At 42.3% G+C, this 66,432-nt stretch overlaps 1 protein-coding gene and 1 long non-coding RNA gene across 2 annotated transcripts; both read left to right on the top strand.

Moving 5' to 3' along the window:
• Window positions 1-17,839: 17,839 nt before the first annotated feature.
• Window positions 17,840-35,589, top strand: LOC109614851. The gene is made up of 3 exons (XR_002195826.2): window positions 17,840-18,137; window positions 18,447-18,604; window positions 35,502-35,589. It is a non-coding gene; the product is annotated as an uncharacterized LOC109614851 (long non-coding RNA).
• Window positions 35,590-35,628: 39 nt separating this feature from the next.
• On the top strand, window positions 35,629-47,602 carry jcada (junctional cadherin 5 associated a). Its single transcript, XM_010885599.4, has 5 exons — window positions 35,629-36,060; window positions 38,677-38,872; window positions 39,035-39,855; window positions 40,214-44,241; window positions 44,909-47,602. The coding sequence occupies exons 1-5, from the start codon at window positions 35,663-35,665 to the stop codon at window positions 44,941-44,943; spliced, it is 5,478 nt and encodes a 1,825-aa protein (XP_010883901.3). The 5' UTR covers window positions 35,629-35,662; the 3' UTR covers window positions 44,944-47,602.
• The last annotated feature ends 18,830 nt before the right edge of the window (window positions 47,603-66,432 follow it).

The raw sequence follows: 66,432 nt of genomic DNA, 5'->3' as shown, positions 1-66,432 counted from the left end.
TCCATCTGCATAACCTGATTGGCTGAGGGACCGGAGAGAAAGGTGGAGGCAAAATAAATTACGGATGACATACAGAGAGTTAAGATGCTGAAATACAGTAGATCCTCCTTCTCTGTTACCACTTATTGCCTACTGATTTAGGGAGAATGTGGGTAACGCTGAGATTAAATAAATTAATGCCTACAATATCTTCCTGATTGGCTCTGATAAAATCTCTCCCAGTTTAGCTTCAGTAATAAAAGACTTAAAAAACGACTGGCTGCCTGGACCAGGTTAAGGAAGGCTCCATCAACTACACACAAACACACACACACATACACACACAGTCACAGTGCGGCAACCACATCTTGTTAAATCCCCTGTAAGGACCTCTACTGGGGTATCAGAGACTCTAGAGAGTCATTATGGTCTGATCTGGGATCAGGTCCCCCCTGTCAGTATAATCACATTCATTACGATGTGAAAAGTGAAACTGATGCTGGATCATCACTCCTGCTTAAAGATGTTAGTGGCTCATTAGAAGAACATCTGTGACTGCAGCCCTTGTCCCAGTGACAAGAATAACTGATTGAGCTTCAGGGGTGACAGGCTGGGATGGAGAGCAAGGTCTGTGATCCTGTAATGTCCCAGGTACAGCTAGCTACAGGGGTTGCCCATTACTGCTTTGGAAAGTTGCGCCAACACTGCGACCTGACAAAATTCTTATTTACATTTACTAACTCCAACCCAAACCCTTGAGATAGATGATGGCTTCCAGTGTTCAAATACTTGCAGATTTCCACAGAATAAAAAAATCTGTGTTGACTTCAGTTTTACCCCCGACTACAGCGCCGACTACCGGTACTACTGGCTTGGTACTACTGAGTCTAGGGACACGTCCAGTATCAGCCCAGCGAAACCAAGACCCATACAAACAAGTCAATTCCATGCCATACCCACCATCAGCTGGAGAACAGTAGCAGCTCAAAAGGTAGCTCTTGTTACCAAGCGTTTGGATTCTGGAATTTGCTCCGAAGGCCTGGCGGAGCCAGGAAAACAACATTAACATCATGCTGACTCTTTGCATGGCCTCTTCTACGCTTCCTCTGCTGTTATACCCAGACAGAGCTATCGTGTTACCTTAATGAACCCTATTAGGAGAAGTAGTCTCTGTTGGGCCTCCAGTGGAGCTGCATTCGATACTTCCCCAGCATCTCCCTCCATCTGTGTGTCTGTCTGACAACCTAATGAACTCTACCCCAGAGGAGCGGAAACCCAGAAACATCCCTCCCCAGATCTCCAGACAATGACGGGCTTTTTGAAGGGGCCCGTTGGTTGGGACGAAGGCCAGGGATGTGGGACGACCTCCTTCTGGCTCAAGGCGGTAGACGGGCTAACTCAAACAGCATTAGTGAGGCGCTCAGTAATGGACAATAACAGGCTGTGTGTGACCGGGGGCTCCATGCAACCTTCGCGATGCTGAGCCCAAGACACCGGTTGCTCTTGTGACTCTCCCCTAGGAAAGGTTGACCATTACCCGTAACTCACTCAAACTCATAGGAGAGCTTTCTAATTCTAATGCCTGGCAACAACTTTGTTAAAGTCAGTGCTTTAACCGTAGGCCGCTGTGCTTAAGAGTGCTAGCTAAACATAAAAACAAGCAATGCGATGGGTTTGCAGAGATTGTTGTGTTTGACAAGTGAAGTTATATACATTCTTACTCTATTTTCTTTTTACTGTATGACTAGATAAGGGTCTGGAACTTTCTTAGTTGATTATTTTCCATCCAGGTGATATGTCCTATAGGCACACATCCAGAGTGCAGCTTCGGAGTATATCTGTTCATTCCTCAGTGAGTTTAAGTAGCAAACCTGAGAGCCTCAAGACAAGCCAAGTAGCCTGACCCTCTGTGGCACAAATGGTTCCCTATTACCTATGTTGTACACTACTGATGACCAAGGCCCACATAGGCCTCTGATTAAAAGTAGTGCACTATATAGGAAATAGGGTGCCATTTCCAATGCAGTGTGCATCTCTAAACCTTAGACAGCAGGTTCCAATTTTGGAGCTGGGCCAGTAGAGGCAGGTTGACTGACCCAGATGGCCAATATTTGAAAGTTGCCAGTGCAGGTTTATTTTGTTTTGATTAACTAGGCATCTGGGGCATTTGGTGCAGTCAGGCTTTAGGCTCTATAACACCTTTATTCTGCTCGCAGCCATCAAGAGAGGGGGGGGGGGGGGGCAGGAAAGCAGAGGGGGCCTAGGGGTTGAGGATGATGAGGGGGAACAGGACGTGAGGTGGCTTAAGGAAGGCAGGGAAGAAGCCCATGCACTCCAACCAGCGACAGCGTAACAGCAGCCGAGCCCCCTTCCCTCTCTGCCCTCTTCCTCCTACTCTTCCTCTCCCTGTCAGACCTCTGGCATCAGATTCCACACATGCCTTTAATTTGGAGTGTAGGGACCCCAGGAGTGAAGTTATCTTACCACGCTGGAATTTTCCATCCTTCGCCTTCCTCCGCTGTTAACCCAGATGCAATTAGAACGGGGGGGGGGGGGGGGGGGGGGGGTATGAGGAGTTAACGTTTGTGTGCGAAATAAATGGAGCCTTTTCAATATATGTCCTGTTGGCCGGGCTGCCACTCTGTCTATTTGTTCAAGGCTGTCTAAGTGGGACGGTGTGAGTGAGAGTGACAGGATTGGGAGATAACATTGAGAAGGTGGAGAGGTGACGACTGGATGAAATGTGCAGCTTGTTACGATTTCGGATCCTCCCCCTCTGGATGTAAACTGTACACAAGTCGGTGAGCTCACGAGGAGCAGAGCACTGTAGACGAGAGAGAGTATGGTCCTACTGAGTTGGGATCAGTTCATTTAAAGGTTTCATTCGTTTAGGCAGGATTGTCCGTTCGGTGACAATTGCCACTGTTTCAGAGTGAGTCTGCGGTCCCGATGAAGAATGTCTGCTGGAGCCAGTTGATTTGTTTACTTTCCCTCCCTCCTAGATGTGTCCATAACGTTCTGGAGGGGAAAAAACTGCTTCTCCTTTCGTCTGGGACTGGGGTAGGACTTTATATTTCGCTTTTCTGCTCTTGTCTCTATCTTCACAGCTTGAATGCTTTGAATGGATTCTGAAATTAATTGTGGGAAATATACTTGCTAGCCCCACTAAAATGAGTTTCGAATGTAAAGTTTCATTGATTTAGATGGACGTTATTTCCTCTAATTCTCTTCTCCTGTCGTTCTCCCACCCATCACACATCTTTTTCATCTTTAGTCTGTGACGTCACGGGATCCCCTCGAATAAGTCCCAAATGACTCTTTATTCCCTACATAGTGTACTATTTCTGTCCTAACAGGATGCCATTCCAACTTAGTTCTTGTGATGCCTCTGACATGTTACAGTCAGCTCAGTGATCCACCACATGGCCTGTTGCTCTCCATCCTGGCTTCTCCTGTAACTCCACATTGTTCACAGTATAGTACCCTACTGTAGGGTGATGGTCAATAGCAGTTCATTATATGGGATGTAGGGTGCCATTTTGGATACTTCTTCTTCTTGTCTCCAGTTTGATTTCTTTCTGCGCTCTGCTTTTGTTAAACAGAGAAGAAATGCTGGGTTAAAAAAAGAATGCTGCTGCCTTTGAAGTTTTAGAGGAGTGCTCTACAATGCAGAGGGAAGAAGAACAGCGGAGAAATGCCAGTCCCTGTGTCTTGAAACAGTAAAAAAAGAATGCTTTGATATTGTAAATACTGGTGGTACCCGGTCTGTCCCGTCAAGTCTACTATTCACATTCAGTAACAGAGAGGTCGTGTCCCACATTGCACCATATTCCCTATACAGGGCCGTACCGTGGTCAGAAGGAGTACACTGTGGAGGGAGTGTGTTCCCATTTGGGATGAAGAAAGAGAATTCCCCTTTCCTCATTCAACAATAACCACGCTGGTGTTTGAGACAGATTTCAGTCTTTCCATTTCAGATGACTTCAAACGGAGGTGGATAGATCAAAAGGGGACTTCTCTTTCTTCATTTTCTTTCTGGGGTCCAGAAAACCGAACCCTCTGGAATTTTAAAAGCACTAATTTATGTATTTAATGACAGACTTGTCCCCATTAATTCCATCATTCCAAATGGACATCAAAGTAAAAACACTGTGTAGGAAATCAGAGAAACAAATTAAACTACTCATTATAACAGCTAATCCAAAATGGCACAGATTAGATAGACATACTTCTATACATTTAATAATATAAATGTCCAGTACATTTTGGATTGCAAATACATATCTGTTGTATCGTCACTGCATTGTTGGCAGTCTGTATGTCCTTCAGAAATATGACTATGCTGAAGTTAGCAGGATCGGAATAGGAGTGTTTTTTGTTCCAGTTTTGATTGCATGAAAAACACCTCTGTGGGTCGAATGGGTCACTCTGTCCCTTCCATTTCACTGCCCAGTAAATGAAAATATGACTATGATGAAAGGAAATGAGGAAAAGCCAACTTGGGCAGAGTTCTTTTTTTCCCTCTTATCCAGGCTACTAAGGCTTTTCTGAGCGACCAAAACCTCCAAGCTCTCCGTCTCTACCCCACCAATCTGTTTTGTAAGAGATTGAGAAAAACAGAGAGAGTGGGGGGTGGTGGGAGTGGTCAGCAGTTAATTAATAAATAATTCAGTGTGTTGATTTTAGGTCAATCTATTCCTTTTTAGTGCAATCATATTGATCAAGGCCACACAGAAAAGGCACTGCTACACCAGAACATGTTTTCTCTCCTCACTGCCTCCAGTCAAGGCCCAGTATTTTTTTTTACATGTAGTATGGAGAAGGGAATGTGCCCGGTCACCTCACCATATTCAATGACCCACACGCCACTCTCACTTCTCTGTATGTCCTGCGCTACTTGAAAGGGAGTTGGGTGCCATTTAAGGCTGAATCTTCTTGACAGACGTTTTAGTTCTCCGGTTCCCCCTCTCCATCTCGTCTCCAACACCCCCCCCCCCCCCCCCACGCCTGCTCGCTGGGTTTCCTGTGCCGGGCTTGGTGGAAGGAGACCCGTGGCAGACGGCCAGTGCTGCTGGGAAGCATGTGTGAGCAATCGCTAGTCAGAATCTGAGAGGGTGTGTGTGTTTGTGTGTGTGTGTGTTGTGGATGTAACTTGCATAATCACATATTTTCATTGTACACTTTAATGCTGGTGCTCTGCATATAGCAGCGTACATACATATAATCATGTGTGTGTAATCATAGTGTTTTGAAAGTCTGATGGGAGGTTTGTGTTTGAGGTCCAGTCTGCTGCCATTGAGTTTGATTTGATATGTGAGCCGCCGCTCTGTTTATTTTTCTTTATTGGCTGGGCAGGCTAAATACGACTTGAAAATCTTTTCATTTCCATTTCAGACGGGACTAAAACAAAGGAGACCCACCACCGCTTTCTTATTAAAAACAACCTGTTTGTTTGTTTAGTCAGTTGTAAAGCTCAGATTAGTGCGATGTGTGTCATCGCTCAAGTACACAAACAAATGACCCTGTTTGCCCCCGAGAGTTCGGAGGTAATTCCGTGAGGCCTGGTGAGTCTCAGAGCATTGACCTTTGAGAGTGACTGCCTCATCCCCGAGATTAACCTCTGACCCCTTGTCTTCGAACGTCTGACCTGATAGTGGCTGCTCTCATTTAGCCGGCTAAACAAGATAGGGGTGAGAGAGAGAATAAAGAGGGAGAAGGGGGAAGACTGAGATAAAGAGGAAGGATGAAAGACATATAGATGTGTGTGTGTGTGTGTGTACGCACACCAAGACTCTCAGATTGTTTATTTTTGGCACTAACATTAGGCTCCACGCTGGTGCTGAAATGATTAAATAATTTTCAGACTAAGGGTTTGTCTGTATAATGGCACCCTATACCTTATGTAGAGCACTCTTTCTGACCAGCGCAGATAGCCTTACATAAAGGGGTGTCATTTGTGACATACCGTAACAGTTAGTAATTGAACACGTTAGCTGAAGCCAGGGGCCGGCTGATTTGTCTGTGTCCCAAATATGTATCATATAGACACTAATGCACTACTTGTGACAGGAGCCAATAGGGAATATAGTGCACAACACTAGGGATGCAGTATTTGTCTTCAGCTCAGGGTTTCAGGTTGTCTTGGGTGGTGTGGTCTCAGATGCACTCTGCATGAACCCACCTAGTCAGCAGTCATATTTACGTGTGTCATATTGCGTAGGAGGTGTGCTCCAACTGTACCAGTTAGTGTGTCAGACAGTGCACTACCCGGAAGTACACCAGCAGTGTCTCCGACTTGAGGAGAAGTCAGGTGAATCGAAAAGAACAAAAGTCATAAGTGCAAGTGAGGTGACAGTCATGTGAAAAAAGAAGTATACCCCCTAGACCCCTTTTATTTTGTTTTTACATATTTGGACATCTTAGCTATATTACCTGCAATACTCATCCTACTGGCATCAATAATCCTTCTTCTTAGGGCCTTGGGTAGGTCTTTTGATCTTTGCATGATGTTAACACATCCTATGGACCCAACCAGATCAAGTTTATTATCCTTATGGAAGACTGGACCTTTCCTGCAAATGAATTGCATTGTTTTGGGTCTCCAGATTTTAATTCTATAAATTTTATGTGAAGGTTTTTTTGTTGTTATTTGTTCAATATATATAAAACAACTTTCTGGGTGTTCACTCATTTGCGTGCGTTAGCTTTTTTTTTTTTTCCCCCACTGAATTTTCATTTTATGTTCAACAATACAAGGTCAGGGCAATTGTTTAGGACAATTTTTGATTCAACATGAAAGTGTGACAGAAAAACCAATCCATGGCACTAGCACGTTCATGGAAAACACTTGTAACACCAAAAGCCAAAATACCAAACGTATAATTGGGGCATTTCTACGTTTTCACCAGTACTGTATTGCAATCTTACCCAGGTCTGTCTGTCTGTCTGTCTTGATCCCTAGTATTTATAGTGTATCGTTATCACCCCTCCGGAGTGTTGGTTTCACAAGGCTCCCATAGGCCTCTGTTTCCCATGACTTTATCTTTGGGAATGTGGCTTGGGATCACTGTAGGCTCCACTCCCACAGGGAGGCAAAAGGGTGTGTCTGGTCACATGTGTGTGTGTGTGTGTGTGTGTTTGTTTGTGTGGTCATAGATTCCATCCTGTGTGAGCAAGGTGTACAGTCAAAAGTCACAGTTTGAATGTAACGAAGAGCTGTTGTTGGCAACAGGCCTTGGAGACCCTGAGTGGTGGAGTGAGATGGAAGAGAGACAGACAGAAGAAGAAGAGAGAAAAACGGATGCAGCAGAGAGAAGGACAGCTCTTTATTTGTTCAACTAATTTAATAGATACATCTCGATGCTATTCTAATCGCTGGCTATTAATCTCTTGATAGACCATCAATGTTGTGCTCCATGCATCAACCACAAATCACTACGAAATGGAAATAGTAATAAGCTGTGGATTTAACTCTGATTCTCGTTGACCTCACTGTCAGTGCCCTGTGTTGGTTGAAGTTTTGAAACATTCAAGTCTTTTACCTCATTTTCTACAGACGTCAGCAGCCCTGTGAACCAGCGGACATGAAACCGCGCAGTCCTCAGTCAAAAAGGGAATAAACCGCTTAACAGGCACTATGTTGGTGGTCCTGGCAGTCTCAGGTTTTATGACGGCGTCTAGTCAGGGTTTTCTGAAGGCAGATTAACGTGGTACATGCCCTACTGGAATCTGGATGGGGAACTCCTACGTCTCTTCACATCCTCTTGGCTGCCGTGGATGCGTGAACACTGGGCCTTCTTAAATCTCTATCACACCGCTATTGCCGAAGCTCCATCCGGGGAGCCCTTGCGTCTGTGACCTTCGATACGATACGCAGTCTACGTCCTTTTGTGCGCTGATGAAGAGGTCCGCGGGGTAGGGTGACAACTACGGTGACGATGCCGTTTATGATGACGAGGGGGGGCATTTCGCTATACATTCGCCCGGTTCGTCAGTGTGCATGTCCTTTACCTCTCTTTAGTCTATCTGTCTCAGTCTCATTCATGTCTTTCTTCCTGTCCTCCAATAACCGCGCTGCATATCCCCCCCAGCGTTCCAATGGCCCAGCTGGACAGCAGATTAGCTTTGATTTCAGAGGAAGAGAGTGGTGGAAAGTCGGAGGGCCGTTGGTTTGTGATCACAAGTTATTTCCATCCAAACTTCTCTGAAGAGGCCGACACAGAAGCAGATATGGGGTGTGTGTCAAATCAAATCCAAGCGCGTTATTCGTAACGCGCACAGGATACAGGAGATGTAAATGCTACAGCAAAATGCTTACGTGGTGTTTGTGCGTGCGCGGCGAGTGCTCATTGGGTCATATAGCCCCGTGGCATCATGAACATTTCCTACACTGGTCAGAAGCCATTAGCCACTACAGTAAGTTAACATCTGAGGAGAGCTCAGTTGACATCTTAAAAGTGAACTATTAACTACTGTAGTTGCTTATCAGTGTTACTTAATGATTAAGTATGTGTTTGAATATGTATATAGGCACTTAGGTATCCACATGAATATAACATGAAAAACATTTTAAAGTGAGAAGGGGTGGGGTTGGCGGGGTTGGGGGGGGGGGGGCATAGAGAATGGTGAGGAGAGGCAGCTAGCTCTGTTTTTCAAGATGATGTTTGTTCTGTGAGTGGAGTGGAATGATGTCACCCCTGGCCTATACCAGCTTGTACCAGGCACAACCCCGGCCCCTACCCTGGGTGGAGGGTGGTGAGCTGGGGGGGGGTTCCGTCAAGGCCCCCAGCCCCCTTAGACAGTGTTCCAACTGATGCGCGGCTGATATGCGATGAGACAATTCACATCTGGAGAGCGTCGGCACAGATCAGGGCAACTGAACACTAGCCAGTCCATTCTGTTGTGGTGGTTGGTGACACCCCACTGAATGGACAGATGACGTCTGTTTAATGATTGAGGCTAACTAATATAATATATTGAGAGCTGAAAGACCACTACCCCAATGCTCAGCTTATTTAAACCATTCAAGAAAAATAACTTCTAGTATGCGGAACCTGTCAAGGCTGAGGGAAAATACCATACAATAATGAACTTGTGGTGGACGACAAAGTTGAAACGTACCACCTTCCTTCCTGTGCCAGCCAACCCAAATGTCATCATTCTACTCCTGGCCAGTAGTAATGCTAATGATCCCTTTAAAGTGTTGTCATCACAGTGGCACCCTGTTACCTTTACGGTGTATAGCTTTGGTCCATGACCCAAAGTTTTGGTGGACTACATGCAGTAATAGGTGTCATTTGGGATGTGTGAGAACTCTGAGCAGAAAGGAGCATTGTCCACTACATCGGGTCAGACAGACAGCCCCCGTAGATGGATGACCCCCATGAATCAAGGCCAAGGTACTTTACACATGAGACATGGTTGGTGTTGGTCTGTGCTCTACCAATCTTTTACTATGTATTTGTCCCAAACACCACCCTATTCATTGTATAGTGACCTACTTTTGACCAAAGCCTTATGGGCAAATGTCAACAGTAGTGTACTATGTAGAGAACTGATTTCTCAGTATTGACTAAGGGTCACACTTTCTACCCCTGGACCCTTAAGACAGCTGGCTGCTATTTACTTTTCCCAGAATCCTTGGGGTGACTAATCATAGTGTCAGCCTATATAAGCACCCAATCCCGTCAATACTGTTCTGATTTCCACTCAGCCACCTCCTATGCGTCTGTCCTGTTAAGGCCAGTGAGTCCTCGTCCTCCTCTCAGATGTTAGAAGTAGTCTGGCCATGTAGTCTCTTCAGCTGCAGATCTAACTAAAAGATCAGTATTAAGGTAGCCAGAAAGTGCTCCTTCACCAGAAATCCCAGGTCATACCTCTAGGTGATGTCATGTTGATTTAAGCTAGTTAAGCCCATATGCAGAAAGTCTAATGGCTGTGTCATGTCTAACTGCGCACGTGCAGGCCTTAAGATCAAATACATTCCTTTTATATAAAGTTCTAAAGTTGTTTTTGACAAAAATGAAAACTTGTGTCGGATGGTGTCTTTCATGTTGTTGTAGTAATGATTGTTTCCGCTACATAAGACATAAAACCAGATAAAGCACAAATCTAGGTTTTGAATTCAGATTTTGATAGAATTACAGCTATTGATACATTTTTATCGTGAAAGAAACTCTTTCCTCATTGTCACTATTTATAAAAGAAGACCTGAAAATGTATATATATGTATATATATATAAAAAGAGCAGTGGTACAGATTCGAACCCATGCTGCAGCAATATTTTAAAAGAACCCAGGTACCGCTCAGTAGTAATGGAAGCAATTTATAACACAGGGGAAATGCTTAGCGTGAAAATAAGTTATTCTGTGGCCCACCCACCACCCACAGTACTCTGCAGGTCAAGCGTACCACAAAGCCTCCTTTTATTTCACAACAGTATGACCTGATGAATCCAGATAGAGAGGTATGACTTAGGGAGTTAGAGAGGGGAAGGTGCTGATGTGAGAGAGTAGAAAAACAAAAGCCCACCAGGTTTTCAGACTCAAGTAAACATTGAATCACTTTTTGGGGAGGAAAATATGACATTCTGTTATTTTTCTTGAGCTACAATGAATGTATGCACTTGGGTTCGGAGAGCTAAAGAAGACAGAGGGCATAGAAGCCGAGCCAAAATGTCTAAAAGGGTTAGTTGTTTTTCTCTGTGCTGATCCTGATTTAATCTAACCTCTCCAAACATAAATGTTGTCTTGCTCTGCGGAAAGACCGCGGTTCCAGAGTAATGGTGGAGGTCTGTAGAAGGTCTGTGATGATTAGAACACTTCAACAGTGAACTTGTCTAGGGGATAAACAATGGGGGACGGAGACAAGGAATCTGCGGTCTAAATGTGGATGGATGATAGACTTAAGAGTTTAGAGTAAAATGTGCCTCAACTTTTCATCTTCTAATACCAGAGACAAGTACTTCCTAAAATGCATGCAAACTGTTCTTTGCATGGCCAATGGAAACATTCATCATGAACTACCATCAACTGATTAGGGTCTACATGCAATTACAACGCTGTCAAAATCTTGTATTGATTCCACTTGTTCATAATAGTTCCATGTACTGGCAGGCAGAGATTAGTGAGATTATTGTGGGAACAGACTCTGCATGTTCCCTCTTTGAAATGGCCCTGAAGATTTACCAGTAGGGTTGTGTGTTCTGTCATGTGATACCTGGAGCCAGGAGACATTATAACAAACATTACAATGATTCATGGAGTTTTCTTCTGTCTTAAAGGGAGTTGTTTTATTTTAAATGGAAGAGATGAAAGGCCACATCTTTATCAACCCACACCCCCAAAATGATATAGTGTGCCTTGCAAAGTAATCAAACCCCTGACCAGTTGTATAACTTCAGTGAATTATAATGGTAAATAAATATTCAACCCCTAAAAATAAATATTCAACCCCTATTGTGTGGAAGCCCCCGGTTCACCCAGATGAAACATATTGCCCTAACAAGTTTACATTTGACTTAACATTATTCACCACATGAGGTTGCTGTCACATTTTATGGATACAATTCCAATTGTTGAAGGAAAGTCATACTGTGGATCTGAATGAAATTTAGACCAACAAGCGTTTTACAGAAGTTGGAGATAAAGTAATACAAATGCATAGATTAAAAAAAGGTACAAAATCATATCCAAGTGTTTGGGTATCCCAGTGAGCACTGCTGGATCAATAACCAGGAAATGGAAGGTGTGTCACACCACCCGGGCACTGCCAAGAAAAGACTCTACATTAAAACTCAGCCCTCACAAAAGGAAGTCTTGTGAGAGAAGCCACAGAGGTCAACAATCATTTTGAAGAAGCTACAGAGTTCAGTTGCTGGGAGTGGAGCAATGGTGCACCCTTAAAATAAGAGCTCTGCATAAAACCTGCCTGTGTTGGAGGGTGGCAAGAAATCAATCTTAACTCATTTGTAATAAAAAAAAAAAGAGAGAATTCGTAAAGGGGTTTGACTTTAAAAACATTTCTAAGACACTGTATACCCAAAATATCAAATAGATGTGAAATATAAAACATTCACCAGATTATTTATTTCACACAAAATAAATTGGTGTTCCAAATAAATGTACAGTGGTATTTCAGTACATTTGAAAATGCATAAAAATAGTTATTACTTCACGCTTAATTTTTCTTTAAGCAAAATGTCAAATGCGATAATGCCTGTCTGTCTGTAACCAACATTGTCCCATAATGATTCCCCAAGCTGCCTGGGTTCTCCTCTCTCCTCTCCAAAGTGCTCTGATGTCATCTCTGGCATGGGAAGCCCTGAGCAGGACATAATGCATTAACCATGCCCCTATGTCTCTCTCTCTCACTCTTACACACACACACACACACACACACACACACATCCAGTGACAGACGATTAGCCATGCTGTCTAGGAGAAGAACATTTAAAAATCCAGCAGAGGTCAGTTCTGATGTGAAGCCATGGGAGTCAGTCTTTCCGCAGTAAAAGAGACAGCACCCAAGAATCACCCATCCACGGTAGGTTATTTATTTAAACTGCTAACACACAGCTTTGTGTAAAAAGATCACCCTATCCCTTATCTTGTGCACTGCAATTAACCAGGGCTGACACTACATAGGGCATAGTATGCCATTTGAGATTCAGGCAAAAATAGCAAGATTCCTTTAGACCATCGGTTCTGCAGATTCCCCACAGAAACAGAAGCTCAGGTCTTATATGAACGTCTCCGGCTGGTTTCACATGGAGGTGGATCAAAGCGATTTTGAAGTATCAACAGTAGGCAGCTGTTTGCGCCATTGGTTCAGAGGTGAGGAGCTTTACATGAGCCTTCCTGTGTTGAGTACAGGCCTTGCGCCCCCTGTCTCTACAGAACTCTTACCTTACAACAATAACCAGATCCCACAGCTGAAATACCAAAACAAAAACCTTCTGGACACCACCAGCTCTCTGATCTCTTCAACAGACGACTCGCTGGTTGACTTGGGTTTGGGCAGACCTGGGTTCAATTGTGCTTTTAGCCTTTGATTTGCTCCATTTACCCAGACCAGCTCAGTCAAAGACTAAAATGATTTCAAATAGTGTTTGAACCCAGGTAGCGCTACACACAGGCTTCAGTATCACACCAGAGACAGGCCGCATTCTGCTGGGGGGCCCTCTTTCTCTACATCTGTGATCTGTTACAGAAGGCGCTTACCTCTGTCAAACCCAGTCATTTAAGGATTTGCTTTGATGGTGTAAAGCTACTTTGACAATGTGTTTATTATGTACAAGGAGGCTTGAGAGCCACTAGTTATATAACATGGTTATTTACCATTCCAGTACACATTGTATGTTGACTTTGAATATGTTTATCTCAATTTCTCAGTGCTCTTCATCTGTATACCTGGAATCAGGTTCATGCTGAACAGTTCTCAAGTAGCTGAACACAGTAGGGGATTGAGGAATAGGTCAATATTCTTTGATAGTCACATACTACAGGTGGGGTTTGTTTTCTCCACTTGAATCTGAAAACACTACAGGTTATGTTTTTGGTCTCTCTTAGACTATTTGGGAAATAGGATGACTTTAAGGCCTGTGTGTCTTGTCTTTTAAGACTCAACAGTAAAAGGAGGTAATGGGCTTTGAGGAGCCTACAAGGTGTAGTATTGATAGCAAGTGTAGAAGACGTATAACACGTAGCTTAGCATTGGAGACAGCATAGATTATATTTAACCTGTGTAGCAAGTATGTTTATCCTCTCTTCATTTCTGTCTTGCTCTGGTTTGGGCTGTATTTATAAAGTATTAGCTGTGCTGATCTGGGAACAGCTTCCCTTGCCCATATCTTCTGACATTGTGATTTTAATGTCCTGCCATTACAGTGTCCTGGTGTCGTACCATATTACTCAACATAAAACCAATGTTACCTTACAATAATTGAGGTTGATTGTCAGAATAAATAAAAATTATATTAAACAGAATTAAACTTCAATGTACCATTTGTAATTTAATAAAAAGAGAGAATTGGTAAAGGGATTTGACTTCAAATACATTTCTAAGACACTCTATACCCAAAATATCTAAATATTGGAGAAAGCATAGATTATATTTAACCTGTGTAGCTCAGTGCCAACTTGCAAGTATGTTTATCCTCTCTTCATATCTGTCTTGCTCTGGTTTGGGCTGTATTTATAAAGCATTAGCTGTGCTGATCTGGGAACAGCTTCCCTTGCCCATATCTTCTGATATTGTGATTTCAAAGACAAACGTCATCCTCAATCAGAACTTAGAATATGACCACATGTGCATGGTCCTGCTCGACCGAATCATATTTTGCTCTACAAGCTGAGGGCCCTGGGTTTTAGTAGCATGAAAGTTAAGTAGCTAAAATTTTATATGTCAGGAATGATTCAGAGAGTCAGAGTCAATTACACATTTTCTGGGGCCAGGTTAATTAGCTGCGGAGTGCCAAAAGGGAGTGTATTAAGGCCTTCCCTCTTCTTGTTTTTTATCAATGAAATGAAATCTGTCTGTACCTGTCAGATTTATTATATGCACACAATCCAGCGCCTTCACTGTCACATGAAGGTACGGTGAAAATAGAGAACTAGGCCCATTCAGAACTGGAGAAGGTCAGTGGCTGGCTGTCAGAGAAATTCTCTGTTAATTTGGGGAAAACAGAGTCCATTTCATTTAGCTCTAAGATAAGGCTAAGTGGATCACTAGGCTTTAACATCACAGTTGGCAAAAGCAATTACAGCCAAAGACAGAGTGAGTTATTTAGGCTACATTTTGGACAGGTGTTTGACCGGGGAGAGCATTAGACAGAAAGTTAATGACAAGGCTTAGCAGAAAGCAAAATGTCTTGCTAGAAAGGCAACATTTGTCAACATTGATACCTTTAAAATACTTGCAACAGCATTACTGCAACCACACTATGACTTAGCATGCACTTCATGGTATAGTAGCTCCCAAAGATGATAAAAAACAAACTTCAAACTGCCAAGAATAAAAAGGTAAGGGTTATATTGAATCTCAGCCCATGTTCTCATGTTGTCGAATCCCAAATCAGAGGTTACAATATACAGCTAAAGGTGTGGCAAAAAATATTCATCATGGCTCAATCCCCTAGGTAACATTTCTTTTTTACTGCAGTAAAGGACTCATATCGTCACTCTACAAAAGGCACTGCTGCTCACTTGTTTCCATCTATTTTTAAGAGTGGTACTGGTCAGAAAATGTTTTTATATAGGGCAGTTGTAGAATTTAATAAGCTCCCAGCTAATGTAAAAATGATTTCTCCCATCCTATAAGGCACAAAAAGAATATTGCTGTATAGTAAAATATTTTTGTGGATATATTCTGTATGTAGTAACGGGGAGAGACACAGGGAACGGACACAGGACATGTGTTCAGGGCACTGGAGGGTGTTTCATTAAACCTGTGGAGACCGCAGGAACAGGGGAAGAATCTAAACAGTTCATATTACTGATGTTTCAGAAATCCTTATGCAATCCTTGAATAAAAAAATAATAATATAATATAATCCTGCACAGTGTAAATCACTCAGTATCTATTGTCCAGAATTTGGTTGGCGTGCACTTGGCTAGGCCTAATCCAAGTTCTCACTAATAACTGTCAATGGTAATGTACCCTGGTTAGTAAAAGAATGTATGTTCAGAAGTGTACTACTTCTGACAAATATTTAATTGTGCAGGTTCAGATTTCTTGTCTTTATGAAAGGAATGCACTAAACTTGGTCCAGCTATAATAACTGCATGCCAGGCCTACATTCACCAAAACCATCCATTTCCCTTCAGAAGCCGTACTCCAGACCTATAATTTAAAATGACTATTTCAGGAACCCAAGACTATCCTGTGGCTACGCTTTTCAATCTATCGCAAAGAACCAAAGTCACTCTCAGACTAACCCAAACATTTGGGCACCAGTATCAGTCCAGACACAAAAGTGTCTACATCCCACATGGCACCCTTATTCCCTATGACCCCCAGGGCAATAGTAGTGCACTACATAGAATGCTGTTTGGGACAGAGGCTGTTTTCCTTGTACGTCACAATGTATATCATGTTTAATAGCCTTTTACATGAACCCTTGAGCAACCTTATAAACAACACAGCACATTTCTGACATGGCCCAGCAGGAACATAACATCAAACAGTGTGCTACTGAGTTATTAGTATGTCACACATTTTCTAAATGTTGCTTAACCCATGTCCATTCTGGCTCCGGCCTAACCCATCAGGGTCTGGGACCAATCAGAATGGTTAGATTGTTTTTGCAACCTAGACATTTTCTTGGAGGTACTCAGACCTTGATTCCTTGTGGAGATTAATTCTTTGCCCGTGGGTGTGTCATACCATAAGCATGGAACATGGTGTTTGGATTGTCAGGCAATATTCATTAGACTCAAATCAAACTTTTGAAAAAAAGAATGCAGTTATGTTATTCCAGATCACAAATCACTCAAAGAGAATAACATTCAGAGGAAAACGATTCTTAACAGGAATATTAGATTTTGATTCACTAACAGGTCTACAATTCAGGTGGAGTGTGAGCTCTTGATAGACTCTGCTCCCATTACCAGGATGTGAATAAGAAACCTGCCAAGTCACACTGCCTGCTCCAGGTCTGCAGTCAGCCCACCAAGATGAGAAACATTACAGTTGTGTCTCAAATGGTATCCCCTTCCTATATATTGCACTAATTATGACCACAGACTTATAAATCCAGCTCGAAGGTAGTGCAATAGACTATAGCAATTAGGGTGCCATTTGGAAAGCTAAAAACATGGCTGACATCATCTTTCTAGTACAAATTGTTGCATATTACAGTACATCACATCTGAGGAACATGGTTAAAATAACATGAAACAGAGTGCAGATATAAAGTGCAGATACAAAGACAAGGCGAAGACATGCTTGATTTACATGAAATAGCAAGCAATAGATTGGTTGAAAACAAACCACTGACCTTCAGTGATGTCATGGTTCTGTCAGTCATATTGTGTATATACTGTTGTTATGTATTATGCAAGCTACAGTATGTCCTCAGACAGATAATATAATAGACAAGACATTATGATTTGATAATCCTGTGTCCTACAGCCTCATCCCTATAGGCTCAATGGCTCGAGCCGGCTGGAGGGCAAGATTACATTTACTGTACCTCCTCTCCTCTAGTTCAGCTGTATCTCTACTTGGATTTAGAGAGTAAGGTCTCCATGGAGTCCATAGTCTCTATATTTAAGACAGGTTTCATCTACATAGATGTCATAGACTTTAGGGAGTAAATTACTCATTATTCAGACAGGATTTATTGCACATACACATATACAATAGAAACCGGATGGTCCCTAATCATCTCACATTTTCTCTCTCTCTGTCTTTCATACACACACAACACAAATAACACACAGGCAACACACACACACACACCACATCAACAACATAAACACAGACAAAACAGACCCACAAAGACAACACCACACAAGACAAATACACGAAACACAAACACAGGCAACATAAACAAACTCACAGACAACATAAACAAACTTGACACACAAACACACAGATTCTAAGAATGCACTTATAATGTAGTTCAAACATATAATGGCCCACATGAGATGGCAATGGACCACTGCCCACCCACTGAAATATGGCTAGGTTTAAGTGAATCATGTAAGTATGAAGTATATAGATTAAAGTTGACTTTCTCGTCATCCTAATTGGCACACAATTTCTATAGTAGACTTCTTTTCACCACACAATGCCCATGTGTGCTATTTGGAATGTATGCAACTTCTCTAAACATTATCTTATTGTTTGGTCAATCATGAATAGAGCATATTAACAGCAGCTAGACATGTATATAAATACATTATAGAATTGATATATGTTGAAACATTAGAATGGGTGATTCACAATAATACAGGAATTACTTCCGTTTTGGGAATACATAGGTTGAGGCAGCCAGAAAATGCCAGTTCCCCCCACACAGTTTTTAGGAATTCAGTTATGTACAACATCTGTGTCAATATTATGGCGTTCTTTCGTTTTCTCAGTTCTTTTAAGTGGGAGAAAAAAAGAGAACAACTTTCTCCATCTGTGAACATTCAGCAAGGAAAACATTCAGGTATGTGGGTTTAGACGCGGGTGTGGTTTTGACCTACTGTATTTTATCTTAAATATGTGTGTGTGTTCATTGGAAGGTTTCATTAGTCTACTATTTCTCAATGGCATACGGAGTTAAGATTGACTTAAATAAAGCCAAAAAAAAAGTTTGTAACAAGTTAACTGTTAATTGTGGGGGCGGGGGGGTCTCAATTGAAAAGGAAAATATTAGGCTAGGTTTTGTAGGCGCGTCTGTAAATCCAGGCCAATCCCTTCAATACAAAATTATCAAGCAGCTTGACTGCTGAAGATATTTCTTCTCGATGAACAGGGTGCGTTGAGGAGAACTGCTGCTTCTTCGCCCCTCCAGTTGCCACCCCCGAATAGGCATGATCAGCAAATACTCAGCACAGCGCTCTCTCGGCGGCAGATGCTGATGAGCACAGGGAACTAGTTACGAGGCTGCAACGTGACCGTCGCATCTCCCAGGTAAAAAAAAAGTCGCTATACTGTGCGTATTTTCAGGTTGATACTAGTGGTAGCCTAATTATGAAATGTAATACAAACAAACGATTGATTTAATAGGGATATGCAGTAAATGTGTCCGCTGGAGACAGCAGAGGCTGGCAGTGAGAGGCGCATCTGCTAACGGTGTCTCAACTTGCAGCTTTGCTTGGTGAAATTCTTCATTTTTGCTTCATTTGCAAAACATGTGTCTGTAGCTCACGGTATGTTGTTAAAATTGGATGTCAACAAGATGTACAATAGGGGAATAGTTACTTAAGAGACCAGTATCACGAACGAAATTACCGTTTACAGATTAATTTTGCAACTTCCACCATATATATACACAGATAGCACTAGCTAGCCTTGCTGAAGGTTACCTGCAACTGCAGTCTTAGATATAGCTAGCAAGCCATTTGAGTAACAAAATGTTTGACGCTGGTTAATGTTATTATTCAAGCTTACAATGTTTTACAGTTAGCTAGTTCAATACGTTGCTAAAGGTTATAATACAAACGTCTTTGTTTAATTTGCATTATCATTATAATATCGTATATCCAATACAAACATATTTACAGAAGAGATCCCTAGTTTTGAACGCATTCAGTCTTGCTAGTTTTAAAGTTTTATTTAAAGTATTTGGAAGCAAAAACAACAAATGACAATGAGAATATCAATCACCTGCAATTCCACGTGTCTGTCAGCGGCTAGCTAGCGAACTTTTAAAACAGTTTAGTTTCATTTAATGTTACTAATTCTGTAACTCTGATTCATTAAATAAGCAATTTGGGCAAAAACGTTAGCATAATTAGCTATACTCGTTTAGAGACATTTGCTGTATCCTATATGTTAGATACCCGCTGTCTGTGCGCGTGTGTGTGACTGTTTACAGAGGGAAGGCTGTGTGCGCGTGTTGAAGTGTAAGATCAGCGGGGGATGACCTATGGTGATGATAATTAGTCAGGATGAGTCGGCCACTAGTTGTTAGCTAGTGTTTTCTGCATGTAGGAGGACCAAATGGTCTGTCTGTATTTCTCCCACTTGTGAGTAAAAAAAAAAAAAAACATTGCAATATGGTTACATTCTATGCAGCATTTATGTTTTTATGGCCTTTCCTACAGGCTAGGTTTTATGGCTCATTCTGTTGGTGATGTTTTGAAACTTGACTCTTTCACTCCGTTTTGTGTGGGTAGTGTATTAGGACTTAGTACTACATTTAGGGAGAGGAGTGGGGTCCAATGTACAAATATAGGAAGACAGTTTTTCCAGGAGTCACTTCGATTACTTGGATAGAAGTAATGTCTTCTTCCTGAATGGCTAACATGCCTTCAATGAGTTTAGCAATAGAAAATTGCTATTTCTTGATTATATAAGCCTATTAATAACCTATTATAGTGTAAGCCCAAAACTTTGAATACGTTTATAGGCTATAGTAAAACCTTGTTTATTGTTTCATGGACAGTTGTGACCAAAGACAGACCAACATTACATTTTTTGTGGGGTGGAGAAAGTCAGATAATTGGACAAAAGTGCCATCCCATGTGTCTGGGAGGCACTTCTGCTTCACAGGCTGATGTTTAAGCAACTCTGACCGTTCTCCCCGAATCAGTCAATCAAATTTAAGTGTCAGATGTCACATTAATGTAAAAATGTATTTACCGGTTTGTATCTAAATTGTCACCAAAATGTTTCCAGAGCGAATCCTTAGCTATCAATGGGAAACATTTTCATTTTGTCCAAAAGGTGTAAGATACTATGGATAAGACTGTTCGCTAAATGCCTAAATGTACATGTAAAATGTTATCCTCTAAAGCAAATGAACCAATATTGCATAACTTTTTTCACGAGCCTGTTTACAATTTTGATATTTGAATGAATGATGTGAAAGAATGGGCAGAGTTGCTTAAACCTGGACAGAGTTGCTTGAACATCGATACCCAGGAACATTTCAGGGCACCTTTGTCATGCAGGCCAGCTGATATAGGTCTGTCATTCTCTTGACCTTTCCCTCGGTGGCCTCCAGAGGGCAGATGTCTGAGTCTAGACCATAGAGATGGAAAGAGGTCTCTTCTGTGTATATCATTGCAATATCATTATGTCTGTTCCAGCATGGGCAGCACTGTTGAGGCCATCACCAAGATGAAGCTTTGAATTTCAGTGTATTTGGTTGTCCGACGTGTCCTGATGACCTGGTATGAGTTGTGAACACACAACCAACTGGGTCATCAGGAGGGATCAGCCAATGACTAACCTGGTCATCGACAGCTATAACTAGTGGAGGTGCATTCATTATGATAAGGTCATTAGGATGTGTTGCTGGTAATGGTAAACACTTCTCCAATCATTATATCTTCCAGTGCAGGATGAGATGCAGGCCAGCATAATATATTATAAACAAATCAAATTTATAAAATTCTTCAGGGTATATTTTTAGTGGACAGTTGGGAAAGAGCAGCTAACTTTTTACAAAGAGCCACAAAAGTAAGCACAATTCACTGTATTAGACGTAAAGATATTGTGAGGCTCTAGATGCAATTTTTTCCCCCACCCAGTTCTATTTTAAGTCTCGCCTTTCTATCCCTGAGACCACACAAAATGTTAGTGTCTAAATATTCCCACTTTCTACAAGCAGGCACACGTGCCGCATTTCAATGTTTTTTTTTGTCTGAAATCTACTGGCCCGGACTGTATTTTTACTGGCCCGGACTGTATTTTTACTGGCCCGGACTGTATTTTTACTGGCCCGAAATTGAATAAAAAAAATATATATATTATTGTATTTTTCAGATATATAGTATGTAAATATCATATCATCAGAATATTGATTTATACCACATATTTGCATGTGATATGAGACATGAGAGCTGATACAAGAAATTGCTGTTTACATAAATATGATGCAATGCACATCATTACTTTTTAATAAATGGTTATCAAAATATTAGCTACTATAAATACCATTATCATCTTTTCATGAAGATGCTTGCTTATTTGATTTGACATAAAAGCATGAAAAAAAATCTAGTTAATATATTTATGATAAAATAAATATGGCACAATACAGTACAGTACTGGCTTCTTGTGTGTCACTGCTAGCAAGCGCTTAGGCAGACGTAGTTAACATGACACTTAAGCCTCGATCACACCTACAGCATCAAAGCAGAAAGCTCACACAACATTTTCTGCAGCTATGCAATTACTCAGAACGCACTGATTCTCCACAGATGTTACATTCTGCTTTTTCATAAAATGGAGAGAATAATTTTAGCTGAGAATATTGTGTGTCAAGTAGCTACCTACATAGGCTACCAATTATTGGTTAGCTTGCAGCTTGCTATCATAACCATATGGTTTTTAGAATGTATCCCTCTGTCATAAAAAAGCCATAAAGATTGTGAGAACAGGTTACATAACATGGCCTTTAATACAATCCCTTTACTTTAGATTGTTTAGTTCCTATTTCCAGTTTCCAGTTCCAGCTATTTCCAGTTCGGTATTAAACAATACAAATCAAAGATGTTCTTCTTACTGGAGACAAATTACCAGGTGTTCAACTTGACAAACAGTTGATTGTATTGGCCTTGGTCCAGACGAAAGTAGCTAAGAAATTCCTTTCCTAAAAGCTGAAGCTCTTCAGTCAGTCAAGTCCCCAACCTATTTTTGCAATCTCAGCAGTTGGTCTCATTGTTGAATGAGCCAATCAATACTATCTTGACTGTTTAGTATTGTAATAACCTTTAAGCTTTACATTTTTAAAGGGAGATTATATAATAGGCTGTCAAACGTGATATGCTTGCACAATACATTTTCTGAAATAAGTACTATTAATGTTGTAGTTAGTGAGTTATCCAAAAATATATATGTTGACATATGAAAAAGTTAGCTATAAGTGCAAAAAAGTTTGCCATTCACAGTTCAATACTACTTTCGCCCTACTTTCACACATTCAATGTGAGGCATACACAAGACCAAACATTCTGCAACAGCTACTGCAATGCTGCAAGCCAATCACAGCGTTCCATTTGAAATGAATTAACTTCCGGTGTATCACAGCGCATCGACGCTGTAGGTCTGATCGGGGCTAATCTGCACGCTTTCTGCTTTGACGTAGGTGTGATCGAGGCGTTGCTGTCAACACGCCATGTCCGTATGGCATTGACTATGACATTGACATTGTCCGTGAGTGGTTTCTCCCTCTTCACAACATGTGATAGGCGGTCGTAATTCGTTTTTCAATTTGGCTACGCGCCACCTCATTCATCCGAAGCAGACAGGCGTTCTTTGGTGCAGCAGCAGGGTTGTCCACAGCCTGTTTGGCCACAATACACGTGACATGCTGCAGGGACTTAAGAGCAGGTTTTTGGCAGTTGTTCGTTCCCCTAATAAACGACCCTGCCTTATCGGTTTTCGTCGGGAACACACAACATGAATGGCAGTACATGTGCCCTTCGCCATTGTCGTTTTTGACCCTGTTCTTTCTCGAAAACAAAACAAATTGCATTTGCTTTGTCTCCTAAGATGCCATGTTTGGGTCCTGCTCAATAATGCACTGTAAACTATGATTGGTCAAAACAGACGAACCATTGAATATTATTGGTCAGAAAGACGATACCTGTACTCTACCACACCGAGGGTGGAGAAGCGCCACAAGACGCATTTTAATGTTTCGAACAATCGAAGTGGGAAGAGTGACAAAGGTGACAAGCAAACGTTTTAATACAATACTATGATTTTAAATCGGGGAATTGAGCACTGGCCCAAACAGTTCAGTGACAGTCTTTGTCTACTAGCCCAACGTTAGGTCTTGCTGGCCCCGGGCCAGCAGGCCATCGTTAATGTTGAACCCTGATGTGTTGACCTTGCATTTGACTACATTCAAATGGCTGATGCATTCAATATATGCAGGCACACTTTTTCTCCCAGTTAAGGCATCTAACCATCTTGATGATCTAGACTAGAGACCAGAGACCTGTGGTTCACTTGGCAAATTTATCAGAAAGTTTAGGATTCTAAAATAAATGTAATGTTGATTCAAACAGCACTCTCTTATGCTCTCACCAAACACTGCATTATTGTGGGGTTCATCCCAAAATAGCACCCGATTCCCTACACACTACATAATGCACACTACTACTGTACATACCCTCAACTTTAGAAATGCCCTAAAAGAGTATAGGTAATTGAAGATGTAACCTACAGTGGGTATAGAAAAGAATCACCCCCCTTTAAAATAATCACATTTTGTTGCTTTGTAGCCTGAAATGAAAACGGAAATTTTTTTGTTCTGTTTTATTCAGCTGTATTTACAACTTACAGCTGTATTTGATAAAAAAAAATCAAATGAAAAAACAGAATCACTGAGTTGGAAAAAGAATCACCCCCTCCTAAAAATGACTTGTAAACCCAACCAGGTGTAGCTAATCACCTTATCAATAGCACACAAAGCCAATTGACTTTCAACTGTGATCAGCTGTGGTCATTTTGATTAGCTCAGCATGAAACAAGCTTTTCCTGAAGCCTTTCAGTCTTTGGTGGTGCAACTGAAGAAAACATGGGTGGCAAGGCATTGTCAAAAGATCTCTGGGATAAAGTTGTCAAGAGATGGATACATAAAACTATGCAAAGGCTTTATCAGTGCCTAGAAGCACAGTGAAGTATATTATTAAGAAGTGGAAGGTATTTGGTACAACACAGACCCTCCCTGGGTCAGGATGTCACTCCAAACTAAATGAAAGAGCCAGGAGGAATCTGGTCAGAGAGGCTACCAAGGGGCCTACAGCAACTCTGAAGCAGTTGCAGGAATTCATGACAAAGAGTGGTCATTGTGTGCATGTGACAACAATATCACAAATTCTCCACAAATGTGGCTTGTATGGGAGGGTTGCAAGAAAAAAGCCACTCCTCAAGAAAGGCCACATGCAGTCACGACTGAGCTTTGCCAAAACACACCTTGAAGATTCTAAGGCCACGTGGAAAAAGGTGTTGTGGTCAGATGAGACAAAAAATGTATTATTTGGCCTCAACGCCAAACGATATGTCTGGCGAAAATCCAATACAGCTCACCATCCAAATAACACCATTCCTACAGTAAAGCATGGAGGAGGTAATATCATGTTATGGGGTTGTTTCTCTGCAGCAGGGACTGGAGCACTTGTCAGGATAGAAGGAAAAATTGATGGGGCAAAATACTGTCAAATTCTTGAGGAAAATCTCTGCCAGAAAGTTGTCAATGGGAAGAAGATTTACCTTCCAACATGACAATGACCCAAAGCACACAGCAAAACTGACCACACAGTGGTTGAAGGAGAAAGGTGAATGTCATTGCATGGCCTAGTCAGAGCCCGGACTTAAACCCCATTGAAAATCTGTGGAATGACTTGAAGACATCAGTTCACAAACGGTCACCATCAAATATAACTGAACTTGAGCAGTTCTGCAAAGAAGAGTGGTCAAATATTGCAATGTCTAGATGTGCAAAGTTAGTAGAGACATATCCCAACAGACTAAAGGCTGTAATTAAAGCAAAAGGTGGTTCAACAAAATACTGACACAATGGGGTGATCCTTTTTCCAACTCAGTGATTTTTCTGACATGTTGGTGTTATATCTTTCACTTGGATGTTATAAGTTGCAATGAATACAGCTGAATTAAACAAACTGTGTCTGTCTTCATTTCAGGCTGCAAAGCAACAAAATGTGATTATTTTAAAGGGGGGTGATTCTTTTCTATACCCACTGTAGGTGTGACCTTGTAGGGCTGAAAGCGTGCATCTGAGCTGTTCTCTAGTCAGGTCCTGTGGAGCTCAATTAGACTGCATTAGAAGGTTCAGTATTGAGCTGTTTATTCATTCAGAAGAACCAGTTTGCTTCTTGTAATGCTTCAGAGCCAGGGGTGTCATGACCCCCCCCCCCCCCCCCCCCCAATATTACAGACTGGTCAATTTGACCCCCCTGGAAAAGAGTGAAAATCCTGGGATCCATTGCTTACGCCGTCATGAATCAGAGCCCCTTGCTTTACAACAGTTAGACCAGATTTTGCATTGGCTCCACACAGTGACACAGATCCTCCATCAACAGGCAGGGCGGTGTCACAGAGAGTGTCGTGTGTGCACGTGCACGTAAATGTGCGATTGTGCGTGTGCGCATTTTGACACACACCCTCCTTTGGCAGGGCTGGTGTGAGAAAGCTAGGCCCTTTGGATGCCCCTGAGGGTTGGGGTGAAGGAGGAAGTGGCTCATTCATTCCGTCAGTGCTAGAGGAGAGGAAAGGAAGGGGCTGGTCAGCATATCCACAGTGTTCCACACAGTGTGTATGGATGTAGCCTAGCTAAGGGACTCTTACTGTGTAAATTCAACTTCCAGCGCTCAGGCCAAGTTTAAGGGGCCAACCCTTGATAATAAGTTAGCCAGAGAGACGTCCTGGTGCCTGATGATAACACACATCCTTTCTCTAAGCAATGTTTGGAAAAGATATGGAGGACCAGTGTGCAGTACTTGTCAACCTTTCTGGTCAGTTGACAAAACACTGGTTTTGAAGGATGTGTCATAAAATAGCAGTTGATGCAGATTTTGCCAAGTTGGAAAGATTCAGAATATCAACCATAACAATTTGTGTTGTGGACTTTTTGTTGCTGGACTTGTTTTGATAATTTCTCGCTGCTCCCCCCCCTTCATTGAATTTTACGCTGCCTGCTAAGTCTTCTCATACCTGATTAGCAGCATGCTAGTGTACTGTGGTGTGTTCTTCCTTTGATCACAGTAGTTCTGTCTAATAAACCATGCTTCTGTCATCCTAAGGTAGCCCAGAACCTTGATGAGAACTAATGACCATGTCAAGACAAGCTGAGCACTGGAGCGGGTAAAAAACGAATAGAAATATAATTATTAGAATGGAACATCAAAATATCTTCCTTCATGTCAAAAGTCTATAACTTTATTTCTTTGGTCAGCATTCAAATACATCATTTGGAGAGTTAGTCGATGCTTTTTCTTTTTATGAATTGCTCAGAACTGTGCTGTATATTAGGGGCTTTACATGGCTAATGTTTCAGACTTTCCAAGTAAATGTTATCATATGATTGCATTGGCAATATCTTTTGGAACTGCATGTTTCTGCCAATGCTTAAACATGTTTCCTTTTAAAACTGGAGCGGGGTGTGGACTGTATTCAGCTGAAAAACATCTTATACGTATGACGTCAATTAATTTCTTTTAAGTAGCCTACGTTTCGTGAAGAATTAGGCTAAGCCTTTTGAAACTAGGAGGAATAAGCCTATTTCACTGGGTGCAACACTAATATGCAACACAACTTCTCATTTGGGTTTTGACTCACTGCAGTGCTGTCTGTTGCTTTTGCCTCACAAAAGTAAGCCCACCTTTTAGCCTAATTGAGAAATCAGCAGACCATTGAAAAGATGTATGACGCTGTTTGATTAGATCACCATTGTTTCTGAAGTGAATTAGGTCTGTGGTCTGTTATGCGTTACTGACTCAATTTCAGAAGAACGTGACATCCTGTCTCAAACCCTGTCCCAACACATCGGGGCCTTTGATGCTGTAGCCAGTTGACTTGCTCACTACCATGTCTCACGTTTTGGAGGGAAACAGTGTAGGCTTTTATATGCCACCCTATTTCCTATAAATAGCACTACCTAAGGGCTCTGGTCAAACATAGTGCTCTATGTATTTAATATAGAGCTAGAATATGTGGACATAGAATATGTGGCGCTAACAGCCTGGATGCTTTTGCCCTGCTAAAGCAATCTGCTATTTATAAATGGAAAACAATTTGCTGTTTTGAGCAGTCAACCAAAATAAGTTGCCGACTGTTTGGGGTATTTCTTCATGAATTAATTAACTTAATGTGGACAAGACTGATGTCAGTTCTGGGATTGTACCCTTCTCGTGCCAATGAGGGTGTTTTGACTGCATGGAAGGAAGGCATGTTAGTGACTGAGTGAGGCATTGTGGGTTGGTTGCAATGTGGTAGTTATAGAAAAGGATCGACAGACCGCTTTGTCAAACTCAGTGTTAGGTGAGAATTGTGTCAATATGAGGTCAAACACTGTCACGTTTTGCAGACGGACATTGATCCGAAACACACAAGCATGTCTACAATCAGTATTGGTAAAGATCAAGAATTTTAATGTTTTAGAACGGCTTACCTAAAGTCCAGACTAAAACCCAGTGAGATGTTATAGTGTTGCATGTCATAAATATAGCTGTCTTCCCTTTTATATAATACTAACCTTTGATTGCAGATCTAAACCAGAATATGCAAAAATATACCCCAAATATTTCTGAAGACACTGAACCTTTATACAAACTCAGAATTGTACTTGGTAATATAATGGTGCTGCTAGAGGTAGACAACCATAGGACACAGTAGTTCCCCCAAAATCTATGCAATGTTAGCGTGCAGTGACTATGGTGGTGAACAGAAGAGAATGGGGTATGTGCAGTGAGGATATAATACAGGCCTACATGGATTCAAAGTTGATGTATATATTTACAGTTTCTGTGTAGCATCTCTAGATGAAGAGGGGAGCACAATTTAGATTTATATACAGTGCAGCTATTTATTTTGAAAGTGGCTTGATTTGGTGTGCATCCGGTTTCTTAGGGCCATAGTACGGGGAAGGAACCGTTCAGGTGGCAAGATTGCCTGTGGACCTTGGTGATTTTCTGTGATTTCGTCCTCCCACCTGCGACTTGGAGATGAGGCTCCCTAGAAATGTAAATAATTCAGTTGAACAGTTGATCCCTCAATCTCAAGGGGCACAGGTTATGGGCGTTTAGAGGTTATGGGCGTTAGAGAACACATGGGCTGTGTTGACCAGAGTTTTCTTGCCACACTTCCCAGGCCCACTCGTGAGTTATAGTGGACGCTCTACATTATTCTGAGCTGGGGCAGCGTTGTGCGTAATGTATGTCCCTGTGTATGGACACATTTGTTTATTTCGGGCTCAGATATTACATGCCCATGAGGCATCCTGCTCATCTTGCGCCACAGTGTCGCCTCATTTTGCATCATAAATGGCCCCCTATTCCCTCCGTAGTGCACTATTGAAAGGGGGGCCATTTAGGAGGCACCCCTTAAGATTTGCCCATAGTGTTCTAGATACCCGATGGCCTGTCCTGTTGGGAGAGCTGATTGGAAAACCTTGCAACAACCGCGTCGTTCCCTCCCCACCGGTGCACATCCTCAGGAAGCACGTGATGTCACAAAGCCAAACAATAACAAGGCTGTTCGCAGAATGTCATTGGCTCCTCCCCTGGTGGTCTGTTTGACCAATGAGATTTGAAATAAAATCGGGATGCGTCTCCTCTGAAGGGATATTTGAGGCGTGGGGTGGGATGTCCTCTAGCTCGGGATCTATGTTGTGTGACGTGTGTGTTGTTTCTCGAGTCCCCTTTGTTTTCTTGTTGTGTGCTGTAGACAGTCCAGTATTGTTTTTTCCAGATGGATCACGGCATGCTCGTTGGCTTGTATTCTAGGATCAGATCCCCTTTTTATTAGGGGTTTAATTCGGGGGCGGGTAGTCAAAACAATGAACAATTGTTACGAGAAAGAAGTAAAAGGAAAAACAAATAAAAGACTTTCACAGACAAATAGTAGATAATGGTTGTTTAGATCTTATTTTTCACCCACTTGCTCTTCCCAGTTCATCATAATCCTTCTCAAGACCAACCGGGTCGTCTACAGCCTCAGAGACCTCGGAGAGAGTAACGTGTGCCGTAGTACATTTTTGGAGGAACTAGTACTTGTCTGGTACTCTAGGAGTGCTGTGAGTTGCGGCACATTGAACCGTATGATTGGTAGTTATGTAAGGGATCAAGGGGATTGGATGCGCATTTTAAAGAACCCCCCCCCCAAGACTTGACTGGGTGAGATGACTTCAGCTGAATGGAGAGAGGAAAAAAATATTGTTTTGTTCCACTTCTTTGCAATAGCAGTTATTTCATATGAATGTAAGGTGCCATGTCAACAAGGGAATTTAGTTAAAATACATATTAAACACAATCTTTCAACCTAATTAATCTGACAGGCCTAAATAAAATGTTCATGTTAAATCCATGGCAAGTTGTTCTTTTTATTGTCACATTTTACCATATTATGCCCACATTTTTTTTTTACTTGTACTCAAGTCGTTTTCTGACTGGATGCTTTTTACACTGACTTGAGTAATTTTTTACTTTTATTTGATTAAATTACAGTCAAAGTAGCACTACTTTTACAGATGTTTTTTGTACTCTGCTCACACAAGAAAATATCCTAATTCCGGACTCTTACTGGTGTATGTACATTTTGCAAATATGTGCATAGGCTATAGTGTAATTAGTGTAAAAAGTCTGTCAACCCCCAAAGTGCTAATTTTTTTGATAATTTTGATATGCATTCCTACTTCCACCATAACTTATGAATAATGTCAGTAAGATGTTTCATTAGGGTCAGGCCTATGTAGGTAGATAAGACTGTAAGAAACATATATTATATTCATCCCTGGCCATAACATAATGCTGGAATAAGCTGCCTAACCAACACCAATTTGTCTTTCATTCCTTGTCAGTATTCTGTCCCACAAACTATCGCAGCGCCCAGAGCTGATGAATGTCAGATGTTGTCCTTTACAGAAAATTGTTTGGATGTTAGCCTCAGTCTGCTAGTTTGCCTGCAGGTGTTTGGACTTCCAAACTAATTTTCTTATTTTGTTGTTACATATTAGATAGAACATTCTCAAACCAGTTTTACAGATTCCTAGTTTATTGTATGCATCATACTGCCAGCATATGACCACCCTGTTTTTAAAAAAGTTGGTACACTGCGTAAAATTATAATATAAACAGAATGCAGTGATGTGCAAATAATTTAAACCATATATTCAATAGAAAATGGTACAAAGCCAACATATCAAATGTTGAAACTGAGACATTTTACAGTTTCTAGAACTGTGCCAGCAACACATTTCAAAAAGGTCTGGACTGAGACAACAAAAGACTGGAAATGTTTGTAATACTGAAAAACTAGACCTGGTGGAATATCACACAGCTAATTAGTTCAATTGGCAACAAGTCAGTTACATGATCGAGTATTAAAAGATCATTCCAATGAGGATGGAGAGGGGTTCACCACTCTGTGAAGACTGCACGGGCAAATAGTGCTACAACTTTAGAGAATAATGTTTCTAAATGTAAATTTGCAATGAGTTGGGGGATCTCATCATCTATGGTACGTAATATAATTAAAAGATTCAGAGAATCCGGAGAAATCTCTATATGCAAGGGACAAGGCCATAAACCAATATCTGATGGCCGTGATCTTCGGGCCCTCTGAAGGCACTGCATTAAAAACAATTCTATAGTGGAAATCGCTGCATGGGCTAAAGAACACTTCCGAAAACCATTGTCTGTGAACACAGTACTTTGCTCCATCCAAAAGTGCTAATTAATATTCTACCATGCAAAGGAGAAACCATATATAAACATGATATAGAACCACTGCCGCATTCTCTGGGCCTGAGCTAATTTAAGATGGACTTAGGCAAAGTGAAAAACTGTCCTGTGTTCTGATTAATCAATATTTTACATTATTTTTGTGAATCATGGACACCGCGTCCTCCGGACTAAAGAGGAGCGGGAACATCCGGCTTCTTATCAGCGCACAGTTAAAAAGCCAGCATCTTTGATGGTATGGGAGTGCATTAGTGCACATGGCATGGGTGCACATTTGTGAAGGCACCATTAATTAATTTTAGGGAAGGCCTTGCTAATTTCAGCAAGATAATGCCAAACCTCGTTCTACACATATTACAACTGCATGGCTCCATCGTAAGAGTCTGGGTGATTTTTGTTGAGGTGTAGACCATTTTTTGGAGCCTGTTGCCCAAAAGCATCTTAATTCTAAGTTCATCGTGAGAACCATGAAGATGCACTGGGGAAGTCAGTCTCTGACTTCTTACTTCATCAGTGTCCTCTAAGACATGTTCTAGATCGTTGTCCTCTATCGTCTCTGACCCTTGCTGCCCTCTGTCTTTCTCATTATCTCTCTCCATCTTTTTCTCTCTTACTCTCTGTTTGTGTTTCTCTCTCTCTCACTCCTCCTCCACCTTCCCTCTCTTTCCCTTCTTACTGGAGCAATGAATAAGGATCTGACACCAAACTGTCAACCTGGAAACTGTCATCTTCTTCCTCCAACCTTCTTTTCCCAAACGTGCATCCTATTCTCTGTAGTGCACTACTTTTAACCAGGTCCCACAACACTGCCAGCAAACGTAGTGCAGTATATAGGATATAGGGTGACAGTTGGTTCGCATAGTGGTGTTGTAGCCGCTAGCCACCAATCAGGGCAGATGCCTCCTTCGCCGAGATTATCTAAAAATTTCTTTATTTATTTAATTACGTGCCCTTGCCAGAAGCACCCTTGTCTTGACCGTGGAAGAAACAAGCTGATTCATTATTTCGACCCTATCAAGTATGTGTTAACAAACCTGTACCAAACCAAGAAGTGGTTTAAATATTTTCAACATTTTTGACTACTTCACATACATTTTCTGTTTAGCCAACTGTGTACAACTCAAAACAAACAGATATGTCCCTTAACATGTTATACCAGGTCTTACCTGTACATACAGTGGCTCTCAAAATTATTCACCTACTTGGACTTCTCCATATCTTATTGTGTTAAACCTGAAATCAAACATGGGCTTAACTGAATAGGTTAGGCCATGGGCCAACACAAAAACATCCATAATGTCAAAGTGGAAAATATTAAATTAGTCATTTTTTCTAAATTAATGATAAATATAAAACATAACAGTTGATTCTAATCCTAATTAAATACATTTTGATTTCATGTTCTAACACAGTGAATATTTTTGAGAGCCACTGTGTATAATTTATAGCTTGAACAGCTAGCTTGCATAAGTTATTCATAAAGAGGATTGTTTTTCTTTTGAAAGACCAGATCTGCACCTTTCAATAATCAGCGGCCGAAGTAATGCTCGAACAATCTCTAACTCCATCTAACTCACACAGGAACTACATACACATTGTTAACAAAACACAATGTAGTTGTTGTTAGAGGGAATCAAAGTGGGCCATTGTTGCCGCCCATGTCTGCTGCCGTTCCCTGAATAGTTTGTTTTTATTTTAATATTAAATAGTAATTCTATTGCGTAAGAGAATTAGTGGGATTTAAACTTAGCTTGCCATGGGCCACAAGGCGGTGGAGTTCTGAGTGGGGTTTGGAGCCCAGAGGGTCTCAAACCAAGGGGAAGAGGAAAACACATGTTGACGGATGATTGTGAAGATAAGCTCCATTTAGTGATGATAACTGATGGACAGGAATTAGGATTAGGAGTTTATGACTTCAAATAGGTCTTAGAGATGGTGTGAGAGGGAGCATATGTTATGGATCTTACTTTTGATGACATACTATGACACTGCCGAATTACACTAGGGTGTGGAGATGTGTGGGCGTGTGTGTTTAAGACTGAGAGTCTAAATTTAACACGTTTAACCTGAGGCACAGGGGGTTCATGTTCAGGAAGGAAGTCAAGGGTGTGTGACACTGATTTGATCTGGAGGTCTTTGAACTGTGTCTGATGGCGCCCTATTCCCGTAATGCAGAACTTAGCCAAAAGGCTTTGGCCTAAACTGTATGGACTAAGGTGCCATTATGAAAAAAGGGGTGGAGCCTATCACTTCACTGGTTGCTGCTAAGGCTTGAAGAAATATCACAGGAAAGTGCTTGGGCTATGTTAGGGGGTTGGAATGGAAAGTGGCTTGCAATAAAATTCTGGTTTGCACATAGTGTCATAACTTGTTGTATAACAGGCGTGGCTTGGATACATTTGGCATCCAGGCCTAGCTAATTGAGGCTTTGCATCATTTTGGGGTTAAGATTGTGAAAAGATGTTTGCAGTTTAATCTGAGTTTGACAGTGAGCTAATTCGTCAGTAATCGAATCCAGGATTTTGTTTATGCATTGTTGGCAAATACTCCCCTCCAGACATGTGCCTACCCCACATAATACTGGCAACAGTTTAAAGGGGTAATCCACCCAAAACCACACATTCCTATGATATACATTGCTGGATAATGCAATTAATGTGCCTTTGGAAAGCATTCAGACCCCTTCACTTTCTTCACATGTTGTTGTGCTAGAGACTACATTCATATATTGTTCATTGATTACATAAAAAAAAATATATCCTAGTCCAGGCTGCTGATTAGCATCCCCACAGCATGTTGCTCCCACCACCACGATTCACTGTAGGGATGTTATTAGCCAGGTGATGAGCAGTATCTTGTTTTTGGCAGTTCTAGTACTTGGCATTCAATATATTTTGATGCAGCCAATATTACGTTAAAAAAAAAAACACCAGACTCTCATTCATATCTGGGGTTTTTTTTCCCCAGAAGGTGTTTGTATAATCTGGGCTAACTTCTGTTTGGGATAAATGAACATGGAGTCTGGTGTTAGCATCTGTTCAGTTGTACACTTCTGCAACACATCAGTAAGAGAGATCATTACCAGCGGTGGAATTTTATTATATATTTTCCTGTTTTGGTTTTTCATTTAGTTTTCCCAACCTTTTCTGATTTTCCAATGTTTTCAGGTTATTTCTCTCAAAATCAATGTTCTTAGTTCACAACAATTCTTAAACCGCATCTTGAGATTTTCTTTGGCGTTCTTAAAAATGACAGAGAAATGTTGCAGTGTAGCTGCCCTTTTTTTCTCCAAGTAAAGCACAGAAGCCGTGCGGTTTAGCGGCTGTGCTGTGTTTGCTAACACCCATCCACTGGATTAATGAAGACAATCATGAAAACATTCTGGCAGCTAAACTAGGCTACTTTATAGTTAACATTTTATAACAAAGGTTTTTAGTGGAGCCTTTATCTACTAGAAGATAGTTTTCATTGCGTAATCCCTAATGGTTAAACAGAGCGGTAGGACACACAGCCCAAACAGACGGGTGTTCTCGTTGCCTCCTCAGAATGTTCCAGGAAATGTAAATCACTGATGCATTCCATTCATGTTCGATAATAAACTTGGGCCAAATTAAAATCATTTTTGATAGGTTAAGTTGATTCCCCACTAAGTTCAATGCATTTAGTAAAATGTTGTTGAATTACATAGAAATGTCCGGATTCAGTAACTCTGTCTGAATCCCCTACATTTCTGGATTCAGATTAATATCTGTGTTCGTGCAACACATATATATTATAGGGCCCTAGAGAGTCTGGGAAACTGTGTATGGGTCCGGTACACAAGTGTGTACTCCCACACACACACAACACACACGCGCAGTCAAACACACACACACACACACACACACAGTGCTGGTGGTGCAGGCAAGAAGAGGGGAGCACTGCTAGCCTAGGACTGTAGCATGTAGAGTAACTGCACGGACTAACAATACCAACACGAAATGTCAGCCGGCCAACCAACATCTGCCTCACGGCAGGATATAGGACTACAGGGAACACGGAGTGCGCTTAGTACTTGAGTTTTTAGATATTTCCGAATTTTTGTTAACCCAGAAAACAAATGCTCCATCGTTTGGTCAGATTATGCTGTTGTGGGGCAGAGAGTAGAGGGGAGAAGAGAGGATAGGATGGAAGAGAAATGACACGGGGATCCAGGCAGACGGAGGCAGGCAGAGCTGAACGCTTGTTTTCTGGTGGAGGGAGCGAAGCGAAGTCTTTCATATGGGGGTGTTTTTCTTCTCTCTTTGCTCCTCTTGTCTGTCCAGCTGGGCGGTGCTCTGAAGAGAAGAATCCGAAGACGGAGGGATAATGTTTTTAACAGCCCCTTCTCTCCCTCTCTGTCTCTCTCTCTTCCCCTCTGTCTCCCCTGTCTCTCTGTTCTGTTTTCCCAGTGATGGCCTCATCAGCTACGCAGCTGTGCTTGGGCTACTGTCACTGCATCTAGCAACCAGTTCTGAGTGACGCTCCCCCCCCACTCCCCTGCCCCCCCCCTCTCCCCCCCCCCCCCCAACTCCCCCAACCCGAAAACAACACCAGCAAAACAAATGCGACCATGTACAGCGTGGAAGACCTGCTCATCTCGCATGGATACAAACTGCCCCAAAACACCTCCGCCACCACCCCCCCTTGTGCCCCTCCCACGCCCCCAGCCTCTTACGACAACAAGGTTCACGTCGACCCAGCCTCTTGCCGCCAGGAGATCTTAGAGAACCGGTCGGGCGGTGGTCACGGAGCGGCGAACGGGTATGAGACCGACCCTGGGCCGGGGGTCTACGCCTACGGAAACGGCAACAGCGCCGGCAGGCAGCCGACAGCTCCGGCCAAAGGCTACTCCAATAACACTGACAACGAATGGAGAGACAGGACCAGCCAACCAGAGCGGAGGGAAGCCGACAGCAGTAACCAAGGTGACGCACACTCCTTGGGCGGCAATCTGACGACAGACAGCGGGTGAGTCCGTGCGTGTGCGTGTGTGTGGGTGTGTGTCAGGGTGTCCCCCTCCTATGTCTATTGGAATGTTGGTGTTGTTCCGCGCCATCTGACCTTGGCTGCTAGCACGTTGTTGTCGCTTTCATTCTTACAGCTGCTCTGCTGCACTGAGCTCGTTTGGTACGGAGACATTAATCCAAAGGTGGAAGCAGTCAGTCAAGGACTTCTGCATTGTGATGTTGCACCGCAGATTCTCCCTCTGTCATACTTTGCTGTCCCTCCTTTTCCCTCACTCTGTTTTTGTCTTTTCCTCTGTCCCTCCCTCGCTCTCTTGGTCTGTTTCTATCCAGTAGAAAACCATTTGATTGATAGTTTGAGTAATGCTCCCCCCACCCCCTATAAAACCGTAAATGGGGAGTTGGGGTGATGTGTTCTGGAGTCTTAATCTACCACATGGGACAGTTGTGTTGTAAACAGACTTGAGCTGCTTCTGCTACTACAGATCAGGCCCCGGCACCACAAACCATTTGAGCATGCCTAGTTTTATGGACGTGATTCAGTCTTGTGTCCCTTCATCCCATTTATAGGGCACACATTTTGACCAGGGCCTGTAGGGAAGCAGGAGAGTAGGCTTTGGTTAAACTACGTTTAACTACATAGGGAATTGTGTGCTATGTGTGACACATCCAGGCAGACAGGGAGCTTCATCCTTTTAAAGGAGAATTTCATTTATTAGGTCAGCAGTGTAGTTGGTTAAAATCAGATTTTAAGAAGAACGTTTTCACAAAGGTGCTACATAGTGATGACCATTCATTTTAGCTATTGTTACCTGGCGATGACAGGCTTCAAACAAATATTAATTCTCTTAGCCTTTAGCTTGAGGAGTTAATGGAATTTAATTTTGTTCTCCAGTCTTTTTTTTTCTACTGTTGTAAAGATAATATGCTACTCAATATCTTTTAGGGATTTGAGCAGAGTTAGAAAGATGGCCAAAGAAATCTTTTTGGAATCATCTCTTTGGCTGATAATCATGACGCAATTTCAAAATCAAAAGTCTGGCGATTTCTTCTGAAATGTTTACATTCAACATGAGCGTTTTTAATTTTGATGTAGTTTGTAGATTAAGAGGTGTTGACATGTTCAAAGTGACCAATCTAGCGTATCCAAAATGTAAAAGAAGAAAAGTTTGCTGAAGTTTGCAATAGCACTTTGAAGAAAACAGAACCATAGATTACAATTTCACTGGGCCCAGAATTTCCTTCAGGGTTGGGAACCATTTTAGATCAAGAAAAATAAAATACAATTCTCCTTTACCACCTCTGCCTGCCGTATCGACGGCCCCTCTCGGTCACTACACACACCGTAGAACCTGCTTTATATAACGCATGCGGCATTAATAATGTAAACAGCATTTAAATATGGATACGGAGAAGAGATGCCGGATGCTATTTTTAGTTCACTTCTACGGTTATGCAATGGAAACCTTTCCTGGGAATGCCCAGGGTATTACGGTTCTGACAAGGACAATGTTTCACAATCCATTCTTCTTGTCAGCTTGAGTAGCCTTGCTAAAGTAAACTGTAGCTCTATAGATACAGGACACGGTCATTGAGAGCTAACCTTGAATTATTTGTATATTCATTCTAGGATATCAGTGCCCAGTGCCACTCCGTTAGGTACTGCATTTAAATAAATGTTTAGTTTTAGTAATGTGCCGAAGTGTTTTCGATAATGTGGAAGAAGAGTGATTTGACCTTGAATATGACACAATCGTTACTGTGCTTTAATATGATTATATAATTCAGTCTGCATCGCCTACCCTTGCCTCAAGTGCAAATGGTGCATTATGGAGGGAAGAATTTAAATTGTATATGTGACACTTTTTACGATGGCTGTTGCTGGGGTGTTTCTAGCTTTCTTTTAGAATGAAAATATGGAACATTCCTAATATTTCCACTAGGAGGTGCCGATAATATCCATTGAAAAACTAGAGCATGCATCCTGACAATCCACCCTTATCATATAGTATGTGCTTGCACACTCCCAGCGAAGGTTCTAAAAGGATTATATTGGTGTAAGCTTTGGGTGGTGAGACTTTCCACCATTGTGAAATCCATGACAAAGATGGATGTAACCCGTGTTATATTGAATATGGGGTGCCGTCAAACTTACCTAATGCTCACTCCACTGACAGAACTGGAAAACAGATGATGAGTTCATGCATGGGGAATCAGCCTACTCTTTTGCTTAGGGTGCACGTGTATATGTGCATGTTTGTTAACATGTTCAGTAGGGATATCCAGAAATAGCTCAAGCAAGCCCTACAATATCATATTCAGAGGCTGAGTGCTCCACTGTCTCCTAATAACCTGTGCAGTGTTCTTACTCCCCCTAGAGGAAGAGGGCATTAATGGCATTTTGTCTCCAGTTCAGGCTGTGGTGTTTTTCATCCGTCCCTTCCTTCTGTGGCATGTACTGTATATCTCCTTGTACGCCAGGTTCTGTGTGCGGTCCGGAGGAGTTTATTCTCAGCACAGTTTCTAGATCCTAAGACTGTTTTGGTTTCTACAAGGGGCCCATAAAGGTGTATTCGCTGCCCAGAGGTTTCAGGTTCTAATAACATATTGTATGTTGTAGGTTCTGTGAGGGCCCCAGAGGAATACATTCTCAGCCCAGGGGCCCCAGAGATGTGTCCTACTGGAGACGGAGGGGCCAGGACTTTAGCGTTCTCCTGGATTATGCTGATTTCAGAGAGCCCAGAGGAGAAGGGAGAGGAGGAGAAGGAGGGTACAGGAGGACCGAGGGAGCCCATCAGCAGCCACAGAGACAGGAGGTGATTTAACACTTAACAATTAAAACAACACATGGTATAAAGGGTATAAAGGTAGGTAAAACCGTCCAGGAGGGCTTTAAAAATCGTTGTCTCAACTGCATGTGAGAACTGTGCGCCACAGGGCCACACACTGACTTTCACCATGGTCGTCTGTCTGTGTAGGTCCCTCCAGAGGACCTCCAGCAGCATGAGAGGCAGCGTTGGGCGGCCCAGGCCCGCTCCAGGCAGAGAGAGGCAGCGCTGCAGCACTGGAGAATGGCCGCCGTGGAGAGGAAGTGTCAGAGCCTCGGACCGGACGAGTGGCGGCCGGCCGTGGTCAGCTTCGCCCGCCAGCTCTCGGAGAGCGAGGGCGAAAGGTGGGCGCCGGAGCAGCAGCACCAGCGAGCCCTCCGGACACCGGACGGCGCTGTGGTCGTGGTGGGGCCCAGGAACAAAGGGAAGTCCCAGTCTCTTCCTCGGATGTTGCAGCCCGACAGTCTGCAGTACGTGGACGCGTCTGGGTCAGGGCAGGACGTGCACAGGAGAGTCAACGGCAACCCGGGGCCCCACCACAACCCTTACGGCAGATATAACCTCAACCAGGCCGAGGCAGGGGACAGGTGGCCGGAGAACCACAGCAGGCCGTCCAGCCAGGCTAGCATGGCCAGCCAGGTCAGCCAGGCGTCTCAGAAGCGTCGCTTCGCCAGGCCACCGAGGCCTCCGTCCTACGAGGTGCACCAGCAGACCCGCGGGAGCTCCGAGATGCTGTCGGGTGAGCCAGCGGGAGCATCGACTCCTCAGCCACAGGCCAGGGATAGAACCCCGCTCCCACACTTTGGGACGGGGGACCCCAGGCTGGACTACTATATACAGGACGGAGGGTCTGGCACAGAGCCTCCAGGTTACATCCCTCCGCCGTCGTATCCTCCCAAGAGAGCGCCTCCACCAATGAGAGGGGGCCTGGGAGGCCACAGGGCTTATGGGGAGGTCCCTGTCAACTACAGGTAACATATGTTGTAACTCATTTAGTCATGACATCGTATTGGTTGTTTACTTTTAAAGCCTGTTGGTGTTATGTTCCGTGATGAATAGCAGTGTAAAGAAGTATCGGCTCTGCTAAAGGACACATGTAAATGAAATGCACAATGGGAGTCATACAAAGGGAGTGTAAAAATGGGAGGTAATGCATTTCTGCTTGTCACTCAGCATTAAGGAGATTGAATGTAAGTCCCTGGGATTGACTAGCCTTCAGTCCAGTGGATGTACATCAACCAGACTGACACTACCGAAACAGGAGATAAGCTCCTGCTCTGAGCAGTGTTTTTGAGAATTGAGATCAATTATATATTTTTTCATTATCAGGTACCACCAGGCGTATCAACAACAGATGCGTGGGACCCCAGATCCCTGGTTTGGCAGCAGACACACAGTTGGGGGGTCCTGGCCAGACCCCCAAAGAGACTCCCACCGAGAGAGGAGCGTTCCCCACAGGAAGCAGCTATACCCTGGCTATTGCAAGCAGCAACACCAGCAAGGCCTCGGCCCTGGAGTCCAGTACATCCCTTTTGATGACCCACGCGTCCGACACCTCCCTGGGGGAGAAGACTCGTCTGTGGGCTATGGAGGTAACCCCCAGACAGACAGCGACAAGATCCGTCACATCCGTAACTCCACACCCCCAGAGCTTCCCAGTGTCACCGTGTCAGACCACTCGTCTGATGACCGTGCCTTTCTCTCCCCCACCTCCATGGGGGTGCCTCCGGTGCTTGCCGGCACTCCAGGCGCGGTCAGTCCAACGCCGCCAAGGTCTTCCAGCAACAATGAGAACAACAGGTGGCAGCAGCAGAGCGATTTGCACAAAGAGACTGAGAACCTGGATAACTTCCCAACAGCGACTGACCAAAACTGCAACAGGTATGATCCCAAAAACAACCACGGGTCTCCCTCTGCCTTCCAGCCCCCTCACCCTGCTCAGGCCCCATCCAGCTCAGACCGGGGCTTTTCGGAAACAACCGTTACGCAGGTGAAAAAGATAGCTCCCGGAGACACAGGTCTGGACAACCACAGTAGAAACGGCAAGAGGAAGTCTCACAGTGAAACCATCTTCTGCCTGGTGTCCGTCCCCATCCATATGCAACAACAACCCAATAAGAATTATCTTTCAGCCGACCAGAACAATAACGACAAGATGCCCGGCAGTCTGCCAGTCGTGAGTGTCATCACCACAGACGACAACCGGAACACTGTGGCCAAATCCCAATCCGAGAACAGCCGAAGCCTCCGTAGCAAGTCTTTATCAGACATGGGCCTCAAACCCCCCTCCCACACCAGCAGCTTCACCTCCATGAGAAGCACCAGGAAGGGTCCCCTGAGGAAAGAGATGGTCGACGTTTGGTCACTCCAGGCCAATGCTGACAAGGAGCTGTGCTACGCTGGCTCCTGGCCAGGGAACCAGTACAGGAACCAGGAGACCCAGACCAGCTCCCCTGTGACTGTGAATGCAACTGAGGGGACGAGGGGAACAGATCAGCCTCAGAGCCAGCAAGGGCAGGTGGGACAGGAGCCTGGTCATCTGGCCTCTGACACCACCGCTGACGGTGGTTTTGGAACCGAGTGCAGTTCCAGCTCCTACGGCGTGGGTTACCCCATGAAGGGCCAGAAGAACCTCCACCCATCCAGCAACAGCGCCTTTTCCCGCCTCAGCATCAGCCCAGCCCAGCCCCCATCGCTCCCAGCCAATCCTGGGGAGGAGAGAGACCACCATACCTCCGCATCCAGGAAGACAGTAGTTGGTGCTACCACCGCCTCCAACCCGGCCAAAACCCCAAACGATGCCAAGCCTAACAGCCAGGGCCAGGCAGTGTTCGGCCAGTTCCTACTGAAGCCGGTCAGCCGACGGCCGTGGGACGCAATTGAGGAGCTGGAGTGTTTTAACAAAGCCGCAGGAGTGGATGTAGACCAAGTCCAGAAGAAACAGAAGGTCCCGCCTGAGAGACCCAGCGTTGCCCAGTGTATAGATGACCTGGACGAGGTCTACAGGAACATCATGGAGCTGAGTGGAGAAGACACACCACAACTACAACAACAGCAGCATCAACAACAACACATGGACCCCACACCTCCAGATCTGGAGAGAGAGACACACAGTCTTCCGGAGCAGCACCTCGATCCTTACAAACTCAGCAACCGCTCCATCCCTGGCGTTAGGACCATGCTAGACAGCTGGGGCCCTGGCTCTAGCATTGACACAGACTGCAGGGAGCTGAGGAGCGCCTTCTCCAGGCCCCAGCCCCAGAGCAGGCCTAGCATCCCCAGACCACTAAGAGACGACGTAGTGCCCACCGCCACCCCGACAGAGCCCACTGGCTTCAGAGACTACAACCCACACAATGCACACGGTGGTCCCAGGCTAACCCATGATCCCAGGCTGACCCATGACCCCAGGCTGACATACAGACTGGAGCAGGACATTCCTGTTGCCAAGGAGTCCCTGCTTAGGGACGTGGGGCTCACTGTCTACACCGAGGGCCCTGAGGGCAAGTCTTGTGGCGCCCCATTCTCAGTGCTCCCACCATTAGACGACATGGACCTGTGTCCGGATGTTCCGTTACCCTTGGAGAGTGGAGGGAGGCCATCTCTACCCAGGGACAGCCAGTTGGAGGATGTGCACAACAGTGAAGGCAATAAGGAAGCGCTCAGCTCCGCTAAAGTAGTTGAGGAGGAGAAGGTAAAGACCGACAAAATGCCCATCGTGCCACCTAGATTTAGGGGCCCTGAGCCCAATCTGAATATCCGCAGGGCGAGAAGTGAGAACAGCAGGTCACCAAAAGGTGAACGTCCATGGGGTTCGCCACACGCCGGCAGATTGACCAGGGAGGGGGCGTTCGCTTTCGAGGATGACCACCACAGATACAGCATCAGTTCCGATCCTCTTTGTTGGCGTGGCGGGGCCACGTTAGCAGACAGACACCTGGAGAACCTGCTGATCAAGGAAAAGGCCGGCGCTGTTCCTGCAGAGGACCTGAGCAACCTATATGAGGTGAAGTTGGCCAAGGGGATCCCTGAGAACGAGACAGTGGAGCAGAGGGCAGCCAGGATACTGGGGATTTATGTTGCCCCGGATTCACTGCAGGACCGATTCCAGGAGACAAAGCAGGTTCAGATTGAGGAGAAGATGGAGAGAGAGGAGGAGATGAAGAGGGAGGAGGACGTGGTAAGGGAAGAGCAGAACAAAGACACTGCAGACATTGGGGAAGAGATCCAGGAACTAATTCAAGAAGGAGCAGAGGCAGAGGAGGCACTGGGCGTGGTTAAACTGAAAGAGGAGATGCACAAACACAGAGAAAACACTGACAATGAGGGGAGAACTCCAGTAGAAGCACCGGCCCACAGCCCCGATGGAGAAACACCGGCCCACAGCCCCGACGGAGAAACACCGGCCCTCAGCGCCGACGGAGAAACACCGGCCCACAGCGCCGACGGAGAAACACCGGCCCACAGCACCGACGGAGAAACACCGGCCCACAGCCCCAACAAACACAGAGAGACACGGCATGTGAGAAGACAGTACGAGCAAGTGACGGAGATAGAGGTATCCGTAGTTACCTTGGGAGGGGAGACAACAGAGGAATGGGAGGCGACCGGAGGAGGGAACAGGGAGGATGACAGCCAATCCGAATGTGGCAACAGACATGATGGAGGAGAGAACCAGAGCCAAACCTCCATGGTCCTGGATCTACCTGAGTTCCCCCCTAGCCGACTGCCCCTTTCTCTGCCTCCGACCCCTGATGAAGAGCTGGCCCTGAGCGTGCTGAGTGTGGATGGAGGAGCGGAGAGGAAGGGGCGCAGCAGTGGCGGTGCCTCCCCCAGGATCTTTTCCTCCTCTTCGTCACCCGGCCGCACAGAGAGCACAGTCCACATGGCGGAGGTGTTTTCAGTCTCCTGCATCAGTTTCAGGAGTTTGGAGGCCGAGACAGAGCAGGAGGCTGATGAAAGGACGTGCCAGGGAGAGGAGAAGAGCGAGGAGAACACGCGCGAGTTAAGGATGAAGTCCAAGTTAGTGGGGGAAGAGATACACAGGGCAGGTGGGAGAGAAGACGGGAGGACGGAGTTCGGTGAGGAGAAAGAGACAGTCCAGAAAAAAGCAGAGAAAAAGGAAAGGAAGTCTGCAGATGAGGAAGAGACTGAGGTGAAAAGAAAATGGGAGAGGAGTAAAAAGCCAGATGGAGAACAGCAACTGGCGGTGTCTAGACTGAAACCTCCTCTCCTTCCCAAGCCCATCCCAATGCCCCGGACCGGCACTGTGGCCAAACGAGAGATCAGCCTTCCTCCGGGCTTCAAAGTGTCTTCCCATGACTCCTCTAGCACCTTAGAGGAAGAGCTGCTCTCAGGTAGGACCAACAAGATAGTTGTGTATTTTGAACTGACCTCATGTTATAAGAAGCTTCCTTTTACCAAGTCTACCAGAAGAGGGAGCTATCATCCTAGCATAACTTATAGGATAAGAGAGAATTAACGTTCTAAAAAAATCATCCTGCTGGAAAACCTTTTAGAACATTCTCAGATAACAAGTGGAGATGTAGCTGTTGCTCTTGTTGGTTTTTCGGCAGTTAGACCTAAGTGGACAATGGGGTATTTTTAGAGCAGCTCAGTGGGAGAATCGAGCCATAAAACCACTCCAGAAACTAGCAGTTATCCCAGCAGTATGATAGAGCTGTTTATGGTTTTGGTTAAGCCGGAATGGAAGAAGAGAATGAAGAACAGGCCAAGCCATTTTGAGAGCTAGGAGTCTACAGAGGCCAATGGGACTTACTGAAACACATTGTTTTAGAGATAAGAGGGATTTCCCTTGTTCCAGATCAGTTTGTTCTCCTGCCAGTTTGGCATGACACTTACTGACAAAGTGGGAGCATGATAGCACCAACAGACTGGCACTAAGGCTAGGATTTCCTTGTGTTCTCATTGCTGTGCGTGAATGAACCTCAAGCTAATAGAATATGCTGTTATGATGAGTGTTGTCATGACTGGATTGTAATTACCGTCTCTTCTTTTTCTCAGAATCCTATGATCCTAGTCGAGTGGAAAGAGTATAACCTCTGACCTCTCAATACCTTCCACATCTGGACGAAATCGACCTTGGTCTCTTCCATCCACTTATCAGCCTGTTATTTCTCCAGTTTGACTTTGTGTCTATCCCAAATAGCGACCTATTTCCTATATAGTGCATTTCTGGCTCTTAGCTGTCGGGTCAATGTAGTGCACTATACAGGACATAAAATGCCATCAGAGAAACAGCCTTGTTGTTTTTAATTGCATGTCTTTCGTCCACTGTCTCCCATGACAACAGCACTGTGGTTTCTTCTGGAGACCTCCTGTTGGAATATGAATGTAAAGAAGCTTTTCTGCTTTTCCAAACACAGACACTTTGAGACAAAATCACAGTAACAAAACCGTCTCGCGTTACAGTCAATGTAGCTTTCCTACACCAAATGTAAATGAACACAAAACAAGTTTAACAATTTATTCGAAACGACTTTTGTGAGGACGCTGGAGAACTGTTTATTTTTCTTACCCGTGTCAAAAGTCTATGTCAATGAAGAATCTGATTTTGAAAGCTATGCTCTTGAGATGTTATTACCAATCGATATATCTCTCCTGCTGTCTGTTCTAGAGTATGTGGCTAGGATACGGAGCCTGAGAATGTACTTCTATGTGAGGCTGGATCTGATTGAAAAGCCTTTTCTCGTATTTTTTTTTTGCTGTCCTATAGTGACTGGCGTGCCAGTTGGCATTACAGCCCAACCAGATCTGGGACCAGGCTACTTTGATCTATAACACTGTGTTGTTCAGCTGTAGTGTCACTCAGAGCAATACTATTGTTGCACTGTGCTTCTCTTGGGGCTGCTTTGAGAAAGCAGCCTATAAGACAGGCTGTGTGCTGTTCGGCTCAAATCCAAACGCTCCCTTGACCCTATGCACTACGGTTTAGGGGGTCTGTTTGAAATGGAATCCCATTTACATCCCTGCGTTAAATCTGTACCACTCGGTACTGAGAGCACAAGGGGTTGCACTGTCAAATAACGCCTCTGGTCCTGAGTTACCTGTGGGTGAGTTGCTGGTGGTTCACCTTTAGTGGTGTTCCTCAGGGTTGAATGAGAGGACCGTGGTGTTTTCAGTGCCTTCTCCTCAGCATGACTGTGCCATAGTGTGGCAACACTGTGTCAGGGTGCCGTGTGACGAGCTACAGTATGTTCCTTCAGCATCAGCAATCGCAGCAGCATTTCATTTCACAAATTGTATTTATACTGTAGAGAAAAAAAAAAGTATATTTTAAGTATATTTTCTAATGTTGAAGAGGTTTATACGCCATGCTATTTTAATTTGCTCACGTACAGTAAGAACCGGTTTGAAATAGCAAATGTGAATATATAATTTTCTCAAAATTGCTTTTTTCTCTAAATTCTCAATAGACCTACTGATGGGCAGTGTGCCTTCTACACAGGTTATCTCTGAGAAAACAGGCTTGCGTCCCAAATGTCAGACTAGCCCTAATGGCCCTGGTTAGTGGACAATAGACGGGAGAGGGTTAGGGTGAGTTTTGGGATGTACACAATTTAATTTGTATCTAACATGTACAGTATGGGTACTGTAATATTTCTTCATTCAACTGGAAATGCTGTATTTCATTGTAAATTGTTTAAGGATAAGACAATGTTGTGTTATTTTGGCAATAATACTGAAATATGTTATGAGATCAAAATTATATATATAATTGAAACAACTATTCTTATATAAAATGTTAATTCATTAACCTGCTAATTGTAAACGTTTCTACATACCAATAGCCTAGTAAGCTGGTAAAGCAAAAGACCCTTTTTGTTTACTTTTAATTGTTATGCATTTTAATGTTGTTTTTGAAGTAACTGTCATATCACCTAAGACTGTGTATGCAAGGCTTTGTGTACCGTCAAATATTGGTTGAAAGATCCTTAGTTCTTAACAAAAGCAGTCTGTAATACATCTACAGTACTTCAACATTAATAATTCTTGCACGCTTCAAACATACTGCTATAATGTTTATCCCTTGATTGAGCTAACATGGTGTGGATGTTGTCAGATCTGGTTCCAGTCAGTTGGAGCTTGGATTTGTAATGCTACAGTCCTGATATCAAGCACAGGATAGTGCTGACACCACAGAATTCAAATGATTCTAATTCCAGGAATGATTCTGCACCTAATGGTTCAATGACACAACCAACACTCTCCCTATTCCTTATTTCTCTAGACCAGGTTCCAGACTGGCTATTATATGGTCATTCTCATTGACATTTTGTACTGCAAGGTATTTGTAACATAGTGTTGCACATCTTTCTGTGATATTTTCTACTTTCATACAAAGTCTGTAAGACTTATTTTGTACACGCATACTGGCATCCATTGTTTGTTGTGAGTGTTATGTTTAAGAAGGGGTTATGGAAAGAACAATATTAGCGTATTGCATTTGGTACTGCAGAGCACCTAATGACTAGCTGTTATATTTCATATGCATATTTTATTTAAAAAATGTACGCAAAGTATTTAAATCGAAAGCAAGGTATTTTTTGAGTTTTGTAAAAAGGGAACTCTGATTTTGAAGACACGTTTGTCTGTGTTCATGGTATGATCATAAAAAAAGAGTATACATAAAGCCAGAGAGTGTGGTCTTGTTGTATAACGTTGAAGATTATTCATAAATAAACTCTTTGCATGTAAGCTATGCCTCTTTTTTAAATATATTATCACTTTGGAGAAGTGTGTGATCATAAAGTCTATTTGGTTACAATACAAAGAGACAGTGTGTTAGTCAAACAGATGTATTCATGATAAATTAATAATAAAATAGCAATTTGTTTTAACTTCTAAACTACACTGGTCTAACTACATCTCCCATGAATCTTTGCAGGCCATATGTGACTGAATCTGTCCATGGTGCTGGACTAACAGGTCTGGTAGCTCTGCATGGTATTGGGCTTTAGCTATATGAAGAACAACAGGTTTATTCAAACAGGATTAGACTTGTATTACTGCAGAACCCAGTAGTAGATCACAGCATTATGCCGGTGAAAGACTTTCTGCATGAATGTCCCTGTGTGTATAAATCATACCAAACAACACCCTATTCCCTTCATAGTTCAATACTTGTTCTCACAGACCTATAATGGTATCACACCTACAATATAGAACATAGGGTTTCATTTTGGAAGCATCAATGATCAAAGCTCTCCTCATTAGCATAACGACAGCTCCTGCACTGCGCTTGCACGTCTCAATATAACAACAACGTTTGTTGTTCCCTCTTGATGAGGCATTCTCTTCCCCTCTGCGGGGTTGATTCATTGAACCATGAACCAATTGTCCCGTCTTCAAATGGTAAACAAGTAATGAACTGTTGTTAACCTTACATTGCTGTTGACATACCGTGTCATACCTTATTACTATGTAGCATCACTTTGTAAGGCATGGGATTCAGTGGACAGTTGTAATGTTACAGGGAATCAGGATGACTGGCGTGTGTAGTCAGACAAAATGAAACCAATGTGGAGTCTTAATGGAAAGCCGATAGCAGCACACTGTTGATTGTTATTGTATCCATCCCTAGTGTGGGCCCTATCTGCTTCAGCAGAGCTGCACTCTACCTCTGTCCATAGTAAATCCTCTTGGGTGGGATTTCATGGACTCTGGTCGACTGGCCTGTGATTCCTGTGTATAATCCCCTCAGACTAGATACAGTAAACAGTAACAGTTTGGCCCCTAAGTTTGTGTCAGGGGATCAACAGGTATTAAAAAGGCTGTCCTACAATGTTACATCTGTGTTATTGCCAACCGTTTTTACAATAGGTAAAGCTGATTATGGAGGGTGACACCTCTGTCTCCCAGTTTCAAGAGCACACCTCTTCTCCTTCCCTGCTTGTAGCTACACAGTGCTTCTGTTGTGGTCGGTCACATTACATAAATTGCCAGTGTATGTAGGTGCTGCTGGCTTTTTTGGGTAGCAAACTCACAACCTCTACAGAAATCAGGTGTTGAAATAAACAATTCCAAACAAAATCCATTGCGCAATCTGGGAAATACTGGGAGTGGTTTTAAGGGGTTTTGACATGCGTTCATCATTTTCTCAATTTTCTTTTGTTTTTGCACCATAAACTAATGACAATTTTAGACATGCCTCAACTGCAGTTTTGAAGTTCAAAGTGATTTAATTTAACATGTCATGTTTGGATATCCCTTATAGTTTCACCCAACGCATGACTTGGGATAAAATAAGTGCGGGAACTGCCAAATTGCACATTAGACCATGTTCATCAAAATGTATGGGTTAGGTTAGTAAGGCTTGTTCCAATAAGCCTTTGGTTTTCTGCCTAAAAAAGGAACCGGGACGTTGTTTGCCTAAAAGAAAAGAAGTATTGCGTTCCAGACTGTTCCGGCCAGTCAAGCACTTTTTTAACATACAGTTTGTGATTTGTGAAAGTGTAATTGAATCTATTAGAATAACCTAATGTCTGCAAATTTGTAAAACCATCAGTGAAAGGTTGTGAAATTGACAACATAAACACTTAACTAATCCATATAGCTGTGGCGATTTGCCTAGTCAAAATGAGTAGGCTGACTTCAATTATGTATTATTTCACATCCCAAAAATGCGAACTTTTCACGCACTCCATGTTTCAACTCTTTATTTGTCTAATCCGAGTCCGACGTTGATCTTCGTTACGTAATTACAAACCTGCCTATATATATAATTTAGTAGGCTATACTATTATCATTTGCTACCTAGATGTTTTTTGGTGAGTAATACGTAGTCATAGTTATCAAAAGCAACCTTCAAAGTGAAACAATCAATGTAAATAGCTGCTGATCCGCAATTAATTTGTCACCAGCGGACGACAGAAATGTCAGGGTAGCCGGTAGGTTAACGTCTCTCGTCCAAAATATTGACCTAGAAGGTCATTTTTGACGTTGGGTAATTTTTGATATTCTACCAAGAGCAATTGTAAGGAATATCGGTCTAGATTTTCTCAATTCAAGAGTTCCATGTGGCCTACATGGAAAATCAATAACGAACAGACCTGTTGCTTGCTCTATAACTCCTGAGGAGATAGTCAAAAGACTGACAAGATCAAATTATGAATGGCAACTGTTGCCATGACTGTGTTTGGGATGACTGTGTGTGTGTCTGGCTGGCTGGCTGTGGTTGTGTTTTAGGTAACAGCAAAATGGCTGTCAGAAAAATAATATACATAAGGACATCTTACAGCCTAGACGTAATGCTTTCAGATGCTCTTTCATGTTGTCGCACAGTTTGGGTTTTACAAACGATCATCTAACCAACTTTTCTCACTCTGATTAAACATTCTGCAATTCGGCAAGTCACATTCACATACAGTATGCATTGGCCTTGTTTCTTGTCGGACAATACAATCCAGGCCATGTTGTTCATTTTATTCCTTGATAACACTGACTTACAAAATTTTATTAGTGGAAAAATATGAATCTCACTTAGATTAATTCATTATGATTTAATTTGTCTTTCTGATAGAACAATGAAACCCTACATAAAATGTGCAATTACTGTTGGGTCCCCTTGCCAACCGATTACATATGATCTGCAAATAATCTTAACTTGACTGATTCAGTGTTGTTGCATCTTAAATGGCACCCTATTCTGTAAAACCAAAGGTTGTGCTTGAAGGTATCCAGCGCCATTAAAGAGACAGAGAATGTTCTTTAAGTTTTCTATGTAATTGTGCAATGAACTCGGCTCCTTTTGTGACCCTTTCTACGACTGGTCAGGCCACTTGTGTTTCTCTGATCTACTGAAATCACAAAATATCACAATTCCAAGAGACAATCTCTTTTAATTTACTTCGGGAAATTTAGTAAATCTGAAATTAAGAAATAATGTTTGTGAAACTGCCTTTGATTTTGTAGAAAGATAAACGGATCAGTCCACATTGATAAAGCTGTCAATTGGTCAGCTGTCAGTGTGTGATGTCTTGCCAAATTATATAGTCTTTGCCATGTTGTGGAGTTGGTAATGTACAAATAAATCTGGTACCAGTCTACTAAACAGTGGCATAACCATGCCAGCAATCACTGACAACCATTATTCTAGAGGACATTTTATTGTATTTGTTGGTATTTTTAAAATCCACATAATATATTGATTGCTGACAACTAAGTCTTCCATCATATACTTTCTAGTTGAGCACCAGCCATCAAAATAATCAAATTGTTTGTTTGAGCTGTAAAAGAGGAAAACATTACTCCAGTGTGAACTGCTGGTACTTCAGACTATGGGAAAAGAAGAATAGGAAAAGTGAAGTACATGGATGGGAAAGAAAAAATAAGAGATTATAAGAGATGGAGAGGGCCTGAGGTGGTCAAATCCCCATGACAACAGAAAAGTGCTGACAGGGACAGATGAGTGTGGGTGTCGGGACCACCCAGAACTGGCACCTCGGCACACAGATAGAGGCCCGCAAGCACACTGGATGAAACATTCACATCCCCAGTGTAGAGCCAGACTGCTTTTTTTTCTCCTCCTATCATATCAACCATACATATACACACCTACACGTATACACTTTTGTATTAATATGTGCGCACACACGCACAAATGTGTGTCTCAGTTTAGTTTCCTCACATCCTAGTGATCTAACTGTGTTTTCTTCTGTGTTGTCTAATTCTCTCTCTCTCCCTTGAGCCCAGTCCGTTCAGCTGTCAGGCTGCCTAAGTTTTCTCTGTGGAGTACATTGTTCTGTGAAAATACTGTGTTGCTTAGAGCCCAAGTTCCTTCAGAACCCTTGAATAATTCAGAATGTTTGTCATTACTATTCGCTTTGCTCTGTGAAACTTTTCCCAAAAAAACATTCTTCAACTTTTCCATTCGTTTTCCATTCACATTCGTTCTGCTTCAAAGTTTTGGTTTAAGTGTCATTACTAGCAAATTTGTAGCGGAAGGACCTCGATTCCTGTGGTGTGACCAAGCCTTCTGTACGGATGATGAATCATTAGGTGTTTTGCAGTACCACTATCAATCCCAATCATTCATTTACAAAAAGTTCTGAGACATAAAAAAGTGACATTTGGGAATAAGTTACAGAAAACAATAGATTGTCCTTGTGTTATTGCGCATTTGGGCGGGACATTCTGGGAATTAGATTATTACATTACAGGACAGGAGATAGAGTAAGGGTTGGTTGTACCATAAGCCATCATTATGATCTAATAAGACAATGCCTGCTCACCAGCCCAAGGCAGAACCTCTCATCTAATCTAATAACGTTCAAGGTAACAGTCACTTCCCCCTGATGGAGAAGATTACAGTGATACTGTTGGTTGCGATGACACAATCAGTCAATATGTGACTTCATAAGAAAATGTGTAATCTATATACTGCCTCTGGCTTTAGTCTGTCGGACCTAGCCATTAATGATGATCTAATTGTCTGGCACCACTGTGAAGGTTTCTGTGTTGTTGTTGTTACCAGGATACAGCAAAATATATCAGTTGACAGGACAATGCCAAAAATCATGCATATATTGCAACGTGTTCAGAAGCCTGAACAATTCTGTCATTTTACCGAATTACGAAGAGTATTTGAAGAAATTCCCCTAATGAAGAACAGTTACATTATCTCTCAAAAGTATTCCTCTCCTTGGACTTTTATTGTGTTACAACATTAAATCAAAATTTGAATTTAATGTTGTAGATTTAATTAGTCATCAAGGGCTGAGCTGGGAGACACCGTACACACTGTAACAAAAGCCTGGGTGCAGTGGCGAAAAGGAATCAACTCACATGAAACAATGTTTGCCACTCTTCCATAAAGGCCACTTATGTGAAACGGCCAGACTGTCGTTGCAGTATTCACCACTGAGCTGTACGGAAGACTGTAACTCCTTTAGAGTTACCATAGGTGGCCTCCCTGACTACTGCTGTTCCCGCCCGTTTTTTGAGGATGGCTGGACACATTAACATTAACATTAATTTTCCTATTTGCTCTTCATTTCTCAATATTGGGGAATATTCATTGCCTTGGAAATGTTGTTTTATGCAACATTGATTGGTGTTTTTGAAGAACCTCATTCCAGATTTTCTTTTGGATGTTCCTTCGTCTTCATGCTGTACAGTACTTTTTTGAATTGTACAAACCAACTGTGACACCTCCCAGAGACAAGCTGAAATCATGTGAAACACTTTCGATTGCACACAAACCACAGCTCATTCAGGTGTGTCATAGCTAAGGGCATTTATATATATCTTAGTGAATAGTAATAAATATAATTGTGCATTTCAGAAATGTTCATGTTTTCTTCTCATAAAATCTTTACAAGAAACACGGTGACATTTATTGAATAGAAGTTATTAAATATGTTTTACAATTTTGTACAGCTGTGAACCTTTAGTGGTACAGTTATATCATTGTTCTTGGAAATATTATCAAGATTAAACCTTTTACATAAACTTCCCTTATACAGTCCAAAGCATGTCCACATGTTTTCAGTTTATCTTTTAACAAATTACTTTACAAAGTAATTTTTCATTGAGAGTTCATTCTCAAGATTTTGAATACTATGATGAAATTACCGCATTTATAAAACAGATGACACATCCTTTCTGTAAAAGAAAACACCTTACATTAACTACATCAACCAGAATCCCATTATTTTTAAATCAAGGTAACAACATGTAAATAACAAAGCAGAAGAAAATGAATTACATCAGAATCATGTTTCTAAATACTTTATTAGCTTTCCTATGACCAGGCACCTACATACCATCTTATATTGTAGTGACTAGCTGAAAATAATGAGTTTACTATAATTTACAACGTTTCTATGAAATCACTAGCTGTCCATTGTATTCCTGCAGCCCTTTATTTTATCCTTCCAGATTCAGGCTTCCCTGCTTGCCAGGCACCTTCCCAAAGCTTCCAAGGACTCGCTGTGCCCAGTAATGAGCTGGAGTTTACTGTAATACACAAGAGACATTTATGCAGGCAATCTAGACGTGAACTGCCCCTCGGGCCCCACATCTATTCATCCTGTAATAGGTCAACACAAATACTCAGCACGCCTCATTCACCGCAAGAGCTTCCCAACCCACATGTCTGTGTCCAAAATGACTCACACAGTGCACTCCTTTTGACCAGGTCCTATGGAGCTTCAGGAAAAAAAGAGAGTAATTTGGGACTGTAGCAATATGTGTGTCCAAATGTGCCCTTTCCACTGCGCCAGCTCTGTCAGTTCACGTCAGGTCCACTGAAGGCTTAGATCCAACAGAGCAGAAAAGATGCTGGACACATACAGATTATTTAATCTGAAAGGACTGGCAGCTTCTGTATCTTCAGCAGCATCGTAGTCAATTTGTTTGGCAGTGTCATGTGTTCTTGATGCGTCAGATATGAACTTAAATATGCAGCCCACAATTCTTTTTAAAACTCTACATTTAACCTAGATGTGTGATTTAGATTAGATTCAACTTTATTGTCATTGAACGATACAAGTACAGTACAACGAAATGCATTAATGCTGTGTTGTTTATATGTGCTTATAAATCGGGTGGTTTGAATCCTGAATGCTGATTGGTGGTATATGAACACAAGCAGTGTCTGCGCAGAGCGAACGGCATCGTCAGGGACCCTTCACATATATGCCATGAACTGTTTGCCCTCCTACCATCAGGCAGGTGGTACAGGTCTCTTCGGTCCTGCACCAGCAGGCTCAGGATTTTGTATTTCCATCTACTTTAACTCTGCTGAACTCTGTGACCCATCACTAATCGCCGCCTCTCAGGGACCTTGTTGCACTACTCCCCTTGCAAAGTCTGATAATGGAAGTTTTCAGTTGTTACAGGTACGTGTCTACCTCAGGGACCTCACTGCTGCTATCCCTGCATTTCAGTGGCACTGGCACCCTGCACATTCATTTTGCCTCTTTGCACATTTAGAATTGCCATCATACTTGCATTTTTACATTTTTTAACGTCTATCTCGGGACCTCATTGCTGCTATCACTGCATCCTGGTTGCACACGCTACCTTATTCCTTCAATTTGCCTCAATTGCACATCTAGAATGCCATTTAGAATTGCCATTTGTACCCGCCCAACTATGTATTCCACTTGTAATATACATATACTTAATACTTGTACATTTTCTGCCCTCTTCAATTTGCACTTCTGGTTTGATGCTAATTGCATTTTGTTGTACTCTACTTCTACTTGTTCAATGACAATAAAGTTGATTCTAATCAAATCTAATGAGAAGACCTTTACTGTTGTTTAGTTTCTGAAAACAGTCAAGAAAGTCACATGACTTCACAAAGATACAATATGTAGTTGCTGTATCACACAATCTATGTTACATCAGACACAGATGGAGGGAAAGGATTTGATTGTTTACCAGAGAAACAAACTCAAATCCTGCTTGATCCTGTCAGTAAGGTAGAAGAACAGCAGCTGGCCTTCGGAATGACAAAAAAATAACAAGCTGAAGTAATGTAATTACTCTATGATCACAGTTTGGCTTTATTCAGGATTATACTCAATATACTATACTGTCAGCCACAAACATCGTATTTGCATATTTTAGGATTGTGTAATTAAAACAAAAGAGATAGAATGATGATGCATATTTGCAGAGTGGTGCCTTCTGTTGACCACTCTGCAATTATCTCAGTTTTGCTCAACCAAATTTCACCTCTTCAGGTTTTCATTAGCCTTTTAGATGACACGGTAGGTGTCCTTAAACTCCCTTAAAGCATTTTCTTTTGCTACATTCTGCGTCACCTCTCATCAGGCTTCTTACCTATGATGTAAGACAAAATAATGTATTCTACTTGCATGTCAGTGATGCTGTACATAAAATGGCTTCGTAGCCAATGTGGGATCTGTCTTTCTCCACAAGGGAAACATTTGTAGGAATAAATTCTCTATTAATTGGCTTCAAACTGTTTAAGCATGATTTAATGAAGTCTGCTTGTCCCAAATGCACCCTGTTTCCTTCAGTATATAGAGCACTAAACCTGGCCAGGGCGATAAGACACTACTGGCCTATTTAGTGTGCTGCATGGTCTTATTAGTAGAGCCAGCAATGCTAGATTGTTGTCTTACAGGGTCTTAACCATTGGTTAGAGGTGAGCACACAGAGAGAGAGCGAGAGAGAGAGTGCGAGGTGGGGGTTGGACAGAAAGAAAGAGGAATGGAGGATGAGAAGAGAAGGGAGTGCGAGAGAAACAGAAGGAGGGGGGGAGAAAGAAGCGGGAAAGAGATATAGAAGGAAAGAAGATAGTGATGGAGCGAGAGAAAGGGGGCGAGAAAACGGGCTTTGTTAGCGTCCTCTACAGACACTGCAGCCTCATGCAAAGTGTACTGCATGTTCAGTCCCTTACAACAGTTCACAGTCATCCTTTTGGTTCCTACATGTATGGTTTCACTTGTAGGTTTACCTGTCTATACACACACACACAGACCCAGACAACACTGGTCCAGCTTAAGGAGCCTGTTTTTTTTTAGTTTGAACCTGGGCCTTCAGGCTATTCCAGTATGGTCGCCAATAAATCTCTAAGACAACCTCAAGCTCAGGGTGACAGACAGACAGGCACACTAATAGGGCTGTTGTCTTGTCCTTCATCACTGAGATACTAGGTGTCTGTGAACAGAGTGACATATAGAAGAGGTTTCCTTGTACTATTCATATAACATCACCATAGAAGTTGGGTAAGCTATATGCTTACATGTTTAACAAACATTTTGCTGTCACAATCCCATTTGCACAGCAAAAAAATCACATTTGTACTCAAAGTGAATAAACTTGTTAAATACATTTATAAATGTTTTTTTTTCTTTCTCAGAACTACTCAGAACCACAACATCATTATTACATTTTACCAGCGTGCTCCAGGGACAGGTTGATTTCCAGAATGTTTTGAGTCAGTACCTGTGTTTTAACATGTACCACATTGATTGCCAAATATTAATTATTTGTACAAAATGCTTCCTGAAATTATTTTACATTATATTTATTAAAGAAATGTAATGGGGCCCCCAGAACTGCTTTCTACTGAACTAATATAATCTGTTTGTGGACATTTTGTACCTAATGTTGAAATTGCTGTTCTAGTATAACCTCACTCTAACTGGTTTCTAATATAATTTAACTATCACTTAGAAAGCTAGCATATAGTGACCTGCAGGTTTTATATGGCCTCTAAATCAGAGGATTCAGGGCAGAGCATTGGGTTGTAACTAGGCCCTCAAAGAAAGGTCTTGATATATTATTTGTAATATATTCTCAAATAAATGTTTACACTGGGATCCATCCATGCAATGTAATTACACTAAATCCACCCATGCTATGTAATCTCAAATAGCTAAAAACCTCACATCCTTTGCTTGTGAGATAAATACAGGGCCGTAGCCAACAGGGGCAAATGTGGGTATGATTCACAGGGCCCAAGGCTTGGTAGGGCCCACTGGGTCAGGAACCACTGACCCAGAAACATCTGGCCCAGGAACCACTGACCCAGGTTACCCAGGAACCACTGACCCAGGTGACCCAGGAAACACTGATCCAGGTCACCCAGGAACCACTGACCCAGGTGACCCAGGAAACACTGATCCAGGTGACCCAGGAACCACTCACCCAGGTGACCCAAGAAACCCTGAACCAGGTGAACCAGGAAACACTGGCCCCACTGACCCAGGGGACCCTGGAACAACTGACCCAGGTACCACTGACCCAGAAACATCTGGTCTAGGAACCACTGACCCAGGTCAGCCAGGAACCACTGAACCAGGTCACCCAGGAATCACTGACCTAGTTGATCCAGGAACCACTGACCCAGGAGGCCCAGGAACCACTGACCCTGAAGACCCATGTGACCCAGGAACACCTTACTCAGGAAACCCAGGAACCAACTGACTTGTAATCATGGGCCCAAAAACTTGTAGAAATTGATCCACTGACATGGATGAAAGCTTCCTGGAGTTTTGTACTTGGCGTCTGCCTGTTCGGGACCTTGTGTCTTCGTAAGATCGTCCTCAGAAGACCTTTAAAGGTATGTTGTGGCTATATGAAAGAGCACAGGCAGTCAAGGACATTTTCTGAACTACAAATAATAAATTGCATTACTATAATGTTAACATGGTCTAACTTCTTATTCAAATATCATGTTTCCTCTCCTTAGGCACCCAAGAAAGCTCTCCAGTGTAAGCCAAAGAGGAAATGCCGCAAAGACCATTAATATTGTTCTACTGTTGTTATGGTTTGAATGTCTGATTGGACACTAAGATGAAGGCAGCTGGCAGTCAGAACTTTTGTAAATTAATAAATGTTTCATGTCTGAATTATGAACATTTCCTTTCTGACTACACCCTATATTGTTGTTTTATGAAATAAATAAATGTAAATAAGTAAATGTTTTTGTTTATATTTTCCTATTACTGTGTTTGTTGGTTTTAATCCTAAGTAGAGAGTAAATAACATAAAAGTGTTATGCAACGTAGTATAAAGTTTCATAATAACAAATGGGATTTCAGATATAGAGTATCTGAAGCTATAAAACACGCACACCAGGGGGAATTCCACCTAAAAAACCTGTCATCCTGAAGATCTTTGTCCCGACATATTATCCTTCGTTCCTGTATATACCCTCTACTTTCACTCAGAAGCAATACTCTGCATAAAACCTGGTACATACTGCACTGAATTAGGCAGGGTGTATTGTTTGGGCATAGTTTATCGGTCACATGCACAGGACGTAGGGGGTAAATGTCACCGTACTGTACTAAAAACCTCTTATTTTTATGTAAATATAAATGTACACAAAAGAGAAGGCAAGAATTATGCGTGTGTAGTAATTCAGATATGAAAACAGTTTTACCCCATCTTCTTTCACACGTTGATGAGATCAAGGATTGACTGATTTAAAGTTACTCACTGTAAAATCTGCATTGTGTCGTTTCTTCTAAATTGTACTTCTTTGGAATTCTTTATATGATAGAAGCTACAAGTATAGTAATAATAACACATAATAATTTATTGAATTCCATAGCGTTTTTGTAAGGTAATTTGATAACTTAATGCTATGCCATTATCTACTGTAGTGTGTTATGGTCCATTTGACTATGGATCAATATTTATGGCACTCTGATCCACCAGAGCTGCTTGTTCAAGCTCCTCAAAGTACCCAGGGTTAGTAATGCCAGATTGTCATTTAGTTTTTAGTTCTTTTTAGGGCCATAGCAAATGGGGGGAAAGGTGGATATGATTCACAGGGCCCATGGCTTGGCAGGGCTCACTGATTGCAACATTGTCCATGTTGTCTACAAGTGAAGAGTCCCAGGCATATACCTTTTCAAGGGGCCTGGGTTTCCTGGCGACGGCCATGAATAGATATGTTCCTTTTATATGATTTGCCAAATGGAATTCCTATCAAAGTGTTCTTTAGCCGAATTAGGGCCATAGCTGTGACAGCTGAACTTATTTACCGAATCTAACTAGCTGTATTTCTCTCAGATTTAAGGGTGAATTTACAAACACAGGGTAACTCCCAAATTTCACCCTGTTCCCTAACTAGTAGACTCTCTTTGACCAGAAAATGCAACCAGTTTATTGTGAGTTTTTTATTTTTCATTTTTCCCCCTCAAAGATTTCAGTTTGTTTTTCAATTTAATTGTTTACATTAGGTCACATTAAAAGTGGAAAAAGTTATGACATGATTTATCTTTGTCTCATTCTTTTACATCACAAGAACCTGGCATTTTAACAGGGGTATATAGACTTTTTATATCCACTGTATCTTATAATAATAAGAGACATTCCATGTTAAACAAATCCATACAACATGGGGAAAGCATTACATTGTAAGTAAATATAAACAGTTAACTTTATCTGACAAAGCACCGAAGACAAAACTGAGCTCAAAAGATACCAAACACACTCTGGCAGACGCTCACACGCTGATTTTGTACGTTTGCCCACTGACAAAAGAAATGATCATTCTATAATTTTAATGTTAGGTTTATTTGAACAGTGAGAGACAAAAAAACTGAAAAAATATTATAAAATGATTTGCATTTTAATGAGTGAAATAAGTATTCGACCCCTCTGCAAATTATGACTTAGTACTTGGTGGCAAAACCCTTGTTGGCAATCACAGAGGTCAGATGTTTTTTGTTGCTGGCCAGCAGGTTTACACACATCTCAGGAGGGATTTTATCCAACTCCTCTTTGCAGATCTTCTCCAAGTCATTAAGGTTTCGAGGCTGACGTTTGGCAACTCGAACCTTCAGCTCCCTCCACAGATTTTCTGTGGGATTAAAGTCTGGAGACTGGATAGACCACTCCAGGACCTTAATGTGCTTCTTCTTGAGCCACTCCTTTGTTGACTTGGCCGTATGTTTTGGGTCATTGTCATGCTGGAATACCCACCCACGACCCATTTTCAATGCCCTGGCTGAGGGAAGGAGGTTCTTACCCAAGATTTGACTGTACATAGCCCCGTCCATCGTCCCTTTGATGCGGTGAAGTTGTCCTGTCCCCTTAGCAGAAACCCCCCCCCAAAGCATAATGTTTCCACCTCCATGTTTGACGGTGGGGATGGTGTTCTTGGGGTCATAGGCAGCATTCCTCCTCCTCCACACATGGCAAGTTGAGTTGATGCCAAAGAGCTCAATTTTGGTCTCATCTGACCACAACACTTTCACCCAGTTCTCCTCTGAATCATTCAGATGTACATTGGCAAACTTCAGACGGCCTGTACATGTGCTTTCTTGAGCAGGGGGACCTTGTGGACACTGCAGGATTTCAGTCCTTCACGGCGTAGTGTGTTACCAATTATTTCCTTGGTGACTATGGTCCCAGCTGCCTTGAAGTCATTGACAAGATCCCCCCATGTAGTTCTGGGCTGATTCCTCACAGTTCTCATGATCATTGCAACTCCACGAGATGAGATTTTGCGTGGAGCCCCAGACCGAGGGAGATTGACAGTTCTTTTGTGTTTCTTCCATTTGCGAATAATTGCACCAACTGTTGTCACCTTCTCACCAAGCTGCTTGGCGATGGTCTTGTTTCCCATTCCAGCTTTGTATAGGTCTACAATCTTGTCCCTGACATCCTTGGACAGCTCTTTGGTCTTGGCCATGGTGGAGGGTTTGGAATCTGATTGATTGATTGCTTCTGTGGACAGGTGTCCTTTATACAGGTAACAAAATGAGATAATATCAGCTTGTTACCTTTATAAAAGACACCTGGGAGCCAGAAATCTTTCTGATTGAGAGGGGATCAAATACTTATTGCACTCATTAAAATGCAAATCAATGTATAAAAATTTTGACATTCGATTTTTTGGATATTTTTGTTGTTATTCTGTTTCACTGTTCAAATAAACCTACCATTTAAATTAGACGCTGATCATTTCTTTGTCAGTGGGCAAACTTACAAAATCAGCCGGGGATCAAATAATTTTTTCCCTCACTGTACACACACTTACACACAAAGAGAGGCAGCCCAGGCTTCTGATACAATTATACAAATACCGTACTTCTTTGTAATTAGCCCCATAACATTATCAAGTCCCTCTGGTGATTTTAATCTACAATGTTTGTCTGTTTTCAGTCTACTGATGCTGACTTTAGACAAACTCGATCTTCTTACCTTTTAGATGGATTTTGTGTCCGCCTCAACTGTGAATTTCTTTATCATCTCCCTCTGATCTCTTGTTCTGTTTATCGTCATGTCATTACAATAGTGCTTGCTATGTAACTCCAGCATACATTTTCTTTTAGCAAATTCCAACCATATAATTAATATAATAGAATTCTCAGAATAATGAAAGCAGGCCAAGCCACAACTGGGCCAAATTCTTGTGTATAACAACACAAATAATAAATGAATTGCTAAGTACCACAAGTATGCTTTATGTTAAGGAAGGAATTATTAAATAATTCTTAAAGGATTGTGTTCGTTCATATGAAAATAAATATGTATAAACTAAAGTAATAGCTACAGTTAAAGGGGGCATTTATATTTTTTTTACTACTAGCATAATTGCCCAGAATACTTCTGCAGGGATTTCTTTCCAAAGAACAAAACTTCAACATTTTAGATATTCCCCATTCAAACTTTCTATCAATTTACACTGAACATTTTGTCTTGCCTTAGATACTCCCAGTACTATCCCCCCATGGTAAAACCCCTCATTTTCCATATGGGCCTGGAAATATTATTCCAGTCTCATTCGGTAAGGGAAGGGGCGGAAGAGACAAGTTGTATTATTGTTTAAAAATTCAGTCTTGTAAATGTTAGGGGCAGGATTCTTCCCAGTGCCCCTTTAAGAGAAACAATGTATAAGCCCCTGTAATTAATGCTACCTGATTAACATTCTTATATCTATACCTTACAATGCTGCCCTTTGGCCAAGGCCCCAGCCTCTATCATTACTGCGACAGCACCACACTGGGCTCCATATCTTTGCCACCAGCTTGTTGCTTCTATCATACCCACCTGTTCTGTTCACCTTGGTGGCCACAAATATTTATTTTCATATGTATCATTCTTATCAACAGTTAGTCCAAATCAATTTTAGGGAAACAAAATGAACAAGAAAGTTTAAATAAATTGTATATTTCATTTTTGACAAACATTTGTTATTGCAGAAAGTGCTTTCTGATATAGAAATGTTTACTTGGCAAGACGAGTTATATATTTGTCTACGCTACAGCAAGACAGGGTAATCCATCTAGGCAATTTCCAACCATGCCTTTTACTAGCCAATGAGAACAACTACAATTTGAGACAGAGGTGTGTGTGTGTGTGTGTGTGTGTGTGTGTGTGTGTGACACACCCGCAGTGCCTGAGCATAATCACCATGAGGGTTTGAGGACGTGGTATATGTGTATCCATTCAACATGTATTACTATTGTAGTTGTTATAGAAGCTCTGTTCCCTTTCCATAATTTCAAGCTGAAATTGATCTGATACTGGAATCCTCATTAAACCCTTAAGTCAGTTCAGGCCAAGCCACTCTCCTTTCTGCTGGTCCTGTCTGTGATTCTGATGTTAGCCAACAATCTATACTCATGGGAACAAATGACCTTACATAGATAGGTAAATACAAAAACTGTATTGTATTGTGTGATTTTAGTGTATAAATGAAAAACCAAGGTAAGGAATAAATGCTAGACTTTTCAGGTGACTTTTCAGCCTGGCTCAACTGAATGTTTGTTAGTACGAGAGGTGGGCCTATACAGGTTGCTTTGAGGGGGAATGTACAAGCTTCACAGTTTTGGACCGTGCCATTGGAAGTATGCTCCTTTAAGAAGGTTCACGTCGTCCGGAAGCTACGAGCACAACGCAAGTGTGGAGAAGTTTGCAAAGCAGGCGAGCGTAAATGACAGTCAGCCGTGCGTTTCCATACAACGACAGTTTGCGCTTCAGAATCTTTTCTTTAGAACCTTCAGCGGTGCTGTCTTGTGCAAACAGCGCTCGTCTTTAAAACAATGTAAACTGTCCTGTTATTTTAGACTAATACATTGGACTTTAGTACGTTTGGGAACTTGACAGACTCTGAAGACATCGGCAAACTGACGTTTAAGTGTATCGTATCGACTAATTAAACTTTTCTACTGAAAATTTGTGTTGGTTAGAAATAGCGGTATACAGAGGATGAACTTTTCGCTCTGAATATCTGGGACATCATCCATAACTTGTCATCATTTTAAATCATAAAGAAGACTGGCAGTGGTAAGTTTCTTTTCATTGCTTTTGGACTGACCAAATGACTTAATCATTGTTTCTAAATGTTCACCATGTTTACATGCATTGTTTGTTGGGTGGTTGATTTTGGTTAGTGTGGATTCAATTGATCAATAAACAACGTTAATGGACAGTGCAAAACAAAAACAAAAATAATGCTTTTTTTGCACATTAGGCTATGGTCGTCCCATGGTCTGGCAATCCTCTGTCCACCATGGTGATATCAATACTCGGGCCCCCATCAAGCGTTCCTACGCGGAGTAGAAAGTAAAAGGGGAGCAATCAACATCGCATTTAGGCCTAAACAGTATGTGCGGTAATAGAGAGGTAGCCTTTCAAATGGCAGTGTATTTTCTAGGACACTACTTTTGACCCGAGCCCTGGTCATCAGCTACACACTACAGGAAATGGTGTTCGATTTAGGACTCAACATTGTGAAACTGGAGAGCATAGACCGCACGGTGTGGGCCAGGCAGAATACTTTATTATCACTAAATGAGAAGCTGATATATTAAGTTACCCTTATGTCACCCAATACCCGGTGCATCCTGGCTGGGAGGCCTGGGGAACCGCCCTAACAATATGTCAGAATTCTGCATGTTACACATTGTTCTTTGCTGGTCCGCGTATGAATGCTTACTAGACACTAGTCCAGTATTATATCTCAGATAAAGAATTGCATGAATGAGAACAGGTTGAAGGTCCTCTAGTCAAGGAGATCTGAAGCACTTGTTTTTCATCCTGTCCCGATCAGGGACTGATTCACAGTACAGAAAGTGAGACCGTGACTTCCTCAGTTTTACCCAGGCAGATGAAATGTCTCTGAGTCAGTAGGTCTGTGAATTAGACCTGGAACAGAAGTTGAATGCAATTAAATACCAACTAGAAACAAAAACATGTTTCGACCCTCCAGATCCAAAGCTGTAGAGTCCTGGTCTAAAGGACTGTTGGTACCATAACTACCAAAATGGTGGATAAATAATGATGTCATACTCAGGACATTTACCATGGAAGAAATGTTGCAGTTCATGTTCTGATGTCTTTAACTTGTCTAACTGCTGCTTGTTGTCTTTGTCTGCCGCTACATCCATAATCGCTAGATGGCAACTGGCGATTCTCTAATTGGTCTGAAGGGTCCATTGATTAAGGATATACTTTAATACAGGAGACACATGCTGCTAGCAGGTACATTTGGAGAGAAACAAGGAAGTGAGACATCCCACACACACACACATTCTGATTGCATTAAAGTGAATTATTTGCACAGGCCCAACTCAGCTGCAATCACATTGTTGCCTATATGTGAGACCTACACCATTAAGCAGACCAGACCAGAACTCAATATGTGTGAATGGTAAACAGCCTTACTTGGACATCCTTGATAAATCCACTAACTATGGTACAGTTATTGGACCATGTGATGTATTTGAATGTGGCTACTCCCCTTAGACCTCATCATATCAATGAAATAGTGAATCAGATTTCTAATATAAACAACACACGCTGATCCTCATTCAATTAAGACAGTTTTTTTTGGAATCTCTTATAAAACAACATAAGAAATGCATGTCAATGTCATTTAGTGGTACACAAACAACAACATTGATGCCCTACAGATCTGTTCTACCATCCATTTACCATCACCCCCAATGCTCCATTTCGCCCTCATCGTTAAATGTTTGCTCTGCTGTAAGTGTTCTTATAAAAAGTTCCTTTGGCCTTTTTAAGTCTCTTGAAACAATCAGCAACCAGGCTCCAATGAGTCACGCACATCTAAGGACTGATCAGGAATTCAGGTTTCCTTTTTTGGCCACTTGTCTTTTGTACGAGTTGGTCAGATTTATTCCTTGTCCAATATCAGCAAATACTTTTACTAAACAGGCACTTCTAGTATTTTGATTATCTAGAATGTCTGCAATAACAAGCAGTACATCTGTTTCAATCGAACATAGGTAAACTCTTTTAACCATTTTGGCACTCATTTACATGTTTGCTCCTCAGTGAGGGAATTTGGTGATTTTAGGGACAAGTCCACTTGAGCTCAAGGTTGTGCTTGATTTGTGCGGATGTAATACAATATTAATATGATTTGTGTGTATGTAAAAAACAAAATAAAAGCATCGTGGTTCCTCAAAATAACATTTTGGTCTACCAGACAATGCGGCCATTAGCGGGATAAAAATATTTTTTTATCAGCCAAACTACATTTGACACAAAAAATAACCCATCAATATGCTGTGTAATATTTCTCAAATAATAAATCTATTCCCTGTAAGTAGGTACATGGTATATTGCCAATGTCCTTTAACCTTTGTGACGGAGACTCTTAAGTAAAATATCAGATGTGACAAAAATGTCAGCTGCCACTTTAAGGGCAAGGAGGTTTCCATGGTAACGGAGTTAATGCGTTTTTCTCTGTTGGGAATGTAACTGTTACTCACTAGCTTGTATCCGACTAGTCATTGCTAGCAGTTGCAGTCTGAACTCTAACATTGAAATACCACAAAGCTCGTAAACAAAACAATGTCCAAAACTGAGAAACATTAAGGTCTCAGAATATGATGCTTGAAATTGCGGGTAGGTACCACACAAAGATCTAGTTACAAAAATATTACAGTACCAACTTGCAACTTAGTTAGTTCACCCCATTCAATCTCTAACCATTGGTGCTAAATAAAGATGTATTTCACTTCTGACGGATAAGCGTAGTCTACGTTGTCCATGTCTCTCTCTCTCTCTCTCTCTCTCTCTCTCTCTCTCTATATATATATATATATATATTT

This window comes from Esox lucius, chromosome 21 (genome assembly GCF_011004845.1).
Source record: "Esox lucius isolate fEsoLuc1 chromosome 21, fEsoLuc1.pri, whole genome shotgun sequence".
In the NCBI taxonomy this organism is placed as follows: Eukaryota; Metazoa; Chordata; class Actinopteri; order Esociformes; family Esocidae; genus Esox; species Esox lucius.
Note: the sequence above shows the minus strand (reverse complement) of the source record. Positions and strands in the feature narration are given on the sequence as shown.

Bases quoted from the DNA above. Each gene is read 5' to 3' on its own strand.
- jcada (XM_010885599.4), top strand. From the start codon at position 35,663: ATGTACAGCGTGGAAGACCTGCTCATCTCGCATGGATACAAACTGCCC. The intron at 36,061-38,676 runs GTGAGTCCGTGC...TGTATGTTGTAG, and splicing joins AATCTGACGACAGACAGCGG to GTTCTGTGAGGGCCCCAGAG. The intron at 44,242-44,908 runs GTAGGACCAACA...TCTTTTTCTCAG, and splicing joins AGAGGAAGAGCTGCTCTCAG to AATCCTATGATCCTAGTCGA.